Source organism: Leptodactylus fuscus, chromosome 1 (assembly GCF_031893055.1).
Source record: "Leptodactylus fuscus isolate aLepFus1 chromosome 1, aLepFus1.hap2, whole genome shotgun sequence".
NCBI lineage: Eukaryota > Metazoa > Chordata > Amphibia > Anura > Leptodactylidae > Leptodactylus > Leptodactylus fuscus.
Window position 1 is genome coordinate 126,884,364 of NC_134265.1, and position 72,089 is coordinate 126,956,452.

The window sequence follows — 72,089 nt, forward strand, 5'->3', positions numbered from 1 at the left end:
TGGGGGCCATGTGGGCTCGACCAACCACCAAGCTGAAGACGTGTGAAGTTATTTTCATTGTTAACGTCGTGTTGTTGTATACTGAAGTAATACAGTAAAGAGAATTATTAAAAACTATTTTATAACTTTGTGTATTGTGTTTATTGTGCGACAATAGCAGTGTGTGAAACTAGTGGCATTGAAAGTCCTTTTTTTGGGAGGGGCAGCAAAGAGGCTAGGTTCAGCCGGCCCTGACGACACCCCTTCACCTTACTCTATCTCAGTGTGTCCCACACTGTCTTAGAACCTCTACTCTTCTTCATCTATACCTTGATCCCAGGCCAACTTATTGAGTCCCATGGGTTTCTGTACCACTCCTACGGTATGTTAACAATACTCAGATTTACCTCTATTACCTGGACACTACCTCTCTGTTTTCCCCAGTTCCAGACTGTCAGCCATAGCCCTCTTCTTCACCTCCTGCTTTCTAAAACCCAATATGGGAAAAAAAAATAATTCATAATATTAACCCCCATCATTTGGGTTGGTATATAAAGCCTATTGATAAATGTGGGAGTTGCAGTTAAGTAAAACTGGTTGTTAGTGCATGTTTTTTGTGCATACATCTGTTTGTACACCTCCCTTGACACCATTTCAGTATTCTTTTCATTGACAAAAAAAAACATGAATTTTTTCTGCGCTCCTGCTATATACTGTATACATATATGTAATACTACCTGTTATGTAACCAGCATAATGCTTCAGATTTCCTCTTATCTGACTCAATGATACAAATAAACTGTATGCGAATAAAATACTTATGTCATCCTCATGTGCCCTTGGCGACCTTTGTAACCCCTCCTGTGTTAATATCCGCTGTCACTATGGACCATGGACTTCCACAGAGTATGTCTGCGTGTCAGATGGGCAGAGGTTAAGTTTGTCTGCTCTTTCCACAGACATGTCGTATGGTGTGTAAATAATAACAAACCCCTCCCTTAACCAGACACGTCATGAACATGTGTAAACTTTATTTCACTACATGGTGGCTGCAGCATTTCATCTGCTGGAGAAAAAAAGGTCAGAAACATGATTTTATCCTGTTATTTTTTTTGGAAAGTTTTTTTTTGTTAAAAAAATTTTTCGATACACAAATCAGGAGTATACGTAGAGGCCCGAGCTTCATCACAGCAAGCGCTTGTATGGCAATTCCACTTTATGACCATGTTAGATGGATATTATAACGGAAATATGATTGAGGCTACAGGTTTATACTAAAGTAAAAACAGCGTTGACCTTTTTTTTTTTTTTTTAACAGGCAGGAGCAAAGGGACAGAATTAACCAGGTCATTTATAATCATAGAGTGCCACTCCACACTCCTGTACTTACCTTTCAGCTAAGGCTATGTTCACATCTGCGTTGGAGTCTCTGTCACAGTGTGCGTCCAAAATCACCGGAGACTCCCAGAGTACACTGACAAAAATATCCAGCTGACAGAGACCGATTCTGCCGTCCCCTTCAGTGTGAATTTTAGTGGAGCTGCATTTCATGCTCACTCAGAATGGAGGTGTATGGCATCAGAAGTAGAACAAAGTGCTAATAAAAACCGCTATCCTCTGGGACTCAGCTCTAAGCATAGTGGTTCACAGTGCCTGCCCCATGTGGAAACAATAGCCCACTTCCCTATATATCTATTTGGTTATTACAGAATGCCAATAGGTATCATAATGGAGGACTCTACACTTACAGTCTTCCTGGATTCAGCTGATACTACTGTATAACAGGACAATCATTTCTATCTTTCCCAAGACACACATAAGTGGTATCTGATGGGCCCCATTGACTATGATAGGATCTATTGGATTCTCCTCATGTTGTCTGTTATTTCACCTAAAAAAAAGTGCAAGAATTTGCGGGGGAGGCTCCAAATGGAACAGGTAAGAACTTACCTCAAAAAGAATGCGACCAGGACGCTTAAGGCTGGGTTCACACTAACACTCGATCTCTGTTTGGGGATTCCATCCCCCATTCTGCTTGAAAAATGTGGAGAAAAAAGTCCTGGAGGGTGGAAACCGGATGGACCCATAGTCAACATATGTTAGTAACACATTGAACCGGGTTTGAATTAACATAAATGCATTATGTATAATAACACATTTCTTAGATTAAATGTACAGAAATAGGACAATTTTATTCAAGTTTCATTAAACAACATCCCCATTTTGAAATATTTTCTGGTTAAATTACACCTAGCAGAATCTGGACAAATTTATTGTGACCAGCCAACTATCTAAGGGTGCGTTCACACGATGTAAAGTGGAGCGCAATCTGGCACGTATACACGTGTCAGCAGATTACGCGCTTAAATACAAAATCACGGGCGCAAAATAACGCGGCGTATACGCTCCTAACTCCCATTGAAATGAATGGGAGCATTTTGAGCGCGTAATCTGCTGACACGTGTATACGTGCCAGATTGCGCTCCACTTTACATCATGTGAATGCACCCTAAGGGTGCATTCATATAGAGGAAAATGGTGCTGAATTTGCTGTGGAATCCGCCTCAGATTCAGCGCTGTAAAAAAAAGCCTGCCATTGAAGTCAATGGGAGGCTTTTTTTCTGCGCTGAAATTCCACACCAAATTCCTCACCATTTTCCTCCATGTGAATGAACCCGGTGGTGTAACTACCGCCATAGCAGCGGAGGCAGCTGGCACAGGGCCCGGGACATTAGGGGCCCGGTGACAGCTGCTACCGCTGCTTTTTCTTTTCGGACCCCTGATGTCGATGTTCGATGTCATTGAACAAGGACAGCAGCGGAGAAGGCAGCGGAGAAGACCGCATATGAGCTAGGGGACAGGTAAATAACTGTACTTTTTTATGTTTTTATTCCCCCGGGTCTCCGATTATTATATAGTTAGTATAATAATTGTTGATGGGTGTCCACAGTGGGACATAATACTGTGTGCAGGGGCAACTATGGGGGATAATACTGTGTGCAGGGGCAACTATGGGGAAAATACTGTGTGTAGGGGCCACTATGGGGGATAATACTGTGTGCAGGGGTCACTATGGGGGATAATACTGTTTGCAGGGGCCACTATGGGGAATAATACTGTGTGCAGGGGCCACTAGGACATAATACTGTGTGCAGGGTCCACTAGGACATAATACTGTATGCAGGGGCCACTATGGGGGATAATAGAACGCGCAGAAATGCGTAGGAGGGGGTCGGTCGAGGTCTTCGGCGTCGGTTGGGGGGGCCCCATGTAAAAAGTTTGCCACGGGGCCCCGCCATTCCTAGTTACGCCACTGAATGGACCCTTATATGTGTAGGGGTGCCCTGATTCTGCATTGATAATAGAAGTTGAGGAAATAAAAGGTCAGGCTTACTGAATTTCTGTTGTATATAAGAGCATGCAAACATGGTGAACAGATATCAGATGGGCCAAACAGACCACTAGTAGAGAGGATTGTTTCCTTGTCCACCATTCAGACACAGGTGTCATCTTCATGACATGCCATTTCCAGGCCCCTAGCAGAAGAAAATTTGGTGTCATAGCCCCCACTATCTCTTGCCATGGACAGTCAGTCACTGTGAAAGAGAAACCTGGACTTCTACAGACAAGAACCATATAGTCTTTAGTGACAAATCCAGTTTCTGTTTGGGATCCGACAATGGTCAAATTCAAGTATGGAGGTCTTGTGGTGAATGTTTCAATGTCAGATAAGGTGCTGGATTGTTATTTTTCTGCAGAACAGAAATACATTGGTATGTTTCTTTAAAAGCATAAGAGATTAATAACGCTTGATAATAGCCGCTGGATGCTGAGGCGATTTGGTAGGTGTGACTCTTTGATCAGCAGAGAAGGATCAGACATCACCTCATATGCTAAACCTACTATAAAAGTGCCACCTAGAACCTTGGTCTCTGATTCACCTGCAGTCAGCTACATTTAGATTTATACTATACTGATCTACAGCTAAGAACTTTGCATAGTGGTTGTCAGAACAGAACATTAGTGTTTCTATTAGATGGGGTTTCAGTAGATTTGTACAGTTAGTTTAGTTATAACCCAATAGTTAAACTACTTCTGCATAGAACATAGGTATTTCTGACAGAAGCAATTGACATAGATACTTTTATAAGTATGTTTTGGAGGATTTTTGTAGCTGTGGCAATGCTGTATCTCATTGCTTTACATACTGTAAATGGGAAGAAGTCAAAGTCCAGGTCTAGAAGGAGCTGGATAATGCCTGGAACATTATGGTGTGGAGTTGGAAGCACAGCGGAAAACTTCACAAGCTTAGGTGAGATGATCACACCAAACATCCATCCATTACACATACACAGTAAAGCAGCATGTAGAGCCTATATAAGGTATGGCGTACAGATAACTTACGTTTTTGGCAGAAAGCAACAATTTGAAACAACAGATTTATGAAAATGTCTTTGTTGCCCATAGCTACATAGCAGTTTTCCTTTTAGACAGTTTAAAAATTTTTCGTGCTTGTACATAAACTCTAAGTATCCCCAAATTTGCTCTCATTGTCTGTTACAATGTTTTCGCACTTAGGTATATTCCCTGGAGCGGACCGATGTTGCAGGGAACATGACCATTGCTTTCCACAAATTCAAGCATTTGAATTCCAGTACGGTATTCGAAATTACAGACTGCACACTATCTCCCACTGCGACTGCGACCAGAGGTAAGAATCATCCTCAACAAATGCTTATTTTATTAGTATTATAATATAATCTGCTTTGGAGATATTTTGCAATACCTTATAGTATATTAACTAATGTATAAACCACGGATTAAATAACTTCTCAAGTAGAGTGTAAGGCTTGAGGGACAAGAATAGACGAGGACAAAAAAAAAATCTTAAAATTAAATCTGAAATGGAATATTTAACATACTTGCACAGATTTATCTGGGAATTTCATGATGTAGTGAACTTGTGTTGCAATTTAGGTTGTTGGATATTTATCAGACCTGTACAATGTAATATAACCTCTCATGTCAGCCCTCAAAGAGCCCGCATTTAGTAACTATCACATGCAAGCAGTGATGATTTACAATAAAAATTGTATTCATTATCTTACTGTAAGCACAGAATTCAGGAATGGATCAATCCTCGTGGCATAATAAAATGTGGCAGGGGACTTTTGATACCTCTCTTGGGCTTCTCCAGAGTCTTCTGCTATAACAAAACATGACTAAATGTCCATATTGTTCATTTTCCGAGCGTAACCTTCAGGTCTTCATTCCTTCTTTAGGTTTCGACAGTGTCTTCACGCTCTCAATGACACAATTTCCACACTTGTTGGCATCATGTTTTTCAATATCTTAGAAATGCCCTGCTTCAGCTTGAGAGAGGAGGAACAGTGTGTGGACTGGTACTGGTGGGGAGGGTAAGTGTATTTCCTCATTTCTGGCGGATACTTACCCAATTTGCTGCTACTAGTATAGGCTTAGATCTATCAGTCACATAACATTGCTTGTCATGAAAAAGCCTTTAGCTGTTTTGCAATATTTTGTAGCAAGTTATAATATACATTATTGTATATATTTGTTTATCAGTTGTAAAAACAATGGCACTGTACCAAAAGCAGATCTTCACAAACCAGAGATCTTCAACTACAGCATTCCAGAAGACAGTCAGTCATCTCATCCTATACTTCAGAAAGACAAACACAAACTGGACTCCAGCTCACAGACACACAATCTTACATCACTGGCCAACAATGCCAAGTCAAGGAGAAGAAGGCTCAAGAAACTCGCCAGAGCACAGACTAAACAAGACCGTCAAGGATTCTTAAAAGAAAGTCATAGAGAAAAAAATCCAAACAATATTTAACACACGGACAAAAGCTACATGGACTGTATGAGGACAAGAGTTCAGATAAATAACCATTTATTAAAAGAAAAACAAAGTACTTGACAGAAGGAACAGTCATGGAATTGGAGCAAAAAAACATACTGCAAAAATTCGGATTGCAAAGAAAAGACTTTGTGGAGATTTGCAGAAATTCTAGAACGGGGCTAGCCCCCTCACGGCACATACTGTATGAAAGCCTTCTACTACGGGTTATGGCATCTCATGCTGTACTTGGACAACTATGATTTAGAATGTAGATAAGAGAACTATGATGGGAATTCCTGTCACTACCACATAATGACATTAAGTTGTTCTTTACACTCACCATATAGTATTTTATTATACTAGCTATACAAGAATACCACAATTACGTTCTCTCTGACTAATGCGCCATATATATTTTTGGTAATAAAGTTTTTCATGATATAATCTTTTCTATGATTAATTAATTGTAAGTATTTTCTTCTACTTCTCAGCTCATCTAATAATTCATTTATCCTATTTACTGATTTTATGTTTTGTATACAGTACATCTTATTCATGGCATGGTTTAAATGACTATTGCACTTATAGGGACACTCTGGTGATTTTTTATTTTTTTTTTGACTTACTAAATTGTCTGAAACACCATTCCCTCAATAGTAAAAGTTGTCTTCACATACTGTCTTTCCTTGTCCTGCTTTCACCTTCTTCACGTGTGACATCATTTGTTTAAGTATGAGCTGCAAACAAGATTTTTGTCATTGCTGCCTGTAGATTCTTTTGAGTTAACAAGTGACCTCAGATTCATCAAAGTCCCACCCTCCTTTTCTTCTACCCTACCTCTTCGGATAGGCAACTAATAGGATTGATATTTACATATGTAAAACGTCCTTCTTCCTATTAGGCATGTAATATATAAGTTTAATGTGTAGCTATCATGTGAATTGTGTTCCCTGTCTTGAAAGCTCAATATGATAGAGGGACAGAAGCTGAGCTGTGTAATATATAGGTTTATATGATAAAGGGGTAGATGCTGAGCTGTGTGATATATAGGGTTATATGATAAAGGGGTAGAAGCTGATATGTGTGATATATAGGGTTATATGATAGAGGGATAGAAGCTGAGCTGTGTGATATATAGGGTTATATGATAGAGGGATAGAAGCTGAGCTGTGTGATATATAGGGTTATATGATAGAGGGACAGAAGCTGAGCTGTGTAATATATAAGTTTATATGATAAAGGGGTAGATGCTGAGCTGTGTGATATATAGGGTTATATGATAGAGGGATAGAAGCTGAGCTGTGTGATATATAGGGTTATATGATAGAGGGGTAGAAGCTGAGCTCTGTGATATATAGGGTTATATGATAGAGGGATAGAAGCTGAGCTGGGTGATATATAGGGTTATATGGTAGAGGGATAGAAGCTGAAATGTGTTATATATAGGTTTATATGATAGAGGCTGAGCTGTGTGATATATATGATAAAGAGGTAGAAGCTGAGCTGTGTGATATATAGGGTTATATGATAGAGGGATAGAAACTGAGATGTGTGATATATAGGGTTATATGGTAGAGGGATAGAAGCTGAACTGTGTGATATATAGGGTTATATGATAGAGGCTGAGCTGTGTGATATATATGATAAATAGGTAGAAGCTGAGCTGTGTGATATATAGGTTTATATGGTAAAGGGATAGAAGCTGAGCTCTGTGATGTATAGTTTTATATGGTAGAGGCTGAGCTGTGTGATATATAGGATTATATGGTAGAGGGATAGAAGCTGAGCTCTGTGATGTATAGGTTTATATGGTAGAGGTTGAGCTGTGTGATATATAGGATTATATGGTAGAGGGATAGAAGCTGAAATGTGTTATATATAGGTTTCTATGATAAAGGGGTAGAAGCTGAGCTGTGTAATATATAGGTTTATATGATAGAGGAATAGAAGCTGAGATCTGTGATATATAGAATTATATGATAGAGGAATAGAACATGAGCTGTGTGATATATAGGATTACATGGTAGAATGATAGACGCTGAGCTGTGTGATATATAGGTTTATACAGTAGAGGGATAGAAGCTGAGCTGTGATACATATAGGTTTATATGATAGAGGGATAGAAGCTGAAATGTGTTATATATAGGTTTCTATGATAAAGGGGTAGAAGCAGAGCTGTGAGACATACAGGTTTATATGATAGAGGGATGAGGGATGTTATATATAGGTCTCTATGATTTGAAGCAGATTTTCTGAGTAAAAAGGACAGGGGAGTCCTGAGTATGCCAATAGTAAAAACACTGCACACATCCCACACATACACTGCAGTGGGTTTATAGATCCATTATTTCTCTCTCTTCCCATTACACGTTTGTGTGTATGTATAATAAGTGTCTATGAATTATCGATCAGTCCTGATGACCCCAAAAACACAGTGAGTGAGAACCTTATGTGTACATACACTGATATAGAGAAAGCTGTCAATCATTGTGTGTTGGTGTGGTAGGCAGGACACTCATCGTCTCTCCTAGCAGACTTGTTAGGATATTCTTTGCTTTTTTTTTCTCAGAAATTCTGTTCCAAAATGCAGAAACCTATTTGTTGCAGAGTAAATCACCAGAATCACAGTAAGCTGTCCCGATGAGGAACCTTTTACCTATTACACAGAACACTTCCTATGTCGGTCCAGTAGCCCTATGAACACTCAGCACTAGCCTATCTTTAGCTATGTATTACTACTCCAGTTTGTAAAATGAAGCAGTTTTATTGAAGCCAAGCCATAATGTGTGTACCTGAAGTGAGGACTGGGTGATCACCATGCACCTTAGGGCAATATATAAGGGGTCTTTAAAATGGCAGATCCTTGGCTGCAAAATGACAGTGAAAAATGGATGTTTTTCTTAGCTGTTAACACTCTTGGTCGCCTGAATGTAGGCTTAATAGTTTATATTTGTTAATTTGCACAAGTGAATGAACAAAAGATAAATCAAAAATGAAGAAATCTTTGATGTGACCACCCTTAGGCTAAGGGAAATCACTGTGGGAAAAAATGCAGAGGCAACAGTTTTTCCCACAGCACTTTTCACAGAAAGGGTCCATTCACACGGAGTAACGCGAGGCGTTTTTTGTGCTTATTTTGTGCTTATTTTTACGTTTTACGGACGTAAAATTACGGACGTAAAAATACCGACGTATTTTACTATAGAACTCAAAGGAAACGTTTTTTTACGGCCATAAAAATAAGCACAAAATAAGCACAAAAAACGCCTCGCGTTACTCCGTGTGAATGGACCCAAGTCTGCAAATTCCATTAAACCTATAGGGAGACCACCAACACTTCCAAAGGTATAATTGGCATAATGCGATTTCCAAAAGCAAGATGGTTTTGAGAATTGCAGCGTACCAGCTTTGTATATTTTTCCGCAAGGTGTGGATGGAATTCTCTAGAATCCAATCCACCTTACAGTGACTGTAATATGCAGCGTTCTTTCCCTGGAGCCCAACCATGGAGTTTGTGCCACGTGGGGCCACGGCCTTAAAGGGGTTTTCTGGACAAAAGAAAATCTTTCTTTTTTTTTTTAAATTAAAGGTCTGTTAGTTCTATTAATGGGTTTAAAGTGCACCCATATACTTTTAGCAGTGTTAGCAGTGATTTCTAGGTGTCTGTGGTATCTTCTGCATTTGTTTACAGGTGTAGCTTCCTACTATGTAACTTCCTGTGTACCTTCCATGCTGCCTCCTTGTCACTGCTTCCCCCTCACTGTGTTACACCCCCTCCCTGTTTCCCTAGCTAAACTACACTAAGCTATCCCACTCACTACTAGGCCATCCCCTCCCTAACTAAACTACACTAAACTATCCTGCCCACTGATAGCCCTTCTCATGTAACTAAGCCCACCGCTTGTCCCATAGCATCATAATTACCTAGTCTCCAATGTGGGAGACGGCTCCTATGCATAGCGTGGAGATGCAGTGCACAGACCAGAAATAACTGTGAGGCCTACACAGTAGAGTTGGATTGCCATCTCTGCTGCGCATGTCTTCCAATAACCTCCAGACTGCGCAGGCGCTGAAAGAGAGGAGGCGAGGAGGAGGCATCCCAGACACAGCAAGACATGTAAGTATTGATGGGGATGGGAAGGAGAGTACTGGTCATGATCTGTTTTGGAAGCAGTCAAACTGAACGTCTCCAGATTATCAGAAAGTGTCCTTGGGGTGGTCACATAACAGCCCCAGGGATATAGGTAATTATACTTTTTTTTAAAAAATACAAGTAAATTAGAGGTTAGGCAGGCGGAGGGGGTTTAGTATAGGGGAAGAATTAGAATATATCCCGGACAATCCCTTTAATCATTTTATTTTGAAGCCAGATTCGGTAACTGTTTTTTTATCAACTTCACCCAAAATTGGTCCTGATTCTGACTCTGACTCCATAGCCCTGTTTGGTTTAGAATACTTAATGATATTTTAGAGGCAGAGGGTCACAACAAATATGGATTAGATATAGATTTCTGTGTTATTCCTTCACTTTGCATTTTATTAATCGGTACAAATAATCTACTAACACTTCTTTTTTTTTTAAATCATTCTTAATTTGCAGCATTTTTTCATACTTGCCAAAAATATTTGCACAGTATTGTATATGTACAAACTGTATATGCATAAGTTTAGTAATCTTTTAAAGCAGTAATATAAATACAGTGCTCTTACAAAGAGTATCTGAACTTCTGTACCTACCCTACAAACACTGATGTACATCTACATGACTGCAACTATGACTGTATTGTCTGAATACATTAATGGATTTAATCACCTTTAACACATAAAAGTCTGTGGTACTCATTGTATGATATCATTGGTAGGACTGGTGCAGACAAGAGATAAGAGTGATGAGAATTATGTAACTATCCAGTCTACTGGAAGCCAATTGTAGCATCCACGCAATCCTTCATAGCCAATGGGCATCTCGCTTTAGGCTGCTTTCACACGAAGTTAACACTCCGCTCATTCTGACACATAAACACGTTCAGAGTGAGCAGAGTAAAACAGAATCCCATTGAGTTCTATGGGTTCGGTCTTACGCGTGCTACCCATTGAACTGAAGGGGAGGCTTTTTTACCTATTGCTTTCAATGTGATACGCGCATATCACATTGATAGCAAAAGGTAAAAAAGCAAGCTTCCCATTGAGTTCAATGGGTAGTGCGCGTAAGACCGAACCCATAGAACTGAATGGGATTCTATTTTACTCCGCTCACTCTGAACGTGTTTATATGTCAGAATGAGCGGAACGTTAACTCCGTGTGAAAGCACCCTACATGAGACCGCTTTAAACAAAGAAAGTAGGGCAGATGAGTAATATGTCTTAATGTCAACGTGACGTAATGAAGATTCACCTTTTGTATTCCTTTATAGAGTTTTCCACTGCCAAATTTAGGGATTTGGGATTGATACACTTGTTTGGTACACTCTACATCTACTGTAAATAAATACTTGAGCATTCTTGTCACTGTTTTAGTGATCAAGAGGTTTGCAGGAGGCACTATGGAGGAACTGAACAAGTATTATATAGAAAAAGAAAATCGGTAAGTATATCATGCCCATAACCAGTAAATCTCAGTGCATATGGAGTATATACTAACTACAATGTAAATGTTCAGTTATTCATCCTGCTAAAATTCCAACAAAGACATTTTTTCTAATTTTACCATATTGTGTAAAAATGCAAATTCCCTAGAGGCAAACCTGTGCAACTGATATAAACACTCAAAAAAGTTTCTTAAGAATTTGTGAACATCAAGAATGTGACCACATGATGTGCAGACCTTACTATGTGGATGCATTGCACCATACAGCATAGAAGGGTACTTTATGTATTAAAACATTTAGTGCTGAAACAATACCCAACACCCCTACCCCCTAAAAAAAAAATACAAAAAAACAAACAAATCAGGTCTAATAATGCAGCTAGATACTATTTATACCCATACAGATTGCTTTCTCTTACTCACAAAATATCAGGACACATTTTAAAACAACAGTGCAACAAAAGGGCAGTTAAGTGGGTATGGCACATTTGGTCAGACTGTGAAGGGGCAGAAGGGTACAAATATTTTGGGGTCCCACTCAAACTAAGATGATAAATCTTACAATACATACTGAAACGTAATATAAAATATCCAGATACATATCAGACAATATTTTTGTGTATGCATTAAAACCTTATAGAACATATTTGAAATAAATTCATAGAATTGTGTACCCATCTATGCAGCCATTCTCTCTACAACTCCATCTGAATTCCTTATCACACAGTCACTTTTAATTGGTAAGTAAGATTTGAGAGTTTTCCTTATCCTGTAAACCTTAAGGCTGAGGCCCCACGTTGCATAAACGTAACTTTTTTTGTTGCACATTTTTTTGTTGCCGAAGCCAAGAATGGCTACAACAGGAATAGGAAATATATAGGAAGTTCTTCTACTTCTATCTTCTGCTCAATCCATTCCTGGCTTTAGCTCAAAAAAACTGCTGCAAAATCTGCATAAAAAAGTTGCGATTCCGCAATGTGGGACCTTAGCCTTAAGGAGTTTTTGGGTTAAAAATATTGATGACCTATCTTAACGATAAGTTAATAATATCAGATCTGTGATGGTTAACACTGGATCAGCTCTGCTCAGTAGCTGATACACAGAGAACGAAGCAGGCAGCAGACAGTTCTGTGAGCTGTATAGTGACCAAACCAGGTACTGCAGATCAGTTTCCCTTCATATGAATGGCAGTTAAGCTGCAGTAACTCAGTTCAGCCACTACACAGAGCTGTCAGTTTCCTGCTCCATCCTCTGTATATCAGTTAATTCATGAAGTTGTCAGGTGTCAGACTTACAGAGATCTGATGTTAGTGTCTGATCTTCAGGAAATCATCAATATTTTCAGCTTGGAAAAATCCTTTACGGTAAATCAATTTGTTAAATTTTCTATTCATATCTACATATGACTGGTTCAAGTATGTAGACAAGATTACTGTGCGTCTGTATACCTGATTTTATTGTGCCTATAAGGACACCCAGTGGTAATCTTTGAGTACTGCAATAACACTTGGCTCAAATTTCAAGATAGTAGTTGTAGTGTCATAAAATAACATCTGATTTACTATTTAATGAACCAATACATTTTCATATCAATGCAAAGGATAACATGACATCTCTACTTTGCTTTCTCTAGACTCTGAACTTGATTTTGTGAGTCTGTATTTTGTTTAGGAGCAGGAATGATCATTCTGTTGTCTCTATTAAGTGAATTAGGTGAGAGAGGGGTTGTTCCTTTAGGACTAAAGCCCTGGCCCACAGCTGCTGGCCTCACAGATGGCACAGCAATAGTTTGGGACACTTGAGAACTGTGGACTTTATTACCTTGGGGTCCACGAGATCGTGGCCTTTGGGGCCTTTCCTGTTTGGGGCTTTTGGCCCTACATGGGGATGGACTGCGACTCTTCTGTCGAGAGGAACTGGGAAGGATAAGGTCGTGTAAGCGTGAAAGTGCTGGACTTCTGCTTCTTGGGGAACGAGCATTTGCCGGACTGGGGCTGCGACTGCGGGATTTGGGCCGGAGCAGAACTTGTGTGCTGTTATCATCTTCTGAACTGGAGTCTGAGCTGTCAGAGTTTGAGCTTGGCTCGGAGCCCGGTAGAGAAATCTTGGACAAAGAGAAAAGGAAAACAGAAATACACAAAATTTATGTTTACAGTTTCTTCTATACAGTTCACAGCATATAGTAGTGTAGGAATATTAGTCCATGACTCCATAACAATAATCAGAATGAAAAAATCCATATGATGAATCAAGATGAACCAATAGCAATATTTATGACATAGGAAAGGGCACATACTCACCTGAAAGGGTTCTGTAACCCCAATTAAGGTGCTCATATTATTACTGTAGTAGCCAAGAAGATATTCACCAGTGCCTTTGGGGAGTGATTCTTCACTGAACATTACCTGGATTAAGAACAGAAATTTTGAGAAGCAAACATTGCAAATACTGTTATACATTCACACTGCTTTTTGCTGCACTACAACAGAATGTGCGAGCTATTAACCTGGTGCTGGTATCTTCCTCCCTCTGAATCATCTTCTGTTTTCACCCACACATAGGACACATAATCTTTATGATGACGAAACCCAACCTAAAAATAGGACAGGATCAGATGTAAAAACAACTGCTGGAGTTTATGAGATAAACTACAGATACTATTCTTACCTTATAAAGTCCAATCCAATCCCAAGAACTCTTCATGTAAATTGGAGACCACCGATAGGTGACACGGGCATCTGCAGGCAGTATCCACTCATCACGTACCCAAATGTGCACCAGTGGGGCAGCAAGACAGGCAGAAAACTGAGAGAATATAAACATATGTTAGGGCTATATAGCATCAGTACAATTGAGGTTGCTTTTTGCAAACCCCAGTCAATTGAATTGCATAGTGACTGAAATTTCTCAAACAAATCTGCAGCAAGTGACTATACCCTACATACAATGTCACTAATAATTTCTGGGAAAACTGGGTGATTTCCATTAAACTTGTACAACTACTACAAATGTCACCACAATTTCTGCAGCTCAGTCTAGTTAGTCAGTGAAAAAGATGCAGTGCAAATGTCACTGCATGACCGGGCAGATTTGCCAATCAGGTGTCTAGAAAAGCAGAGTTGTAACTTTAAACTTGGGTACATTAAATGCAAATTACATATTGAAGTAGACATTTATTGTTTGCTGTACAGGCTGACAGTGTTTGAAGGTGTTATTTATTATATTCTGCATTATATGCATAGTCAAATGCACCGCGTGGCCAAAAGGATGTACACATACCTTTCTAATACTTTCACATACTGTATGCCATTCTGGTGCAATACATTACATTACTTATATCGGTTAGCTAGCTTAAAGTGTGAAAGCACATGTTAGCAATAAAATGGTTCATATGGAGTAATTTTAAACATCACCAAATTTAACCCCTTCCAACTGCAGCCATTTTTTGATTTCTGCCTTTCAAACCCCATAACTTTTATTATTTTTCCGCTCACATAGCTGTATCGGGCTTCATTTTTGCGGGACAAAATGTACTTCGTAATGGTACCATTAAATATTCCATACGATGTACTGGGAAGCTGGAAATATAATTCAGAATGGGGAGAAAAACTGCATTTGTTTGACTTTCTTATGGGCTTTGTTTTTTACGCATTCATATTAAAGGCTGCCTAGATCAGCCTGTAATAGAACTTGTAAAGTAACAAGCCTTCAATAGGCACTACGCTGCTATGACAATGGATGGCCACCCCTGAGATATTTTACTGTAATCTTCTCCATGATGACTGATTCTCTCTGTTTCTCATTCACTCCTTCTCCCTCTACCCTCTCCATTGAGTTCTATGAACTGCAGCTTGTCATCAAGCTGAAGATGGATCTCTCTTAGTGATATTAACACCTAACCAGGCAAGAGAGAAGCACTTACCTCTGATAACATCTAACACAAAATTTCTTCTATTCACTTAAACTATTCATTTACAAAAAAATATTGAAATTGCAGTTACTCTTTAAATGTCATTGATAGTCATACTCCCTATAGAGAAGACAGGGGCAGTTTATTACCATCCTTGACTTCAAAATCACCATATAAACAGTGCTCAATGAGCAATGTTTATACAGTGCAGGAAGAGGCCATGATGCTTCCTGCTTCAGTTCCATATGATCATTGGTAGCTGCCAGAGATCAGCCCAGCCGTGTATGTTAGTGAAATTTATTTGCCTGTAACATATTAGTCCCAGTTACAGGAAAACTCAGCAATACAATAAAATAATAAAATGTTGAAATGCCCTCCAAAGGTCTGTTAGAGACAAAATAAAACAAAATACTGACACAGCTTTTTATGCAGCATATTTTTCTTGCAATATGTGGTGATAAGTTAAACTGTAGCAGATTAATCAGAAGTATCTAATACTGCAGTGATTTTCAACCAGTGTGCCGCGGCACACTAGTGTGCCGTGACACATGGTCGGGTGTGCCGCGGGGAAAGTTCCCCAGACGCATGCCAAGATTGGCACGGGAGACCTATTTTGCTGGCACAGCAGCCAGTCCCCGTGTAAATGTAGACGGAGCGTCCCTTCACTGCTCTGCTAGCTAGAGCTGAGGTGTAGGACACGCCCCCTTCACTCCCTGCCCACCAATCAGAGATAAGCCTCTCACTGCACAGGATAAGGGACCTGCTGCTACACGTGAGGAGGAGCTCCTGCCGTCTGCAGCCCTGAATAGGAGAGGAGGAGAGGAAGCTGAACAAAGTGAAAGTAAAAGAAAACACCAGGTTAGTAACTATTCTCATTAATGTCAGGCATTTGGGGTTATTACTTTAGTTTTAGTAACTCCATGTGCCTCACATTAATAGCAATTAACCCCATCATGTCCCTCATATTAACTCCTGTGTGGCTCACATAAGAGTTAATAACATGTGTGACATATGGGGGTACTATATAATGAAGATATTTACTTAATTATCACCTCCATATGTCTCACATATCAGTATCCCTTATGTAAAGCACACAGGGGGTTAATGTGAGGGACAGGATGGGGTTCACTGCTATTAATATGAGGCACATTGAGTTGTAACCTGTAATATACATGACCAGACTTTTTATACACAACTGTGGATAAGAGTACAGACCTATACATTTCTAAGGACCCATATATACAGCCATTCTTTTTGTGGCTGTGTATCTGGGCCAAATTGAAGAGCTGAAAATTATAGAGCAGGTCCTATATCTGTCCTATACCTACCCTATATCTGTCCTATATATACCCTATATCTGTCCTATACCTACCCTATATCTGTCCTATACATACCCTATATCTGTCTGCATTTGTGGCCCTGTCAATTAATTTTTAATGTTTATATCAGTGAAAACCACATGCGTGCCACTTGTATGCAGAAGGCGTAAGGCTGAGGCCCCACGTTGCATAAACGCAGCGTTTTTGTTGCAGATTTTGCGGCAGTTTATTTCAACCAAAGAATCAACCATTTAGAATCTATATTATTAACTATATGTATAATATGTACTGTTTTAGTGTCATTTTGTGCCATTTTGGTTGGTGGTGTGCCCCGGGATTTTTTAAGTGTAAAAAGTGTGCCGCGGCTCAAAAAAGGTTGAAAATCACTGTAATACTGAATGACAAATTCAAAACATCGTTCAACTGTCTAGTCTAGTTTAAAGAGAAACTTTTATGTCCTCTGACATTGGTAGTGTTATACTCCACAAGAAAGCTGACAGTGCACTGAATTCTGCACTGGTACTTCTATAGCCTTGTACTGTCATGAGGGACATTCCTCACAACCCAGCAATGATGCTGGGTTGTAAAGTCAGCCCCTCTGACAGTGCAGGGATATCGGTGCCAAAACGAACAGCACCAAGATCTCTGCAACTTTGACACATACCGCCAAAATTTATGCATTAGCTTTCTACTGGTATATAACACCAACAGCGTCAGAGAACACGGAAGGCCCTCTTTAACACTTGCCTTTGTTTTTGACAAAAAAAAAATTTGTTTGAATTTTGATCCCTGATATTGCATCTTAACCTCTGACACCTTTTTCAATATCGCTCTCCTTTTCAAGAATCATCCCTTGTCAGACATCTAGTATGACATTGGCTGCATTGTTTGCATGATACTCTACTTATTCATGTACATCAATTCTAATAAAGAATCTTGCAACAAATTCTGTCTGGAGTGGAATCTCTGTAATCTCACCTTTACAGAATAAATGGCAGATACAGGTTTGTGGTCACTCTCTGTGTATTGCATATGAGATCCATAGCTTAGAAGCGTCACTGACAGGCCCTCAGACATACAGCTGCTGGTGTCTGACTGGGAAATTGGATTTTTCATTTTCCAAAGAATTCTGTCAGTCCATGCAGGCTTTCTCTTCTTAGAACTGAACATCACATAAATAAATATAGAAAAAGATAAGTCGAATGTACTAGGTAACATTAGTATCATAATTTATCACCTATGCACAGGAAAACTGATACATTTCTGAATGACTAAATGTCTTAACTTCTGTGACCCCTACCAATCATAAGAATAGAGTCCATTATCTGCGGTTTCAGTGGGTACAATGGACAAGTATGTTGAACTGCTGATCCATTTAAAGTCTAGGGCAGAGGTTCCCAAACACTGGACAGTTGATCACCTGGTACTGGGCCACAGGATCCCTCAGACAATCTTCCCCTGTGCTCTGAAATGTATAATTATTTGTCCGAGCCTTGACCCCTTTATTCTATGTTTTCAGTGGGAAGAAAATAGAAGATGACCAGGCTGTGTGCAAAAGAAGGTCCCGTCCACTCCAACACTGCTCTGTACAATGTAACTATACAGAGCAACAGAATACTGAATGGTATGTAGAGGAGGGGACTATCACCTATGGGGGTGCTATTAGCTCACTATTACAGTAATAGTTCCCACCCACAGGTAACAGCATTACTTATGTGGGGGTGGGAGCTATTACCTGTGGGGGGTTGCTATTAGTGAACCATTAAAGAAATAATTCCCCCTTATAGGTAACAGCATAACTTATGTGGTGGTGCTGTTACCTGTGTGAGGAGATATTACAGCACTATTACAGAAACAGTGCTCCACGCAGTTAATAGCATTACTGTGAGGAGACTATTATACATGGAAGGGGGGCAATATTACTTGTGGGGTGGACCTGCAACCCAAATTCTGCCCCAAACCGTACCCTCAACCAGATGCACCCTCCACCACTCCCTGACCACCCCCAGAGAACAAAGCCAAAAGCAGACAGCTCTGTTCTTGGTGTAGTCGCCATGCTGAGTTACTGCTGCTTAACTCCTGCTCACTTGTATATGAACCGTACAGCAATAACTGAGCACAGCCAGTACACAGAGAAAAGAGCAGGTGAGAATAGCTGATCAATGGGGGTACTGGGTTATCAATATCATTTGCCTTGAGAAACCCTTTTAAAACATCATTCACACATTTGTAATTTCTGTCCATGTACTATTTATGGCTTGCACATCCATTTTTATCCAAACCACTATTCTACAGTAAAAAAAAGAAAAACATAGAAGCATGCAATACTTTTGTCCATTTTTTGGAAAGAATAAACTCATTCAATTCAATGGTTTTCGTAAAAAGATGCATTAGATGTGAGGTCCGGTTTTAAAGGGAGCTCATAGACGGCTCTGAAAATTGCATTTGTTCAGTGTAGTGACCTTTATCAGTAGCCTGTGCCAACAAGAAACTCCTTCTGTTTTGCAAAACGGATGGAAAATCACATGGATAGCTGATGGACAGCTCACAAATGGAAAAAATGGATTTTTGTACTTACCATAAAACCCCTTTCTTGTTGTATTCATTGGGGAACAGGGTGGGAGAACAGCACCATAGATATAAGCCTAGCCACTAGGAGGCTGATACTAGGAATATAAGAATGTGTTGGCTCCGTCCAAGTGGGATATATCCTCTCCACAGGTAGGAAATTAGTCAGTTTTGTACCAACAGAAATAGGAGAAGAAAGCACAGAGCAAGCACTAATATGTCCTGAGCCCAAGAAGAAAAATCAAGGACAACAGTCAAGAACAGAAAAAGCTGAGTATGGGATCTTTGTCCCCCAATGAATAAAACGTAAAAGATTTTACGGCAATTACAAAAATGCTATTTTCTCATTTCTATCATTGAGAAACAAAGTACAATGGGACGTCCTAAATTAGTCCCAGAGAGCAGGAAGAGAAAAAGCCTTGCAGCCGACCAACAGCACAAGAGGTAGATCAGCCATAACTTCACAGAGAGGAGGAAGCCTGTTCTGGACCGGCATGACCTGGCGAGAATATTGAAGACGACCCAGAGGATAAAAATGTTTAATAGCCACAAACGGAAATCATCATTTACGGAAGAATGGGGAACCCAGCTAGGATTCACTGAAGAAAATGGAGAACCAGCTAGAACTTGCTAATGTTCTAACACAATAAGCCAAACCCCTGCATGAACACTCAACAGAGGCATAAGAAACTGGAGCAGTGAGAAGGTTGAGATGCAACCCTGAGGAACTAAAATGTCTGCAGCAGATACTGTCCAAGAAAAAGGAAGGAAGGAAGGAAGGAAGGAAAGAGCAAGAGAATTTAAGGATACTGTGAAAAAGAAGAAGTTAAGTAGATCCCAAGAAAGAAAAGCCAAAAACAAAGGCAGACAAGATGGACCAAATGGATGTCCACTGCCATCAAGCTGTTGAGGTTTCATATTACCCCATGTTCGTAAAAGGGAGAGGGGGCTGGAGAGCCCCCTAGACCTGATAAGGGGCACACAGAGCACTATCTAATATCTAGACCACCTAGTCACCCAGTAGAGAGTGATAATTGCAGAGGGAACCCAAGGGGGTTAAGTAGTTAACAAGGGCTTACTGACTTAACCAGAATGCAAGATCCACAGACGGGAACAATAAGAGCCATTTGGTTAAGAGATCAGCTCTGAATGAGGTGGGGCAAGAGATCCGGAAGGGTGGAGAAGGCCAGGAGCAGGCCCATAAAGTAGCCAAAATAGCCTTAAATAGGGTGAAGGTAAAAGTGTTTAAAATGAGGGTCACGCTTGAAGAAGCATGCTCAGCATATACTTGGGCAGTGGGCAACCATCAACACTAACACACTGAGGCCCAGAGGCAAAAAAAAACCTTGCAGAAATAGCAAACCCATAACTCAGCTGGGAGACAGATGGGAGACAAAGGACTGAAATGTATACAGAGCCTGGGTAAGGGGACCAAGGAACAGACTCCAACCAGAAAGAAGGAGAAGGCACATGGCATAGGATCACAGGATCGGGAGAACAGTCTTGACCCAACAAGACCAGGTAGGTAGGGAAGGAGAATACTGCAAGGTGGCCATAAGGAGTGCCCACTGTGAGAGTTCAAAGAGGCGCAATCTGCAGCTCAGAGAGTTCAGAAGAACCATATAGCTTGGGTGTACACTTAGCTGAGAAAAGAGAGACTGTGGCCCAGCGGGAAAGTGGACTAGTCTGTAGGACCCACCACAGAAGTCTCCTCCATTCCTATAATATATGTGCTCAGAATTTGTCATGAGCGAGAAAGGAGGAAACCTTCCATCAGGTGAAAAAACCTGAACTGCAGGGAAGAAGCGGCACTAAATGTGGCTTACGCTCAGCAGAAGCCAGGGACTAAATTAGATCAGTCATGCTGAAGTAGGGAGAACCCCAGTGCAGAGGGTACCTGAAAAAGAGGAAATGGTAGGAAAGGCCTGAGAGTTTCACCTGCAGAGGATAGAAGCCCAGTGACTCCCCAGAAGTGGCACAATAAGGGCACCTATCAGGGAAGCATGGCTGGCACTAACATAAATGGATGCTGTAATGTAGCATATGGGGCTTGAAGGGGCACAGTACTACAGAAGGCTGTGTATCTAGAGGGACATTAGGTGATAAGCAGCGGGAAGATGGGGCCACTGGAAATAGAGTCTAGCAAGGAGGGGATCCAGGGAGTGAAGTCAATGTTATCGGATGCTCGGAGGGTCACAATTTTGGTAAACTCATACTAAAAGTAAGATTACTGGCACTCCAGCTAAGACTGCAGACAGGTAGGGACACTTGGTGACCAGAGCTGAGGAAACACAGGCTTGGTTACCAACAGAGGGGTACAACTAATATGGAGCACACTAAAGGCCCCCCTGTAACCTGAAAAAGAAAATAAAGAAAACTAAAATAATAAAAGCAGACCAAAATAAGACTTGCAAACAGGACATGTCTGCCTCCTATGGACAGTAGGCTAGAACTGAATCACTTCCTGCCTGTGGATAGGGTTTAGCCCACTTTGGTGGAGCCAACACTTTCTTCTATTCCTAGGGCCTGTGCCTGTGGTACCACGTCCTCCAATTATAGAAACAAGAAACAGACCAGGTTTTCACAAATGGGACTCTGACAAGGGTACAGATTTGGGCCAAGTTAGATTGATGTATTTGGCTCAGCCCAAATAAACCTGCCTGAACGAGTCCTAAAACATTTTGCACACAATTTGTAAAATATATTTTAAAATGCTAGTGCTGATGACATGTACAAGTCTGTCAATGAATCCTGTTCTTGTACACACATGCTTACCTTGTGTCATAGGTGTTGGTTCCAACATCATACTTGTACGTGGGAGGGAAGGTCAGGGGCCCTTCCATAAAGCCAGACAACACAGGTTCACATGATTTTGCCATGTTTAACTGTAAGGAAGAATTAATAAATTTAGGCAGTTTTACATGTTTTCTTATTTGATAAGTTGAAAGGTCTCACTTTTTTTTTTTTTTTTTTTTTTACAAAGGATACAGTCAGACATAGAACACTAAGGGTGCATTCACACTACGTAAACGGCAGCTTATTCTGAACGTAAAACACGTTCAGAATCAGCAGCGTATAAAGCAGTTCCCATCCATTTCTATGGGAGCCGGCTTACGAGTGCTCCCCATAGAAATGAATGGCCTGCTTTTTTCAATACGAGCACTCCCATTGAAGTGAATGGAAAGTGCCCGCGTGTACGGCTAGCTCTGCTCATGCCGAGCCGTACACGCGGGCACATTCCATTCACTTCAATGGGACTGCTCGTAGTGAAAAAAGCAGCCCATTCATTTCTATGGGGAGCGCTCGTATGCCGGCTCCCATAGAAATGAATGGAACTGCTTTATACGCCGCTTATTCTGAACGTGTTTTACGTTCAGAATAAGCTGCCTTTTACGTAGTGTGAATGAGCCCTAAGGGTATGTTCACACTGAGTTTTTTGCCAGGGAATTTTGACATGGTATCCGCCTCAAAATTCACCAGCAAAAATGGCTCCCATTGACTTCAATGGAAGCTGCTCACTTTTTTTTTCTGCTAGCAAGTAGTGGAAAAAAGAAGCGATATGTCCTATCTTGCTGCGGTTTGAGACACGCTCCTGTTTAGGCCCATTCATTCGAGCCTAATCAGGTGCAAGATGTCGCGACGGAATGCCGGCATCCCATCACGGCTAGCCGCGCAGCAGAAACCATTTCCCGCCGTGTGAAGATACTCTATAGGTATGTTCACATGGAGTATTTTGCAGGTGGATTTTGAGGCAGAAGTGATACATTATTGAGCATATGAGAATTTTGTACACCATTGTTTTTGTGTAAATCCATTTATACATTTCCACCACTTGTTTTTTCATCTAACTGGATGAAAAATATTTTCTTCAGTTTAATGTTATAATATACTGTTGCTCCAATCCCCTGCATAGAGTCTAGAATCCCCTGTTTAAAGATCTAGCTTTACACTATACAATTCTGACTACCTGCAATCTGCTTCTAGCCTGAGCTTACCGCATACTGTTTATATCTTGAGCTCAACTATAAAATAATATGTTTTAAATTCCGTACATGTATAGGATATATTGTTTATACTTGCACCTATCTCTAGAATGTGCAAGATTTTTTTGTTCGGATGAGGTGGTCATTGGATCAAAACCATTTAAGCTGAAATCCTAAAAGATTGATAAAATTTCAGTTCATGTATGTTTATAAGCAGGCAGGAGAACACAGATAAGATACACATAATGAGCCTTCTTAGAGCAGTTTTTCATTACATGGCTGTAAGGCTAGTTGCATATAACTGTCATCTGTGTGGCACCTGTACTTCCATGGCCCCATTCATTCAATGAATAGGAGCCGTGAAGGCATGGCCGCAAACTGGACAGGACTGTCAGCCTGCACACTGATCCGTGTAATAGGTTATGTGTGGAGGCCGAAAGAAATTAATGGGTCAGTGTGCTATCCTAGAAAAACCCGGCTAGCACACTATCCTAACCACAGTCGTCTGGGTAGGTTAGTGTGCTATCCGGGTTTTATATACACAGTAAAAATATTCAATGTGATTTTCATTGGTGACATGGCAGACTCCTAGGTGGTAGTCCAGATCTGTCTGAATGCATCTCAGCATATTCTTGGATGGACTGATAGAGTGATTTCAGTGATGCATTATCTCAGATCCTGTGCTTGTGGGGCAGATACACCGATTCCTTGATGTATCCCCCAGAGAGAGAAGTTGCAGGTTGTTAGTCTGGTCTGGTTATGGTGGAGTCCAGTGCACCATTGGTAAAGGGTTGGTTCCAATGCAGCCAATTCAGTGTTCTGGTAGACTTTCATTCAGGTGTTGCCAAAAATCAAAATGGAAATGTAAGTGGAGACTACATTTGCCAGATCTGTGGCATACGCCTTCCTTTTAAAGTGCCCTGTGACAATATCCTCAAAGACACATAGTTTTTCTGAGCCCCAAATTCTAATGTTGTTTGACCTTCCTACTGAGGTGAAAGGTAGCGTCACTGCTGTAAACCTTTTCTTCCAATTGGTCCAACATGTTAATGAATAATCACAGCATTTTGGTTTGCTGCCTTACTTCAGCTCTGATGTAATCTGCGTGGCCTACAATGTAGACATTTTGATAAGAAACATAAGGTGTTTTGTCATCCCTTTAGTTCCATACTAGTCAGATTGGCTGCTATTTTATGACTACGCTCATACAATGCCCAAATCCCATTCACACTCTCTTCTGAAATCTTTGGGTAGCTCAAACTTCTCCCATGACAAACACTTTTACTGACACAACCGACCATGTTCTTGCAAATCCTAATACATCAAAAAATCTTTTTCTTGCTTCGATGTCATCATCTTATGTGACACTACATAAGCACATTGGGCTCTTTCACATCACTGATATTACTTTAACTACGGGCTACTCCTTTCTGGATCACCTTGTATTGTACAGTAATGTCGCATTAATGCGGAAGCTCACTGCATATCACAAATCACTATAATGCTGAGAGTCCATTCTGGGAAATGAGTCTGACACACGCATCATATTTCTTACCCACATTCACGTGAAAGGACCCTTAGTGTGACATTCATCCGATTAATAGGTACTGGTTGGTGTCCAAAATGCTACGTAAGTACCTTCTGGCAAAGAAAGAACATGCGCAACCTCAAAGGAGACACAGAATGCAGTGGAATTTGCCAATATCAAGGTAAGCATTACTCCCAAGCACTGCTTCTGTTTAGGCAATTTATGAGGTACAAAAGGTGCAGACTTACGTCTTCTCACTAGAACAGTTATGTGCGACAACTAAGGGTACATTCACACTGAGTAAACGCTAGCTTATTCTGAACGTAAAACACGTTCAGAATAAGCGGCGTCTAAAGCAGCTCCATTCATTTCTATGGGAGCGGGGATACGAGCGCTCCGTGCAGTCCCATTGAAGTGAATGGGGAGTGCCGGCGTATACGGCAAGCTCTGCTCATGCCGGAGCGTACACGCCGGCACTCCCCATTCACTTCAATGGGACTGCACGGAGTGAAAGAAGCAGCCCATTCATTTCTATGGGGAGCGCTTGTATGCCGGCTCCCATAGAGATGAATGGAGCTGCTTTAGACGCCGCTTATTCTGAACGTGTTTTACGTTCAGAATAAGCTAGCGTTTACTCAGTGTGAATGCACCCTAATTCTGTCCTGACAACCCTCCTCATTTTCTCTTCACCTTTGATCCATTTGTGGCTTGTAGTACGGTTGGATTTTCACAGTACTTTTCTGTTGCTTTTGTTGATTGAAATCGGTAGCACATTTTTACTATGCATCTCAGTTGTAAGCCAATGGCTATTAACCCCTTCTCACATCACATGATTCAATAGTGCATTATGGAGCACAGTAACTTGCTCAGTGGTTTCCATCAAGAGTGGGTGTCAGTTGTAATACACCTGTCTGTAACACATGCAGGATTAGAGCTTTGATTGCGGTTATGACCACCGAATCAAAAGAGTTTCCTGAAGTGTTGCCCCCATGATCAGCTCTTTCGCAGTGTGTTCATGGGGTGCTGATCTGTTGTCATCGCAGCCCTGGGCCAAGAGTGATGACATGGGCGCTGAGCTTATTTGTCTTCATAGGCTGACAACCTGTATACACTGCAATACATCGCAGTGGTATTGCAGTGTATATTACTGGACCAGACTGCTGGTTTAAGTCACCTATAGTAGAATAAATACACGTGGACAAAATTGTTGTTACCCCTCATTTAATGAAACAAAAACCCACACTGGTCACAGAAATAACTTGAATCTAACAAAAGTAATAATAAATAAAAATTCTATGAAAATGAACAAATGAAAGTCAGACATTGCTTTTCGCTTAAACAGAATTAAAAAATAAATAAATAAAACTCCTGAAACAGGCCTGGACAGAAATGATAGTTCCCGTAACTTAATATTTTGTTGCACAACATTTTGAGGTAATCGCTGCAATCAAACGATTCCTGTAACTGTCAGTAAGACTTCTGCTCCTCTCAACAGGTATATTGGCCCACTCCTCATGAGCAGACTGCTCTAGTTGTCTCGGGTTTGAAGGCTGCCTTTTCCATATGGCATGTTTCATCTCCTTCCAAAGATGCTCAGTAGGATTTAGGTCAGGGCTCATATAAGGCCATGTCACAATAGTCCAATGTTTTCCTCTTAGCCATTCTTGGGTGTTTTTCGCTGTATGTTTTGGGTCATTATCCTGTTGTAATACTCATGACCTGTCACTGAGACCAAACGTTCTCACACTGTGCAGAACATTTCACTCTAGAATCCCTTGATAGTCTAGAGATTTCATTGTGCCCTGCACAGAAGCAAGATACCCTGTGCCAGATGCAGCAAAGCAGCCCCAGAACATAACAGAGCCTCCTCCATGTTTCACAGTAGGGACAGTGTTCTTTTTAAGATATGCTTAATTTTTCCATCTGAAAACATAGAGCTGATGTGCCTTGCCAAAAAGTTTAGATTTTTGTCTCATCTCTCCATAGGACATTCTCACAGAAGCTTTGTGGCTTGTCAACAATTTTTATTTATTATTACTTTTGTTAGATTCAAGTTATTTCTGTGACCATTGTGGGTTTTTCTTTCATTAACCCTTTCACTGCCAAGGGTCTCTAGAAATTTTGCACCTCCAGTAGCCAGAGCAATTTTCACAGTTTTGAGATGGACAAATCAAACCTAAATTTCAACATTAAAAAAGCATCCACCCCCCCATACCTATATATTTTCTTAAAGTAGACACCTGCAGCATTGTCAGATTACCACTTGGTACCGTATACAAACAGGCACCTTCATGCAATTTTGATTTAAAGTGAATGTTTTATGAAAAAATGTATATTAGTTGCTAAAAGCAGAAACCAAATAAAAAATTATATGCACCAAACCTCCTAAAAATAAGAGTTCAACATGTGCAGAGTTCATTCATATCACTATGGCCTACACCCGCATGCACATGTCTTCAGAAAATCACCAAAACTGGAAGGAACAAAAATCTGCTTTGAAGCTGGAAATGTTAAAAAAAGTATCATCCTATAAAATGTAAGGATTACACACCATGAAAAGTGAACCCCTAAACCCCATATATTTTTCTAAAGTAGACAACTTGAAGATTACAAATGTCTTAATGGGTCATCGATAGCCACATCCACCTTCATGCAACTTTGTGACAAACACAAATAATTTTTTGAAAAAATGTGCTGAAACACATATTTGCACCTAAAACTCATGTTCAATCTCAGATTCATATACAAAATACATTTAAAATATGTGGTGGGGGGGGGGGGGGCACACACTTTAAAACCCTATATCTTTGGACTGCATCAATATATCTTGATGCTTTAAAATGCACTTTAAAGATGTATCATAACTTGATGATACAACTTATAGTTTTGGAGCAATTCACTGTTGAAATGCTGTTGGGAATTGAGATCTGCAGTTGGATCTCAATGCCAAATAGCATTTTCAACAGTGAATCACTCCAAAACTCTAAGTTGTATCATCAAGTTATTGGAATCATTTTAAAGATGAGAGTCTCCTCTTTAAAATGCATTTTAAAGCATCAAGATATGTTGATGCAGTCCAGAGATATCGGCATTAGAAGGGAGGACGTAGTAGCTACATCCTCGGCTACTGATGTGCCACCTTGGGAGGACATAGAGCTACGTGCTTGGCAGTGAAAGGGTTAAACGAGGGGTACCAACAATTTTGTCCATGTGTGTAGCATCTCCCAAAATGCTCCTTTCCCACTTAAAATGATTTAAAACATTTAAAAAAAAGAAAATATCTACATATTTGATATTGCCACATCCATAACAACCCTTACAATAAAACTAAATCATTATTTAACCCACGTAGTAAATGGAAAAAAAACAAACTCTGGCCTCACAAATAATAGAATAAGAAGTGATTAAAAAGTCATATGTACCCCAAAACAGTACCATTGAAGGTGACATCACATGGCTTGTTGTAGCAACGCTCAAGGAGTGCCGCTGCTGCTTCAAACAACTGATCCACACAAGTCCTGAGTAACAGACCTCCACAGATCCTAAAGATCTGAAGGTCATCAATTTTAAAATCCCGGAAGACCCCTTTAAAAAAGCAGATCTAACGGAGTAAATACGTCAGAAAACCTTAGATCACCTAATCTTCACATGAGCAACCTTTTGGCTAAATGTCACTGTTGCTGATATTAACCTCTTTTTGTTGCAGCCACTTTTCTTTTTTGAATTCTTGTCTGTCTGTTATTTCCCAACTTCCAAAGCCATGACTTTTTCAATTTTCCATTCACAGAGGTATATGAGACCTTATATTTTGCATGACAAATTGTATTTCATCATGGTACCATTTCTTATTCTATATGATGTAGCAGAAAGCTAGAAAAAATTTTAGAATGGAGTACAATCATAAAAAATTCAATTTGTGCCATTGTCATATGGGTTCTGTGCAGTCAAATAAAAATTTGATCAAATAATCAAATTTATATAAGTTTTCTTATATTTTAACACCTGTACAAAAATCAAAAACTTTTTTATGGTTTTATGTATAGAGCCCTGTAAGCCATTCTTTTCTTTGTGGGGCAAGTTCTAGTTTTTATTGATACCATTTTGGGGCTTGTCTGACATATTGATGCCTTTTTATTCAATTACTTTGGGGGGGAGGCAAAATGGAATAAATGGCCGGATGGGCCATTTTGGTTTTTTTAAGCTACAACATTCACTTTATAGAATTAATATTGTAAAAGTTTATAGTTTAAGTATTTTTGGACGAGGGGATGCCTATTGTGTTTATGTTTTATTTATTTATTTTAATTTGTGATCTAGGGAAAGGGAGTGATTCTTTCAGTTTGTATTATATATATATTTTTTTAACTTTTAATTTTTAAAACTTTGATTTTTACACCCCTAGGGGACTTGAGCAAGACTAGAACTGCTTTGATCACCAGTACTGAAAAATCCATTCACTTCACTAATGCAATGACCTGACTGCTATGGTACCCACTCAGTTCCTGAGGAGGCGTCATGTTTAACGTACTGACATCTGCCATACTATTATAAAGAATGTTAGGAAGAGGTTAAGAAATGTTTATTTTTCTTATATACCTCTATCATCCCCCATTCTACTAATTTTGTACCTGATAACTCACCTGATCTTTCTCCCAAAGTAGAGACAGCTTGTTGCCTTGGATAGCAGACTTCACAAAATACAGGTCTAGATCATCTATTCGGAAGTTTAAGTCTCCAAACCAAAACACCAGACTGAAATGATATGCGAAAAAAATAATAAATAATTTTATCTAATCCAAATACACTTTAGTTTCAAAAGTATTTATTAAAATTGAGCATGATACAGATATATCTAAGCTGTTACACAAGGTACAGGAAACACAACATCTTAGGGGCTGTTCACATTTGCGCTCGGCGTCCAGTTTGTGCATTCCGTCGGGTTTCCGTCTCCAGCCCTGGCAAAACTGGACAGGGGGCCTAAATGGGTTTGTAAAGGTGACTGCCGTGTCCACCTGTCCGCGGGAAAAACATTTTTTTTTCGCTGGACACAAAGTCCTGCACGTCCGATTTTGTGTTCAGCTAAAAAAAATGGTTTCCCAGCGGACAGGCAGCAGGCGGACACAGGCGGTCACCTTTGCAAACACATTCAAGTGAATGGGTTTTAAAGCTGACCGCCGGGTTTAGGCCCCCTGTCCAGTTTCGCCAGTGCTGGAGACGGAAACCCGACAAAATGCACAAACTGGACACCGGGCCCAAGTGTGAACAGCCCCTTAATTGTTACGAAAGTTAAACAGAGGTAAACTTAACCACAATAGGAAGCTTTGAGGCAAAGTAGACCTACTTTTAGGGATGAGGAGTATCTGTAGGGACCCGGGGGGACATCATATTGAGATATACCTGGATATTGCAGTCATAGACAGTAGAACAGGCCTGGGGCGTAGAAACTATTAACCCATGGAAACCTCTAAATGAAACTGGTTGCTTGTATTGGACAGACTGGCAATGGTCTTTTCATACAGCATGTGTATTTGTGATAACATAAGAATAATTTGTAGTAATTTGTATACCACATGGCCCAACCTGATGGTTTGTAACCAAGAAGGAAGACAGGTGCTGTAGATGGAACAGAAATGTCAAGAATATGTTGCAACAGTTGGTGGAGGGCCAATCCATTTGCATGTGCGGACAAGTCCATCATGCATGAAGGAATATGCAAAGTAGATTAGCCAAAAACACATATGCTCCATGTCTGCCCTCATAAAATCTCTGTAGTAGTTTAAGGGACACAGAAGTAACCTCAGTGGTAAGGCTCAAAAATCATGTAGGATCCTAAGGGGACATTATCATTCAAAGGTGCCTTCACACGGCGTAGCGCACCGCTCCTTTAGACACGTATACACGTGTCCAAGCGCGGCGCTTCAAAACATAGCCCATTGATTTCAATGGGTGCCAATATACGTGCCACCCATTGAAATCAATAAAAAATAAAAGCCTCCGATTGATTTCAATGCGTAGCACACGTATATCGGCACCCATTGAAATCAATGGGCTCTGTTTTGAAGCGCCGCGCTCGGACACGTATATAAAGGAGCGGCACGCTACGCCGTGTGAAGGCACCCTAACTGTATGGATCCAGCCGAGCCACAACGAGTGATTTCATGTTCTTAAATTTTATCTTAACAGGATAAAATTTAGCAGGTGCCACTCCTTCCACACATAACTACATCAACTTGATATATCAATTTAACTGAATCACTGACGCTGGATTCACACCTGCGTCTGGGGTCTCCGTTCTATGGTTTCCGTCTTCTGCATGCCAGAAGACGGAAACCATAGACCGGGTCCGGCCGTGCGCGGCGGTGAGCGTTTTGCGCTCTCCGCCGCGAAGCTGGATTTTTTTTATCCGGACACAGAGTACTGCATGTCCGACTCTGTGTCCGGATTATAAAACCCGGTTTCGCGGCGGAGAGCGCAAAACGCTCACCGCCGCGCACGGCCGGACAGCTTTCTCACCCATTCAAATGAATGGGTGAGAAAGTCTCCTGCAGGTTTCCGTATCCTGCCTGTGTTTTAGGCAGGAAACGGAAACCTAAGTACGGAGACCGGGCCGCAGATGTGAACGAGCCCTGAGGTTGTATTTGTCCTGAAGTGAATCTTACAAAATCTAAAACAATTAGGTTCTGTTCTATGTCACAGCTACTGCAATGTGTTATATACACACCATGTGGTGGGGTTTTGTATGTATGCGGCAGTCAAGATAAGGATTACAAACTGATTGTTCATTGATAATGAATGTATAGCTTTGCATGTTACTGGCAAAACTCGGTTATTATTAAAGGGGTTTTTCCCTCTCAGTTTTAGCAACAGTCTGCCTGCAGTGTCTGCTTCTCACTTCCTATATTTCTCTCCCCCTTATTCCTTTGGGACACAGAACACTTATGCAGATCAGATAATATGCAGATTCTTGTACAGAACAGGCTCAGTGTTATCTATGTGTTTGCATAGACAGATAACTGACTGGACTTCATCGACAAACAGCAATTAGCTGAATGATTGTTCTGCCAGCAAGAGCAGTGAGTGAGTGATGTCACTTGTCCTATAGGTCCATGGTTACAGAAACACAGTGTAAACAATGGGAGGAATAAATTCACATACCAGGCAAAAAAGCAGAATTTCTAAAGCAATATATTTAGGAAGAGGCTTCAATTTACATAAGCTACCAGTATAGATAGGATCCTTGAGATAGGACAACCACTGTAACAATGAGCAATCAATTGATAACACATCAGAAAACTTATGGCTTGCATGGCTGATGCAGGTTTTGGCTGTATTCAGCCCATATCTTGGTTTGCATTCACAACATGCAACAATAGGGGACACATTTTTCACTGCAAATACTTCTAGATAACTGGATCACTCTGAATTTGACTATTTATTGTTTTAATTTGTTTGAAAGTGTAAGATCCCACTCTTTGGCCACAATATGATTAGCTCATAAAAAACACATTTGTTTCTTTTTCACTTTCAAGCACAATACAATTTAAATCACACAAAAAAAGGAACAACATTTACTATAGTGTGAAAAAAAAAGAAAAGTGGAAAACTAAGGGGGCGTTCACACTACCGTCAGTGTCCGACAGGTAGTGTCCGCTGCTAATGTCCGTTCAAAATCTTGCACGGACATTAGCAGCGGACACTAGCTGTGTCCATGACATTTTTCATTCATTTAAATGGCGATCGGGCGCGTTCTTTTGCACTCCGTGCCTGTCCTTCACTGTCCGCTTGTAAAGATGTCCGACTTTTCAAGCGGACAGAGAAAACCTACATGTCGGGTTTTGCTGTCCGCTTAAAAAAATCTGACATCTATAGGAACGGACAGTGAAGGACAGGCACGGAGTGCAAAAGAACGCGCCCGATCGCCATTTAAATGAATGAAAAATGTCACGGACACAGCTAGTGTCCGCTGCTAATGTCCGTGCAAGATTTTGAACGGACATTAGCAGCGGACACTATCTGTCGTACAATGACGGTAGTGTGAATGCTCCCTAAGAAATTGGGTAAACTTTTGATTCCTCACATACTTAAAAAGGGTTTTCTGGGCAAAAAAAATTATCATTTTTCAAAAAAAAGGTCTGTTACTGCTATTAATTGGTTAATAAATGCCACCAAATACCTTTAACAGTGTTTTGAGTGATTTCTGGGGTTACCAGTGAGCACATAGCATCTTCTGCATTTGTTTACATCCCTAACTTCCTCTTCTGTGTTTCCTACAAGTTCAATGTTACCCCACTTCTCCTCCCTCACTGACTGACCTCCACCCTTTCTTACACACTCCCGCCTCCCTGTTTCCTTAGCTAGCCCGCTCACTATACCCTCAGCAGCCATCATTACAATACTACATATCCATCACCACACCTCCCTCTCACACTCACTGTCCCTCTCCCTTTCAAAATACTCCCCCTCCCTTTTTCCCCTAGCTAGTCCACCCACTTCATCGCCAGCAGCCATCTTTGTGATGTTGCTGGGCGGCTCACGCATGTGCAATAGCCCACAATAGCCCGAGTTGAAGAACTACTGTGCATGTTGCTGATGTTGCAACCCCACAGGAGGCGGCAAGAAGAAAGGTAAGTATTACGATGAGGGGTGTAGTGAGGGGCGGGAAGTTAGGGGACAAGAGGGGAGGGCTGGGGAAGGGAGGAGAGAGAGGGGGGAGATAGCACGTGACCCCCGTCTCCAGAAGTGAGATGGTGAGTCACAGGATACTATGAAGATGTGACGGGGCAGTCACGTGACTGCCCCAACGATAATGGTAAATACCGAATTTTGTTAATAACAGTCATTTATAAAGTAGATGCGGGGGGGGGGGGGTTAGTTTAATGTTAAAATTTCTTTTTATGCTGGACAACCCCTTTAATACAATAATAGTCACTCAGCAGTTTCTTAAAACTTGTCCTAATAGTGAAAGCCCATCAATGTCATACACCTACGAAGACACTGTGATGGTCCCTTTCAGAAATAACTTTTAACATGTAACTCCCAAATTTTTTCTGTATTGTGTTGAATGGTGTTTAGTGACCATTTGTGTAATATACATGATTAAGTTTTGTAACTTCCTTCTTCTTTTTTTTTTTTTTAAACAGGCTGTAACATTCTCCTTAGCTATTACTAAGGAAAGTCCATATGCAGTTAGATTGTGAATATGCAGAGCTGAAGCATTTACCAAAGATGGGGATAGTCATTTGAAATGGCTATATCTTTGGTCTCATACCACCTAGAAAAATGGTTGTGGTATAATGAGAAAGATGAGAATTTGAACTTAATATACTAGTGATATCTGCTACAGCTAAATCTTTCTGGTTCATCACACTCCACCGACACAATAGCAAAAAAACCCAAAACATAACAGCAAAAAAATGGGAGTTATAGTTACAGTTGGGTTACAGAGAAGGTTATGAAGCAGATTCTCCTCCACTTATTGTGTTTAGTGAATGGCTGCTATTCTTCAGCAAACAGCCTAGGGAGAAATGCAAACTACAAATATAATCTGCAGAGAGGTAAGAGCTACAAAACTACAGAATGTAGCTCAAATAATGGTCAACAATACAATTTTTGCTATTTTTTTATTTACTAATATACTTATATATGTTTACATGCTTGTATATGCTTATATGTTGTTTTAGATTTCCAAAATATTATAAATAATTGAAACAAATACTCCCATGTAAGTACCGTATGAACATGGTTTTGCATACATTTGTATACCCTACAAACCTGTTCTGTGAGCTCTTATTGTGCACACATCAACTAATTTTCATATGCTTTACATCAGGCTGAACCTTTTCTAACAAGACAGAAAAGTTATGCTTAATTCTTTAGTCTTATAGGGAGTCTGGTGGCACAAAATTGAGATACAAATTAAATCACAGTACCTTGTAGGGACCAGCACAGTTTACAATTATGTATGTCTTATTCAGGACCCCTGCTCCATTCTTACAAGAATATAATAGCAGTCCTGTCTAAGAAATACATCTTTGTAAGCTGTGCTGATCCCTACATGGTACTGTGATTAGTTTATATCTAAATTTTGTGCTGAAATGGAGGCCCTGGTGGCGGAAGATTTCCCTGATCCTTGCAAATTTGACATTCTCTGGCAGCCTTGGGTGGTGTTCCAGGAATCAACAGAGTTCTACTCTCTCTTTTCCTGATTCAGAATTACCTTGCTATTCTTTTCCCTTCTTCCTCTAAGGAGGTTACTGGTTGTCCTGAGTCCCCCTCCCTCCTTCCCTTCCTCCATTATGTGTCCTCCTGATTGCTGTTTTAATTGTGTGTTCCTTTTGTCTGTTTGTTTGTCCCTACTTATTTTAAAACGTTGTTTTTATGGTCCCATGCACCTGGGTCTACCGTCCCTTTTGTTGCAAGCCGGCTGGGTGTATAAGCCAGCAGGATATTGAGCGGCCGTGTGACCTATGCCCTTCCCCTCAAGGGGGGATTCCCATTCATTGGTGGCCCGGGGAGGGGGGCGGGGTCACCCACAGGATTATCCAGGGCAGCGCTGGGCAGGGAAATTCCTTTGAATCCCTGCCAGCGCTGACAAAGCAACTCTCCCTGCTGACCCCTTTTTGTCTGCCTTCCAACCACATGCTATGCTATGGAGCCTGCACAGGACTATCAACGGCTGTTAGATCAGCTGCTACTTAAAATAAGTCAGAAAGGAACAGCATGGCTTGAGTCCCTGCTCCAGGAGAGCGGGGGATTCAGCCCAGACCCCCTCCCTCCCTCAGCAGACAGTGGAGCACATGGCCCGTCCAGCAAGGACAGCCAGGTCACCAGCTCGTCTATCCCCAAGCCCTCCAGCTAAAGCCCCCAAAAATAGAGCAACCCGGGCCCGTAAAGGGAGGGTGGTTAGACGGAAACAATGCCAGCCATCTGACCCTGCCTCAATAAGGGCACAGGCCAGAAAGGCCAGGCGGACCAAGGGCCTGGTAGGCCCTGGGGTCAGCACATGGCAGCCAGCAGGAAGCCAGATGCAAATAGCTTTACCCCCTCCTAGCCAGCCCCAATGTAGTCCACCCTCCACACAGTTATATTTACCCCCACACCCCCAGGTCCAGTATGATAGGAACCCAAGGGAGGCGACTATTTTGGGGTTCAATAGCCAACGGCCCCCTGGAAAACTCAGTGCTGATTGGCACAGGCCACGGTGGTGGGGAGTTATTGTTGGGCAATAATGCCCCAATAATTCCCCATGCACCTAGACGATCCAGAAGGACCACTAGGTCCTGCAACTCCCAGCGCCAGGCTGAAACAGCTATTAGGTCCAGCACCCCAACACATAACAGTAGGAGCCCCCACCGCAGTCGGCATAGATCCTTCAGAGGATCATCTGCTGGGAGTCCCTTAAGTCAGCTTAGCATGAGGTCCCAAATGCAAGGCGGCAGGCGTCATCATGGTTATAGCAGGGAGAGGTCAGCATCACACTCCTCTGGCACATCTTCAAGGGATTCAGACGTGGAAGGAAGGCCACATGGCCAGGTGGAATCCAAAAATCGGAGTATGGAGCCCACAGCCACCCAGGAACCGTTGGCAAATGGATCAATGCTTGGTGGGATCCAAAAATCGGAGTATGGAGCCCGCAGCCACTCAGGAACCGTTGGCAACAGGATCAATGCTGCTGCAGCCACCCGCAGACAATGCACATCCGACCATCATTCCGACCGGTGAGTTGGCTTGTTCACAAGCATGGTCTGCACAGACCTCAACTGGCGGGGATGTCTGGATATGCTTAAGGCTATACTAGCTAAGCTGGAGGGGGGGCACCGCTTACAACTAGTGAGGCTACACAGCACCAGAATAATGTCTTTGTGATACAGATGGTGAAGGCAATCCTAGATAAGCTGGAAAACTGCATCCCCCCCTCCTAAGTCTGCAACGGGTGTGGCTGCGCAGCTGCCAGAAAGTTGGTTATGGAATAATACATTTTTCTGTGGAGTGGCACCACCGGGCACGCACAGGCCAGAGGATGTGCGGGGAAAAATTATAAAAGAGGAATTCTTGGACATATGGTCGCTGATATCTCAGGACCAACCTTACAGTGGATAAAGAGCGGGCATACAGGAGAGGAGAGGGCAAAAAACCCAGGGTGGCAAAGACTTTTAACAATTGGATCCAGGCCTTTAGCACAATGTCATGTATACTTGGCCAGGCTAAGCCGGAGAAGCCACCTGGGCTGTTTGTGTATCAGAATATCATTCTCTCAGCATATAATGTGTATGGTGGTTCAACATGGTGGAGGAGGACGAGGAATTCCGGCGGCGCTTAGCTCTGCGCCTAGAGGTAGGATGGGCCTCTAAAGCTACTGATGTATGGCTTCAAATAATGATGAACCCCAAGCTGGCAAGGATAATGTTTTTTGCCTCTAAATGGCAAAAAAAAAACAAAACACATAGATGATAGTTTATGTTGTTCAGAGGCCCTTGTAATATACTTTGTAATTGGCATGGCAGAATTTGCTAAGTCACCGATAGTAGCAAGTTTACAAAGTTGTAATACAGTTTGCTAGTTCCCTGCGGTGCCACATGTTTCTGCTATTGTGTAGCTCTCCCCCCCCCCAGTTAACATCTGTGTTCAGATTGAGTTAATGTTTATTTGTGGATTATAAAGCCTTAAACAACAGAGCCTACATGATAGCATTACAAGATTGTACCAAGCAGGCGGTGGGAGCATTAATAAATAAAATATAGCATGGCAGTGTAAGGCTGCGTGTGTCAGACATTATGGCTGTGCAGAGAATAAGACATTATGGCTGTGCAGAGAATAAGTTGTTAGCCCTAGAATAGTCCCCCTTACGAGGGCCCGCTCTACTGAAAATATACTGTATACAGTATATAAAGATAACATAGGGCCCGAGGTTGGGTCCAGCCATACACAGGCTGGTGGATTAACATCATTTCTCTAAGTTATGCCTTTTTGCTGCGGGCGAAGAGGCAAGATGACGCCATTTGCTACAGGAGATGAGGCGTGACATCATGCCTTTTCGCTCAGGACAATGGTAAAGCGGTGAAGGGGGCGCCCTCAGGAAGCACCAGGCGAGGCTTAACCACACGCTGGGGATGGAGGACAATTGGTAAGAGAGGGCGTCTCCCGGTGATCGGTGGAGTCAAAGATTGCTCCCCTGCAGTGGGTGACATTGGTGTGTTCCTGCCATAGCCGGATGGATGGCTGCAAAGGAAACCAGAGATGGTGCAAAAATTCAGAGACAATGTGAAAAATGTAATGCCCAGATGACGATGGAAGAGGTTCAGTGGCAATGTATGTGGGGAAGGAAAGCTCCCCGTCAATGGTGATACCGGGTGTTCCTGCCAGTGGTGGCAATGTGTTCCTCCCCGGTCTCAGAGCACAGCGCTATTGGCACTGCTTGTACAGAAGGACGGTCCTGACAGACTGTCAGAAACGCCCTTCTGACTGTAAAGCGCTACGGTACTGGGACCGATATCGCTTTACCCAGGGCACAGATCGGGAAAGCCGATAGTGCGCTGAATTCAGCACACTGTCAGCTTTCCAGCAGTATATAGAACTGCCTGTGCCCAATCTGATGAAAGGTCCTCTTTAAAAAGTAATCAGTTATGTACAAGACTCAAATGGCTAATAATTAACTTCAGTCCTCAACATTATGGCTTTGCGGATTTTCCAGTTAAACTTGTTCATATTGCACCTTGGGCCACTGCTTTACATCACTAACCAATGTAGTGGCTTAAATTAGATTTAAGTGTGAAAACACATTACATATCATCAACCGAAGTTCAGACCAATAGCTTACTCGTGGTCTAGGACGCCATTTGCTAGTGGACCCTGGAATTGCTGAAGATGCAGGATACTCTCAAAATTGTCCACACGCTGGTCAGAATTTTCCATGTGAGCTGGCAAGTGACAGTTCAGGAAACACACCATATGTCCAAACAGGGATAACCGAATGCTGACACCCCCTTTGTTACCCTAAAAATGAAAAGAAAATGAGGCAGCAAAAATTAGGTGAACAGCCAGATACGCTAAACAAGCATAGAAAAGCATAAGAGTAAGGTGGCATGTACAACACCATATTTGGGATCTGTGTAATTCACATCCACAAGAGAGTGGTAATGCTCCTGTGAGAAGTTATGTAAATTTTTGTTTTTTAATACGATGGTGAAAAAAAAATCACAACATGCTAAATAAAGTGTTAGATTATATCCTACTGCTCCATTCTAGAGGGGAATACAATAAAGTACACAATACAAAGTTCTCAATACAGCTCTATATTGAATTCTATAATGTACATCTGTCTGTCTAACTGCTTACAGTAGTATACTAACCCAGTAACCCCCTAAGCCAGTCCTTGTGCAGTCAGTCTGTACATCGCGAAGATAGGGGAGGTGGAAATACTTTGCAAACACCAATAAAAGACAACCCTGCATCCGTACAGAGCTGACCTATAACAAAAAAAAAGCCAATGAGAGCCTTCCAAACATGTTTGAAAAAGAAAGCAAAGCATATTGTTAAATATAAGGGGTAAGCCTTGAGAAAAAGACAAAGGGCCAGATTTGTTACTGCGGTTACAACTAGACTAGAATAAACCAACATGCTACGCGTTTTGTAAGATGTTAGAGCATATTGGTGCACCTCCTCGAAGATAAAGTTTTCTAAACAAGTGGGTGTGGCTCAAATGAAAAGGGGCATCGTTTTGCATAAGACAAAATGTAGCAAAATTTGGTGTAAAGTTATGGCTAAAAGTAAGAGAGGGAATAAGCTTAGACCAGACAGTCTAATATTGCACCAAGTTTATCATTCATTTTCAGCCACTGTGATAAAGCTGGGGCACTTTTTTTCAATTCAAAAGTTTTTATTGTTTTTCAAAAGTATAAAGAGGAAGAACATGCATGTAACAAATGTAATTAATACAAACAATGCGATTCGGAAGTTGCCAATGGAATAAAAAAAAAGAATGGGATCGAAGGTCATTACGGAAAAAGTAGACAACATCTCGAACAGAATAAAGAAGGAGAAGAGGGAGAAGAGGAGGGAAGAACAGAAAAGAACAGAAGGAGCGAGGAGAAGAAGGAAGAGAAAAAAAGGGGCGTGAGAATGGATGGAAAAATGAAGGTAACAATCCCATCAGGAAACTCTGGGTATAGACCCAGAGGGCCTTATGAGCCTGACCCCCACCAATAGGGACGGTACATCATCAGGTGATGCCAGGCAGACATTTACTAGGAAAATCTGGGCCACTTTTAAAATGCCTGCCCAAAGGTACCTTCATTCTACCGTTATCTCAACCCATTACTGTCAACCGTTGTAGCAATAGCAACTGGTATCAACAGTAGTAGAGTAATGGACACTTGATAGAGCCCACTACATCTGCATCTGTTCCCACTGACTATAGTGTGAACCTACTGTCTTACTATAGGAAAATGTGGGCACAGACTTGCTATATATACTGCTCTGCTACAATCTGACACCTTCTCTACTTTGTGAACACATCTTCTACAATCAGGCACGTTAAAAAATCTATAGAAATCCAGTTAAAGCAGGAAGTTCGTACATTCTGCCAATGCCTATAACAGCTAAATGCCAATGAGTATTATCAGTCATTAAGCGGTTACTCAGGAACTGTGACAAACTAGAGAAGTTCATGCTTTCCAAGAAATTCTGATCATGATGCACTCCACTGAATCTAATATAGTCATCGTGAATATAGACATAGACACCATCTCTCCGTGTTGGGGACAGACTGAAGCATATTCATTAAACTAAATCTGCAAAGGAAACAGCTCACATTTAGGAGCATGGGAGATTTGTGCTAAAAGTTGCAGGATTTTCCAACGCTTTCTAAACTTGTGGGTGTGGAAAGGACAAATCCTTGGTGACTCAATACATTAAAGATTACTTACGATACTTTTCTGGTATAACTATTGACTACTCTAGCTGCTTGCTGGTTTGGGTTCTAGTTTCTGGCGCACATTCTGAGATGTGCAAGAAATATTAAAGGAATTGTCTAAGACAATATCCTATCCTATCCTACTAATCCTATCCTATCCTATCCTATCCTATCCTACTCCTACTAATATTATAAATGTGAAAGCGTGTATGTTTGTTCATCAATCACACAAAAACGGCTGAACAGATTTGAATGAAATTCGGCACACAGATAGATTGTAACCTTGATTAACACATAGGCTACTTTTTATCCCAGTAAATGACATGGCTTCTTGACTGTTATGAATTTTTGTTCACATACTATATTACACTGCTCTTATCTCACCTTCTGAGAAAGCCAGGGCTGTTAAGTGTGTATATACATTTGCATATTATCTGATCTGCTCCAGTGCAGACAATGTGACATGGGCAAACACCTTTATTCCAAATTGGCAGTTTGCCAATTTTCAACATGCCTGGAAAAAGAGAATCTAATTTGTCGCAAACAACGACAACTATAAAAGGAAGCCAGAAGTCAACAGAGTTCTCCTCAAGCACAGCTGAGGAGGATCATCGACGCCAACAACACACTCATTATATGGCATCCCAGCGAGCTGCTGAGATTCCAGAACAATCACGGGAACAGCGCGAGGAACGAGTTCAACAGCAGACCATCTTGATAGCTGCAGAAATGCTGGAGCAGGCGGATCATCAACACCAACAACATGCTCATTATATGACCTTCCAGCGAGGTGCTGAGATGCCCGAACAATCACGGGCACAGCGCGAGGAACGAGTTCAACAGCAGACCAGCTTGACAGCTGTAGAAACGCTGGAGCATGTGGATCATCAACGCCAACAACACGCTCATTATATGGTGTTCCAGCGAGTTGCTGAGATGCCGGAACAATCACAAGCACGGTGTGAGGAACAAGGTCAGCAGCAGGACAGCTTGCAAGCTGACAAAAATGCTGGAGCAGGCAAACCATCGACGGCAGCAATTTAATAAAAGTCAACAGAGTTCTCCTCAAGCACAGCTGAGGAGGATCACCAAAGTCAACAACATGCAGACGAAGTCGCAGGCAGAAGCTAGTTATATATATATGCAAGTGTTCATTTTCCACCATATATTGTATGCACTAGCCTTCTTCTTTGAGAAGACCACTCCTTTTCCTAGAAGATCATTTTTTAATCCAAGTTTTGGAGGGTTGTCTCAAAAAGATTTCACTGTACATGAAAATACAGACAGTGAATTACATGCATTCCTTCTCCAGATCTTACCAGCACATAGCTAAAGGGGCTCAAGACATCCATGAACACTTCACTCCACTGATCTGAAAACAGAGCATCCTTTAGACGTTTATTGATCATGGAATTGACCTCCTGTAACCTGTAGACATATAGTATAAGCAAGCTGATAATTGAAAATAATAAAAGGTGTCCACAGATATTACATTTCAACATTATAACATTAAAAGGTTATGTGAAAATTATATTTTCTTACCCAATAACAAACATATCAGTCTTGCCATCGCCAGCATTAAGGCAAAGAAGACCAGTAAGGTCTGAAGGTGGCACAGAACAGCCAACATTCCATGTTATGATATATACCCTGCACATGGATAAAAAAAAATACGAAGATGTAATGTAAAATATATATATTTTTAAAATGATATAATTCTCATGTTTTATTATATGTCTTTTACATGTAATAATGCGTTTAATATGATTCCAAACTAAAAGTTGCATTTCAGATCACAAACCTATGCACAGAATTAAGAAAGAGTATATTCTTTATAGTAGTTATCAATGCAGTGTGAACAAATGAGTACATTTTATTGCCATCTACTTTGGTATCCTGAGGTATTCTGCTTTGTTTTTCAGAAATTACCTAAAATCCTCTCCGGCTTTGTTTTGCTCGGCACCAGTGAAAGATGATTTGTCTACTTCAACTTCAGATGGCTGATTAGAATCAGATTTTACAGAAGGTTCCTGAGATCTAATGGGACGTGGAGAAGCCTGGGATCTGCTAGGTTGTGGTGATCCTCTTGGGCTGGGAATTGGAGATCGATGAGGTGAGGATGGAGCAGGAGGGAGTGGCCTATATTGCTGAGTTGGAGACAAAAGGCCTGGACAAGATCCCTCAGGTTGTGATCTGCAAGACTCATCTTTAGGACTGAACTGAGAACCCACAGGATGAAGTCTCAAGGATCCTTCTGGTTGAGAACGATCAGGAGCAGAAGATCCCACTGGTGCTAATGGACGAATAGATAGTTGTCCCACAGGAAGTGGAGTTTGGGAACTACTGGAACCTTCAGGCTGAGACCTACCAGATCCCGCTGGGCTAAGTCGAGGGGAGGTCAAAGAAACAGGCCTTGGGGACATCTCTGGAGATGGTGGAGCAACAAACACGCGTTGAGTATCCATCTTTGAGGTGCAAGCATAAAACATACAATAAATCATAAATGTTAAATAACTGCAAAAAGAACAAGACAGATGAATAAGCAAGAAGCACATCTGGCAAATGCAATTTTTTTGTTCACATCTTGCTTGAGGGAAACCTGTCACGTTGAAGTACAGTGCAATCTGCAAGCCACATATTATAGAGAAGAAGGAACTAAGCAGATTGATTCCCGTGTAACATCCTACTCAGTGCTTGACAGCTTTCAAGCTTTTTTTGTTAATATTTGCAAAGTAGCTCTAAACATGCAGAAATCATCTGAAACGTAGATACACGTAGATACAAATTATGTAGTAAATGAATGCAAACAAATATCTTTATCAGAAACTGTCCTTGCAGTATATCACAGGGTAGGGAGAGAGGATCTTCTCCGAAATATATGGGGTGGGTATCTTTCACATTCTAAAACCATTTCAGCATGCTTCTCCTTACCTAATATTATTACATTAGCAAAAACTGCCCGTAGCAACCTGAAATAACCCAGGGTCTGTAGAAAGACTTGCCTGTGCAGACTCACACTGACTGCACATATATAATTCATGAATAAGCAATGGAAGGAGCTTGTGACTTGGAAGTTTAGTATAAGTGTTGTACTACTGTTCTATTATTTTAGAGCATGGGGTAGGAAACTTTTTTGTACGTGTGCTGATTTAAATAAAAAAAAAAATGAAATAAAGGAAACAATTGGATTCATTACAGGACAGACAAGAATGGAACCCATTGACTATAATGGGGTCTGTCAGGTGTTCTTTGTTTGCTTTTTAACTAAAACTATGCTACGGCAAAGCGGATAAAACAAAACTTTTACTAAATATAATAATAAAAGATACCAATATAAACCACATAAAATTCTATCCAAAAGTCACCAGAAACCCAAGTGCCGTAATGCACATAAAGGTCCAGCACATACAGTAGGCACTTTTGGTAGTCAGATACAACATACAGTAAGTAATATAGAAAGCAAATACCTTCATATATCATCTATATTCAAATTAATGCTTGTTCGCATATGGATCATACTGTGAATAGTAATAATTGGTTTGATCTCACCATCACAAGATAAACAGGGTCATCTTCATGGTATACAGCAGCAGGACCACTAGTCATCCATCACATTATAGGGAACATTGGCCATATACTAGCCCTCACATCCAATACTGACACGTCCCTGTGTCCCACAAAGCTCCTGCCCTTACAAGGGCAGTCCACGGCTGACCCCTATAGACAACTACTATTTGACCTTACCCTATGCGTTTCATCACCGATATGCAGTAATTCATCAGGGGATTTGGCAAAAGAGAAAGCCTATACTATCCTATATAAGTTATATTCAAAGGATCTACATGAGACTACTCAAAACAGCAGTCCAAAATGATGACTGTGGCCCAATATGACATGGTCCTCCCCCCCATCAAATTATGGATGGGATTAGTGTCTGTTGGAACTGGAGTCTGACAGGAGGATAGCTGATCAGCAGTTATTATGCACAGAGTTTCAAGGAGCTCTGACACGCGTGCAAAAGTGGATGTTGATGACCCCTGGTTTAGAGAGTCAGCTTTGTTTTTCAGTACAACTCCTATGATAGTCCACCTTAGGTTGTAGTGTTAGCTGTAGCAGATTTGCGTGCAATCTACAGTGAAATTTGTTGTAAGTAGGTATGAGATGTCAAGACCAGACCTGACAATGAAGACTCAGCACTAGTAAAAATAATGTTTTTGTCATATTTATTTATTTATGGTATTAGCCATAGGATGTTCCCTAAATGCCTATTAGTTTCAGGTCCCACCAATGAAACCTATACCTAGCTTTAGATCTGCAGATCCCACCCCCTGACTTGTGTCACAGCCACAGTGAAGGGAAAGATTGTCACTCTCCTTTCACTTCTATGTGATTTTGGAGAACAACAGACAGCACACACCACTTCTCCATACACTGCAGTAGCTGCACCACTTTAAATGGGGAAGGGGAGAGAGGGGGTCTGAGAGATCCCAATTCTGCAGATAAGTAGGCGTGACTCACATTTGTCATATATTTATGGAATATCCTGTCGATATGCCAAAGATGTTCATGCTGAGAATGCCTATTTAAGCACTATGGGTTCCTTTGCAGTTTTCCCTGCATAGCAGCACTCCCTTTCCACCTGCTGCGCAGGGAACCACAACACAGCCAATTCACTTGGCAGAAGATTTGGTACAGTTCCCTGCACAATGAGTAGTCAGAATGTAAAATACAAAAGGGATGTCAGTTCTTCATTCTTTATATCCGAATTTTACAAGCTATAATACTACGCTATGTCCAAGTGAACATAGTAATACCCCTTTAAAGTTTACTGATATAAACCAGAAAACAATTACAAGGGCAACAGCAATATGTTACTGTAAATATAGTTATAGTGAGGATATGTACCTCAGCAATACCCGTGGGACAAATATTTTGGATACACTATTCAGTATATTTTCCTGTACTTTAACACGGCTCAGTAAGGGGGCGTTCACACTACCTACATGTCGGGTTTTGCTGTCCGCTTGAAAAATCGGACATCTTTGTGAACGGACACTTAAGGACAGACATGGACAATAAAAGAATGCATCCGATGTGCCATTAAGTCAATGCAAAATGTAACGGACACAGCTAATGTCCGATGCTAATGTCCTGGGTTAGGGCGGGTTCACACCAGCACCCGATCTCCACTTTGTGGGTTTCCGTCTTCTGCCGACAGGAGACGGATACCCATCATTCCGTGAGCGCGTGTGAGCGTCTTCTGGTCTCCGCGGCAAAACAGTTTTTTTTAACTGGACACAAAGTCCTGCATGGTTTGGTATAAATCCCAGTTTTAATCGGTATGCAAATGAGTTCTCTGGCAGCACTGGGGCAGGCCCCAGTGCTCAAACAGAGAACTCTCCAGCGCCGCCTCCAACTTCTTCAGGAACGGCCTCTTCACGCGTCTTCTTCTGGCACGGGCGGTCAAACTTCTAGTCTTCGGGCCTAAGGCAGAGCCAACTGCGCATGCCCACAGGCCACAAGAAAATGCTCGCTTACTTACTGTGTAAGTGGCCATTTTTCTTGTGGCCGCGGGCATGCGCTGTCGACTTTGCCCGAGGCCTAGAAGTTTGACCACTCGCACCCGAAGAAGACGCGTTAAGAGGCCATTCATGAAGAAGATGGAGGTGGCACTGGAGAATCCCTTTAATCCTGTAGACAGCCTCATGTCTATGTCTCTTCTTCTTTCCTTCTGCCCATTTTAAATTGAGACTGCTTCAGTGTGGACAGAATGAAGAAATAAATACAGGAGAAATACTTAAAGACACAGGCACTTTTCTTTAGTGAAATCTATAGTAAGTTTGTTCCATGAACTATTGATTCATGAAAAATAAAAAGTTTACTTCCGCTTTAAGCTAAGTATTCGTCATACATTTGGGAGCTCCTACTCTTCCGAAGTCTATGTTCCTAGGTGGCTTTAGCATATGCTTCTATGTTCTAGGTAGACAATTAAAATTCTGAACAGAGAATTCAAGATTATAAAATGGAGGCTGGCAGTCTATCTAAATTTCCCCATGGTGGGACTATTAAAGGATTATCTTATCTTATCTCAAAGAAATGGCTCATTCAGAGAAATACACTGCAGCTATCATGAATTTGGAGAAATGAATGCTGGCTACCTATACATCCTACTACAGTGATGGCGAACCTTTTTGAGACCGAGTGCCTAAACTGCAACCCAAAACCAAATAAATTATCACGGAGTGCCAACACGACAATTTAACCTTAAAACTCTGTGGGTCCACAATTGCGGACCCACAAATTACAGTCATGTGACTGGGGCTTTACAGATCTTGTACTGAAAGGTAAAGGTCTCTGCATTCTGTACTTTTAAACAATTAATTTTCACTATTTACATCGCACAGGATCTGTTTTATAGTTTACCGTGCAATGTTATTACATCCTGTACTAATTTCACGTCTGCTATAAAACAAATACTGTGTGATATACATAGTGAGGGGACCCCACACAGTACAATCTGCCCCTCAGTGGCCCCCCACACAGTACAATCTGCCCCTCAGTGGCCCCCCACACAGTACAATCTGGCCCACAGTGGCCCCCACACAGGATTATACCTGTATACTCCACAGTAGCCCCCTCCCACACAGCATGAACTGGTCCACAGTAGCCCCCTCCCACACAGCATGAACTGGTCCACAGTAGCCCCCTCCCACACAACATGAACTGGTCCACAGTAGCCCCCTCCCACACAACATGAACTGGTCCACAGTAGCCCCCTCCCACACAACATGAACTGGTCCACAGTAGCCCCCTCCCACACAACATGAACTGGTCCACAGTAGCCCCCTCCCACACAGCATGAACTGGTCCACAGTAGCCCCCTCCCACACAACATGAACTGGTCCACAGTAGCCCCCTCCCACACAACATGAACTGGTCCACAGTAGCCCCCTCCCACACAACATGAAATGGTCCACAATAGCCCCTTCCCACACAACATGAAATGGTCCACAGTAGCCCCCTCCCACAGAGCATGAAAGATCCACAGTAGCCCCCTCCTACACAACATGAAATGTTCCACAGTAGCCCCCTCCCACACAACATGAAATGGTCCACAGTAGCCCCCTCCCACACAACATGAAATGGTCCACAGTAGCCCCCTCCCACACAGCATGAAATGGTCCAGAGTAGCCCCCTCCCACACAACATGAACTGGTCCACAGTAGCCCCCTCCCACACAACATGAAATGGTCCACAATAGCCCCCTCCCACACAACATGAACTGGTCCACAGTAGCCCCCTCCCACAGAGCATGAAAGATCCACAGTAGCAGCATAAAATGGTCCACAGTAGCCCCCTACCCGCACAGCATGAAAGTCTACAGTAGCCCCCTCCCACACAACATGAAAGGTCCACAGTAGCCCCCTCCCATACAGCATAAAATGGTCCACAGTAGCCCCCTACCCACACAGCATGAAAGTCTACAGTAGCCCCCTCCCACACAACATGAAAGGTCCACAGTAGCCCCCTCCCATACAGCATAAAATGGTCCACAGTAGCCCCCTACCCACACAGCATGAAAGTCTACAGTAGCCCCCTCCTACACAACATGAAATGTCTACCGTTGCCCCCCTCCCCTGACAGTGCAAACAAACACAATATAGTTACCTGAAGAGCTGCCGGGTGTTCTCTCTTCTGTTCACTGCGCGCGCTGATGACTTACGTCATCACGCCCGCGCTTGTTCAGAGGTCACACTCTGTAGTCAGTGTAGGCCGCGTAGTACGCGTGGCCTACACTGAGCTACACTGACAGCTTTCAGCTGGATGCGCATTTGCACAACCAGCTGAAGGCAGCGATCGCTCACTAACGGGGAATCCTGCATTGGATTCGCCGTTAGTGAGCGATCAGGGCGACAGCACGCGTGCCAGCAGAGGGGGCTCTGCGTGCCCTCTCTGGCACGCGTGCCATAGGTTCGCCATCACTGTCCTACTAATATTATAAATGTGAAAGTTTGTGTGTTTGGATGTTTGTGAGTTTGGATGTTTGTTCCTCAATCACGCTAAAACGCCTGGACGGATTTGCATGCAATTTTCCACAAACATAGTTTTCCCTTAGGATTGAGTCACGGGCTACTTTTGGTGCCCCTAAACAACATGGCTTCCTAGCAGGAGACTCACAAAAGCAGGACTCCTAGCCCCAGCTATAGACTCACACACACTGCCTGGCATTTCCTGCCTCAACCTGCCTGCACACTCCTTACTGTCACCTCAGGAGTCGCCCTCACGCTACTCACTCACATTTACATATAGCTTTCCACTATATAACAGATCACATTCTCTGTATCACTACATACACAATACAACACATCACATTGTCTGTATCACGACATACACAATACAACACATCACATTGTCTGTATCACGACATACACAATACAACACATCACATTGTCTGTATCACGACATACACAATACAACACATCACATTGTAATTACATGTATCTCCTATCACTGCTATATACAGTACCTGATACATATATACTCCTGTACACAGGCTGTATATACTATATAATTACATGTATCTCCTATCACTGCTATATACAGAGCCTGATACATATATACTCCTGTACACAGGCTGCATATACTATATAATTACATGTATTACCTATCACTGCTATATACAGTACCTGATACATATATACTCCTGTACACAGGCTGTATATACTATATAATTACATGTATCTCCTATCACTGCTATATACAGTGCCTGATACATATATACCCCTGTACACAGGCTGCATATACTATATAATTACATGTATCTCCTATCACTGCTATATACAGAGCCTGATACATATATACCCCTGTACACAGGCTGTATATACTATATAATTACATGTATCTCCTATCACTGCTATATACAGTGCCTGATACATATATACCCCTGTACACAGGCTGTATATACTATATAATTACCGTACATGTATCTCCTATCACTGCTATATACAGTGCCTGATACATATATACTCCTGTACACAGGCTGTATATACTATATAATTACATCTATCTCCTATTACTGCTATATACAGTGCCTGATACATATATACTCCTGTACACAGGCTGTATATACTATATAATTACATGTATCTCCTATCACTGCTATATACAGTGCTGATACATATACAGTCCTATGAAAAAGTTTGAGCACCCCTATTAATCTTAATCATTTTTAGTTCTAAATATTTTGGTATTTGCAACAGCCATTTCAGTTTGATATATCTAATAACTGATGGACACAGTAATATTTCAGGATTGAAATGAGGTTTATTGTACTAACAGAAAATGCGCAATATGCATTAAACCAAAATTTGACCGGTGCAAAAGTATGGGCACCTCAACAGAAAAGTGACATTAATATTTAGTACATCCTCCTTTTGCAAAGATAACAGCCTCTAGTCGCTTCCTGTAGCTTTTAATCAGTTCCTGGATCCTGGATAAAGGTATTTTGGACAAACAATTCAAGTTCAGTTAAGTTAGATGGTCGCCGAGCATGGACAGCCCGCTTCAAATCATCCCACAGATGTTCAATGATATTCAGGTCTGGGGACTGGGATGGCCATTCCAGAACATTGTAATTGTTCCTCTGCATGAATGCCTGAGGATTTGGAGCGGTGTTTTGGATCATTGTCTTGCTGAAATATCCATCCCCGGCGTAACTTCAACTTCGTCACTGATTCTTGAACATTATTCTCAAGAATCTGCTGATACTGAGTGGAATCCATGCGACCCTCAACTTTAACAAGATTCCCGATGCCGGCATTGGCCACACAGCCCCAAAGCATGATGGAACCTCCACCAAATTTTACAGTGGGTAGCATGTGTTTTTCTTGGAATGCTGTTTCTTTTTGGACGCCATGCATAACGCCTTTTTTTATAACCAAACAACTCAATTTTTGTTTCCAAAATGAAGCTGCCTTGTCCAAATGTGCTTTTTCATACCTCAGGCAACTCTATTTGTGGCGTACGTGCAGAAACGGCTTCTTTCTCATCACTCTCCCATACAGCTTCTATTTGTGCAAAGTGCGCTGTATAGTTGACCGATGCACAGTGATACCATCTGCAGCAAGATGATGCTGCAGCTCTTTGGAGGTGGTCTGTGGATTGTCCTTGACTGTTCTCACCATTCTTCTTCTCTGCCTTTCTGATATTTTTCTTGGCCTGCCACTTCTGGGCTTAACAAGAACTGTCCCTGTGGTCTTCCATTTCCTTACTATGTTCCTCACAGTGGAAACTGACAGGTTAAATCTCTGAGACAACGTTTTGTATCCTTCACCTGAACAATAATGTTGAACAATCTTTGTTTTCAGATCATTTGAGAGCAGGCTGTCCATGTTCGGCGACCATCAAACTTAACTGAACTTGAATTGTTTTGTAGAAAGAAATGGTCCAAAATACCTTCATCCAGGATCCAGGAACTGATTAAAAGCTACAGGAAGCGACTAGAGGCTGTTATCTTTGTAAAAGGAGGATGTACTAAATATTAATGTCACTTTTCTGTTGAGGTGCCCATATTTTTGCACCGGTCAAATTTTGGTTTAATGCATATTGCGCATTTTCTGTTAGTACAATAAACCTCATTTCAATCCTGAAATATTACTGTGTCCATCAGTTATTAGATATATCAAACTGAAATGGCTGTTGCAAACACCAAAATATTTAGAACTAAAAATGATTAAGATTAATAGGGGTGCCCAAACTTTTTCATAGGACTGTATACTCCTGTACACAGGCTGTATATACTATATAATTACATGTATTACCTATCACTGCTATATACAGTACCTGATACATATATACTCCTGTACACAGGCTGTATAACACATCACATTGTCTGTATCACAACATACACAATATAACACATCAAATCACATTTGCTAGCCCACCAAACTTTTTAAAGCACTTTTACAGTTTCACACGTCTGTGTCCGCCCAATACTCAAATCACCGCAGACGAAGTCGCGGGTAAAAGCTAGTATGTATATAAACATTGACATGAACCTGCAGACCAGCTGAATGTACATATAAATCCCAAGGAAAAGCAAGAATTGACTACTTGCCAACACTGCATATCTCAAGGGAAAACAAGGAGTCAGCAAGTAATATCAATCAGCTTTCTCCAGAGAGATGATGCCCAGCTCTACACATAAAGCACATTGAATCATTGATGCCGAAAACAGCAGATTAATGTATATGGACAACTAGCTTTTGACTTCTTCAATAACATTATTTATTACTATTATTACTAATCAATAAAATATTATAAGGTGGTCATCAGAAATGCTATTAGTTACATATCTACAGGTCCAAGTTATCACCCAGCTTTCCCTAGATTCCTGAATGAGAGAAGGTGACAAGTCCTGTGAAAACTGCAGGAACAGCTGTATTACCCAGCTTTCCAAGAAACAGATAGGGAAAATAGATGGACTTACATTTACTAAGGATTTTAGGTTTTGTTCAGCACTTTCATTTTTCTCATTCTGCTCCTTTACAAAAGCAGAACAATGAAAATGTGCGTATATGTGTCATATGATGGCCACCAACAGTGCTACGTGGACCCTACTTGACTATAATGCAATCTCTTGCGTTTCCGTCACAATGTGTGTCATTTACAAAGTAAAATCTAGCATGTGGGCCTATTAACCAGCATTTTTTAATGGAATATGATGCAGCTTCCACAGCAATGTGAACACAGCCTTATGGCCAGCAAGACATAGTAAAACTATATTATCTGTGGCTCCCATGTCCCCTGACACCACAGGGTGCATATATGTAACAGCTGTGTATTACGACTCCCCTTATCTGAGTCACATTCACCCTCTACAAATAGTATTGTATCTAAAAATAAACTTTCAGCTTTCTGGGTATTCCGCTGACTGGTATGAGCCTGTTATACCAAACCAGGGAGAGGACAAGGTGAAAGGGAAGTGCAATAGCAGAGGATTATAGAGCACAGCAGCAGCAGAGGGGTCACATAGAAGCCAGAGAGGACACCACTAGGACTAAATAGTAGGACTCATGTACAGAAGGGATCATTCAGTCAGTGAGGACACCACTAGGACTAAATAGTAGGACTCATGTACAGAAGGGATCATTCAGTCAGTGAGGACACCACTAGGACTAAATAGTAGGACTCAGGTACAGAAGGGGTCATTCTCTAGGGTCACATAGAAGCCAGAGAGGACACCACTAGGACTAAATAGTAGGACTCATGTACAGAAGGGATCATTCAGTCAGTGAGGACACCACTAGGACTAAATAGTAGGACTCATGTACAGAAGGGATCATTCAGTCAGAGAGGACACCACTAGGACTAAATAGTAGGACTTATGTACAGAAGGGATCATTCAGTCAGAGAGGACACCACTAGGACTAAATAGTAGGACTCATGTACAGAAGGGATCATTCAGTCAGAGAGGACACCACTAGGACTAAATAGTAGGACTCATGTACAGAAGGGATCATTCAGTCAGTGAGGACACCACTAGGACTAAATAGTAGGACTCATGTACAGAAGGGATCATTCAGTCAGAGAGGACACCACTAGGACTAAATAGTAGGACTCATGTACAGAAGGGATCATTCAGTCAGAGAGGACACCACTAGGACTAAATAGTAGGAATCATGTACAGAAGGGATCATTCAGTCAGAGAGGACACCACTAGGACTAAATAGTAGGACTCATGTACAGAAGGGATCATTCAGTCAGAGAGGACACCACTAGGACTAAATAGTAGGACTCATGTACAGAAGGGATCATTCAGTCAGAGAGGACACCACTAGGACTAAATAGTAGGACTCATGTACAGAAGGGATCATTCAGTCAGTGAGGACACCACTAGGACTAAATAGTAGGACTCATGTACAGAAGGGATCATTCAGTCAGAGAGGACACCACTAGGACTAAATAGTAGGACTCATGTACAGAAGGGATCATTCAGTCAGAGAGGACACCACTAGGACTAAATAGTAGGACTCATGTACAGAAGGGATCATTCAGTCAGTGAGGACACCACTAGGACTAAATAGTAGGACTCAGGTACAGAAGGGGTCATTCTCTAGGGTCACACAGAAGCCAGAGAGGAAACCACTAGGACTAAATAGTAGGACTCATGTACAGAAGGGATCATTCAGTCAGAGAGGACACCACTAGGACTAAATAGTAGGACTCATGTACAGAAGGGATCATTCAGTCAGTGAGGACACCACTAGGACTAAATAGTAGGACTCAGGTACAGAAGGGGTCATTCTCTAGGGTCACACAGAAGCCAGAGAGGAAACCACTAGGACTAAATAGTAGGACTCATGTACAGAAGGGATCATTCAGTCAGAGAGGACACCACTAGGACTAAATAGTAGGACTCATGTACAGAAGGGATCATTCAGTCAGTGAGGACACCACTAGGACTAAATAGTAGGACTCAGGTACAGAAGGGGTCATTCTCTAGGGTCACACAGAAGCCAGAGAGGAAACCACTAGGACTAAATAGTAGGACTCATGTACAGAAGGGATCATTCAGTCAGAGAGGACACCACTAGGACTAAATAGTAGGACTCATGTACAGAAGGGATCATTCAGTCAGTGAGGACACCACTAGGACTAAATAGTAGGACTCAGGTACAGAAGGGGTCATTCTCTAGGGTCACACAGAAGCCAGAGAGGAAACCACTAGGACTAAATAGTAGGACTCATGTACAGAAGGGATCATTCAGTCAGAGAGGACACCACTAGGACTAAATAGTAGGACTCATGTACAGAAGGGATCATTCAGTCAGTGAGGACACCACTAGGACTAAATAGTAGGACTCAGGTACAGAAGGGGTCATTCTCTAGGGTCACACAGAAGCCAGAGAGGAAACCACTAGGACTAAATAGTAGGACTCATGTACAGAAGGGATCATTCAGTCAGAGAGGACACCACTAGGACTAAATAGTAGGACTCATGTACAGAAGGGATCATTCAGTCAGTGAGGACACCACTAGGACTAAATAGTAGGACTCATGTACAGAAGGGATCATTCAGTCAGAGAGGACACCACTAGGACTAAATAGTAGGACTCATGTACAGAAGGGATCATTCAGTCAGAGAGGACACCACTAGGACTAAATAGTAGGAATCATGTACAGAAGGGATCATTCAGTCAGAGAGGACACCACTAGGACTAAATAGTAGGACTCATGTACAGAAGGGATCATTCAGTCAGTGAGGACACCACTAGGACTAAATAGTAGGACTCAGGTACAGAAGGGGTCATTCTCTAGGGTCACACAGAAGCCAGAGAGGAAACCACTAGGACTAAATAGTAGGACTCATGTACAGAAGGGATCATTCAGTCAGAGAGGACACCACTAGGACTAAATAGTAGGACTCATGTACAGAAGGGATCATTCAGTCAGTGAGGACACCACTAGGACTAAATAGTAGGACTCAGGTACAGAAGGGGTCATTCTCTAGGGTCACACAGAAGCCAGAGAGGAAACCACTAGGACTAAATAGTAGGACTCATGTACAGAAGGGATCATTCAGTCAGAGAGGACACCACTAGGACTAAATAGTAGGACTCATGTACAGAAGGGATCATTCAGTCAGTGAGGACACCACTAGGACTAAATAGTAGGACTCAGGTACAGAAGGGGTCATTCTCTAGGGTCACACAGAAGCCAGAGAGGAAACCACTAGGACTAAATAGTAGGACTCATGTACAGAAGGGATCATTCAGTCAGAGAGGACACCACTAGGACTAAATAGTAGGACTCATGTACAGAAGGGATCATTCAGTCAGTGAGGACACCACTAGGACTAAATAGTAGGACTCAGGTACAGAAGGGGTCATTCTCTAGGGTCACACAGAAGCCAGAGAGGAAACCACTAGGACTAAATAGTAGGACTCATGTACAGAAGGGATCATTCAGTCAGAGAGGACACCACTAGGACTAAATAGTAGGACTCATGTACAGAAGGGATCATTCAGTCAGTGAGGACACCACTAGGACTAAATAGTAGGACTCAGGTACAGAAGGGGTCATTCTCTAGGGTCACACAGAAGCCAGAGAGGAAACCACTAGGACTAAATAGTAGGACTCATGTACAGAAGGGATCATTCAGTCAGAGAGGACACCACTAGGACTAAATAGTAGGACTCATGTACAGAAGGGATCATTCAGTCAGTGAGGACACCACTAGGACTAAATAGTAGGACTCATGTACAGAAGGGATGATTGTGTAGGGTCACAGAGGGGCTGTCAGCACAAGGTCAGTGTATGCAGCAGACCTGGAGATATATATGGGCTGAATAGCATGGTACCCGCCACCCCGCCTGTCCATTCCATGGTGACTTTTAATGGCTTCACATCTGGCTGGACATGAGCAGGGGACTGAACCGCGTCCATGGATGTGCAGCAGTTACATTGCGGCCATGCCCCCCCCTCTCCTCCCTAATTCCCTGCACGGTATTGGCATGTTACCTGCGAGCCTGCATCCTGTGCCCTGTGTGTCCTCCTGCGGTCCCTATGCTCTGCCATAGCTGCTCAGCAGATGCTCTCCTCCTCCTCCTCCTCCTCCTCTGCTGGCAGCCCCTCACTAGCAGGTGACGTCAGAGTATCAACCTGCAAGAGCACTTTAAAGGGACAGGCGGATGGTTGTCATGGCAGAAAGCGCCACCCGACCTCTCAATGTGAACAGACCAGGACCATGTTCTTCCTAGTCAGACTTCTGAATTATTAGCAGGAGCCGCCCGGCTATACAGATATAATCCCCCTCAGGGATGTAAGGGGTTAAGCAGGAGCGGCTGCCTGGAGTAGTTACCTAGCCGGTAGGTGCCCGTCATGCAGCACAGGAGCCGGGGTGGAGACTGGCAGTAATACAGGAACAGGAACATGGCATATGCACGGCTTCTACATGAACTTTCACCTCATGTACACACTGGAAAGACGAATGCCCGACATGCACAATTTATTCCCCCACTTGCTAGTGGCCATTGTGGACGGCTCTATAGCCACTGCGAGCTGTCCATGGGCAGAGGCTTGTAATACAGGTGCCATACCTGCCCACGTCTTGTATGGGCACCTGAGAGGTTGTGCTAAGCTGCAGAGTAAGTGCCCTGTGGAGGGTAAGCACAAGAATGGGCGCCCCGTGCCCCTCCTTCCATAGCTATGAAGCAGTCAGGTGCTGCCACCGCATTCATCTCTATCGGACTGCTGAGGGTAGACAAGTATAATACCCGGCTTCTCTTTATAGATAAATGGCGCAGCACTGCGCCTGCCAGGGGCAAACCGTCTGTATCACCAGACCAGGGGGGCTAGGGGGCAACATGAAAGAGTTCTCTAGTAGCCGCCACTAGGGGGAGCTCTCTGCATAGAAGTGTTTGCAACACCTGTAAACTTCTATAGCAGCTGTATAAACTCCTATGTAGTGGCTCCCCCTAGTGGTGGCTCCAAGCTGCCAAAGCTTATTCAGTGAATTACTTAGGGGATATTTATCAGTGCATTTAGACTAGTTTTTTGGCTTAAATATATATATATAAAAAATTATGTTATTTAGTTGAGGTTCTTTATGAATTTGGTATGAGGCCAAATAAATTATGTATGAATACTGTTGCCTACTTTACAGCTCCCACAGATCAGTAACCTAACCTGATGCTTGGCACAAACATGTCTTAGGCCCCATTCACACAGGGAGCGGAAGGGTGGATTTTGGCACAGAAAGTGACACAGGGATCCGCGTCGCTCTTGGGCCAAAATCCACCTGCCACGACTGTCGCGGCTTCCAACAGTCACAACTTTTCCCTCCGGAGTCGGCTCAAATGAATGGGCCGACTCCAGAGATTGCTGCTGCGAAGCGGACGCCACAGCTCAACGAGACGCGCAATCCGCCTGAAAAAAGGGCAGCTCGCTTCTTTTTTCCGCTAGCAGCAACATGCCACTAGCGGAAAAAAGATTGCGAGCGATCTCCATAGACCACCATTGTGAGGGTGCGGATTATGACGTGGATTCTGCGCCATAATCTGCCCCCTCTGTGCCCATGTGAACAGGCCCTTAGGCTCCAAAGGCACAAATGGATGGCTCTCTGTTTACATAGATATGATATTTAATAAAAAGTTATATATATATATATATATATATATTTGTTTCTGTCCAGTTTTTTAAAGGACAAAAAAAGTGGTATACCATACACAGAAATGGATCCATTTATTAAGCTACAGTGTTTATGTAAATGGATGGCCAACCGTTTGCATCAAAACAGATGTGCAAAAATTATGATCTGAATAGCGCCGTAGACAGCTGTTGGTAAGATGTGGACAATCTATAGCAGCCATGCTAAGGCAATGTACAAAAAAAAAAAAAAAAAACTAACGAGATTTTTTGGATTCCTCTTAGACTACATTCACACACAGCAGTTTATGGTAACTTATTTCTCATGATGTTTTTTATTGCCGTCATAGCATTTTTTAATTGTTCAAAATCACTGTTAGATGTACTGTGTTTTCTTTACAACATGCAGCATGTTCTGCTACAGCTCTTGTATGATAATTTTCCTGAGAAATGACCAAAATGTTACAATAAAAAAAACTTGTTAAAAAAAACAACTAAGGTAAACACTTAAATGAACAACTCACAACAGATCCCACCGTTTCATTATTTATTCAACAAAATGGAGAAGCCATGTGTGAATAACCCATGAATCAATAGATGTAGATTCGCCATTAGCAGCAATAACTTGAGGTAATGGTTTTCTCCATGACCATCAGTCCCTCACATCGGTCAGGAGGAATTCTTTACAATGTTGCTTTACTTCACTGAGGCTTGTGGGTATTTGTTTATGCACAGCTCTCTTAAGACTGTGGATTGGATGCCTAAGCCTAAGGGAACATTCACACAATGTTACGCTCCACTCATTCTGAACGTAAAATTTGTTCAGAATGAGCGCGTAACAAGCAGCTCCCATTGATTTGAATGGGTGCCAGCATACGCGCGCTACCCATTGAAATCAATGGGAGGCTTTTTTTTCCCTATTGCTTTCAATGTGATATGCGTGTATCACGTTGAAAGCAATAGGGGGGAAAAAGCCTCCCATTGATTTCAATGGGTAGCGCGCGTACGCTGGCACCCATTCAAATCAATGGGAGCTGCTTGTTACGCGCTCATTCTGAACAAATTTTACGTTCAGAATGAGTGGAGCATAACATCGTGTGAATGCTCCCTAATACTTATACCTTCTGTGTAATCCACTCCTGGCTTTGCATAAAATTAAAAAAAACAACAGGAAAATCTGCAAGTTGGGGACATAGCCTAAGGCTGGGTCCCTACATGGCGTAAATTGCGTGCGTGGTTCACTCACGGTGGACATGATGTTTCATTTCTAGTGAATCCCATCCCCACTTTGCGGGAAGATACATGGTAAGAACATGCAGCAATTTTCAAAACCGTCGCAATTTTGGAAATTGCAGCATGTCAATTATATTTACAGAAACGCCAGCAGTTTCCCTATAGATATTATTGAAGCAGAAAGTCCACAGAAGAAACTGCAAACTTTCTATGCAATGTGCTGCCACCGCGGCTTTTCCCACTGCACTTTTTTGCTGCAAGACACCACGTGGGGCTTTAGCCTAAGGGCGCCTTCACACGATGTAATGCTTCGCTCATTTTGTCCATTTTACACGTGTAAAAATACACGTGTAAAATGTAGTAAGCCATTGAATTCAATGGCTTATGCGCGTATTTTTGCGCACATATTTTTGCGAGCGCAGAAGCACACGTGCAAAAACACACGCGTAAGCCATTGAACTTAATAGCTTACTACATTTTACATGTGTATTTTTACACGTGTAAAATATACAAAGTGAGCGGAGAGTGAGCTGCGTGTTACATCGTGTGAAGGCACCATAAAAGGGGTTTCAATTTTTTCTCTTTTTTTTTTTAATGGCCTGTGCTCAGGATAGATTTCAGTATCTGAACAATGCAGGGTCAAACTCCAGCTTCAAACCAATCAGCTTTTCAGGAATGCTGATGGGCTTGGTACTATATAGTGCCATACATTGTGTAGTGGCCTGAAGCAGTGGGCTCCATAAATTATATAGTGGCCTGAAGAAGTGGGCTCCATACATTGTATAGTGGCCTAAAGCAGTGGACTCCATACATTGTATAGTGGCCTAAAGCAGAGGGCTCCATACATTGTATAGTATGTATATAGTGGCCTGTTGACTCCGCCCACTCATTCATTTTTCATGTGCTCCCACACAGTATAATCCTCCTACAGTCACCCGTACATTATTATTGTTTATTTATATAGCACCATTAATTCCATGGTGCTTTACATTTGGGGGTTTACATACAATACACAAAATATACAGGTACATATCATACTAACAGTGATCGGCTGGCACAGTGGGGTAGAGGGCCCTGCCCGCGAGGGCTTACAGTCTATGAGGGGAGGGGGGTAGAGACAGAAGGAGAGGGGGGAGGCTGTGCGGTGATAGTGTTATTGGAGGTTGTAGGCCTTCCTGAATAGGTGAGTCTTAAGGGCCTTTTTGAAGCCTGTGATTGTGGGGGTCAGTCTTATGTGTCGTGGTAAGGAGTTCCAGAGTATGGGGGATGCATGGGAGAAGTCATGGAGACAGTTGTGTGAGGAGCGGATGAGGGCAGAGCGGAGCAGGAGGTCATTGGAGGATCTGAGGTTACATGTGGGCAGGTAGCGGGAGATGAGGTCAGAGATATATGGAGGGGACAGGTTATGGATGGCTTTGTATGTTAGTGTTAGTAGCTTGAACTCAATTCGCTGGGCTATGGGTAACCAGTGGAGGGACTGGCAGAGGGGAGCAGCCGATGAGGATCGGGGGGTGAGGTGGATTAAGCGAGCAGCGCAGTTTAGGGTGGACTGGAGGGGGGCGAGGGTGTTAGCTGGGAGTCCATGCAGAAGGGTGTTGCAGTAGTCTAAGCGGGAGATTACGAGGGCCTGTACGAGCATCTTCGTAGTTTCTGGGGTGAGGAAGGAGCGGATTCGGTGGATGTTCTTGAGCTGGAGGCGACAAGAGGTGTTGAGGGTTTGAATATGTGGTTTGAAGGATAAGTCGGAGTCCAGGGTTACCCCAAGGCATGGGGCCTGTGGGACAGGGGTAAGTGGGGTTCCATTAACTTTGATAGATGGGTCGGGTGGAGGGGCCATGGAGGATGGGCGGAAGATGATAAACTCTGTTTTATCCATGTTGAGTTTGAGAAAGCGGGAGGAGAGGAAGGAGGCTACGGCCGCTAGACAATCTGGAACTCTGGCCAGCAGGGAGGTAATGTCAGGTCCAGAGATGTATATTTGGGTGTCGTCGGCATAGCAATGGTACTGGAAACCATGAGATTCTATGAGTTGGCCCAGGCCAAGGGTGTAGATGGAGAACAGGAGGGGTCCTAGGACGGAGCCTTGGGGGACACCTACAGAGAGAGGGCGTGGTGAGGAGGTGGTGTGCGAGTGGGAGACGCTGAATGTGCGATCGGTGAGGTATGAGGAGATCCAAGAAAGGGCCAGGTCTGAGATACCAAGGGATGAGAGAATTTCTAACAGGAGGGAGTGGTCAACTGTGTCAAAGGCAGAGGAGAGGTCAAGGAAGAGGAGGACAGAGTAATGGCGCTTGGCTTTGGCGGTTAGCAGGTCATTGGTGACTTTTGTTAGGGCAGTTTCAGTGGAGTGCCGGGGTCTGAAGCCTGACTGTAGTCTGTCAAAGAGCAGGTTGGACGAGAGGTAGGAGGAGAGTTCTGAGTGGACGTGTTGCTCAAGAAGTTTTGAGGCGTACAGGAGCAGTGAGATGGGACAATAGTTGGCTGGAGAGGACGGGTCGAGGGATGGTTTCTTAAGTATAGGAGTGACAGAGGCGTGTTTGAAGGCAGAGGGGAAGGATCCATTGGTTAGGGATAGATTGAAGAGATGGATTAGGGCTGGAGTGATAACTTCAGTGAGCTTGGGGATGAGATGTGATTGAATTGGGTCGAGCGCGCAGGAGGTGAGGTGGGATTTGGAGATTAGGGAGGAGAGTTTTTCATCAGTGATGGAGGAGAAACAGGTCAGGGATGGGGAGCAGCGAGTAGTTGGGTGGATGGATTGTCGGGGGAGTAGGGTGAGGCTGTCTCTGATGGTGTCAATTTTAGTTTTAAAGTAAGAGGCGAAGTCGTCAGCTGAGATAAGTGATGTCGGAGGGGGGGCGGGAGGACGGAGGAGGGAGTTGAAGGTGGAGAATAGTTGTTTGGGGTTGCGAGAGAGTGCAGATATGAGTGTGGTGATGTAGACCTGCTTGGCGGCGGTGAGTGCGTTCTTAAATGTGAGAACTGCCTCTTTGTACCTGCGGAAGTCCTCCTGGGAGTGGCTTTTCTTCCAGAGGCGCTCTGCAACCCGCGAGGCACGTCTCAGTTTTTTAGTCTGGTCGGTGTGCCAGGGTTGTCTATTGGTTGGTCGGGCTCTGGAGTTTGTGTAGGAGGCCACAGAGTCCAGGGCTGAGGTAATGGTGGTATTATAGAAGGTAGCAGCGGCATCTGTGTCCTGGATTGAGGATATGTCAGCGAGTGGTAGGAGAGAGCCTGAGAGGGTGCAGGTGTCAAGGTGGTGGAGGTTCCTGCGGGGGCGTGGTGGTTTAGAGAGTGGGGGATCCGTTGGAGAAGAGAGGGCAGAGAACGTCAGCAGGTTGTGGTCAGAGAGCGTGGATGGAGAGTTAGAGAGGCTGCATATGGAGCAGAGGTGGGTGAATATGAGGTCTAGTGTGCCCCCCTTTGTGTGGGTAGCAGAAGAGGACCAGAGTGAGAGACCAAAGGAGGCGGTGAGGGATAGGAGACTGGAGGCGGAAGGGTGGTCTGTGTTAATGGGGATGTTGAAATCCCCCATGATGATGGTGGGGGTGTCTGTAGATAGGAAGTGTGTGAGCCAGGTGGTGAAGTGGTCGATGAAGGCAGCGGTAGGTCCTGGCGGTCGGTATATGACGGCCAGTCGGAGGTTGGCGGGTGAGTAGATACGAACAGGTGAGCGGACAAATTTTTTGCTTACCTACTTTTTACCCATCATTTCTACACATTGGTTGGCTCGGTGCCCCTCTCTCTCTGTATTTTGTTTTAGATACGAACAGAATGCACTTCAAAGGAGGGGGGGCTAAGGGCAGGTAGCGCTTGGATAGGGGCGAATGAGCACTTGTCTGACAGGAGGACCTCCGCCAGGTTTGTTGTTGGGGCGGGGAGTATGTGAGAATTGCAGACCTCCATAGGTGAGTGCAGCGGGGGAGGCAGTGTCTGCGGGTGTCAGCCATGTTTCAGTGAGACCAAGAAATGTAAATTCATTGAGAATGAAAAGGTCGTGGATGTAGGTAAGTTTATTACATACGGAGCGGGCATTCCATAGTGCACCGGGGAGGGCAGGGGGAGGGGTAGGAGTGAGTGAGATTGGTTTGAGATTTCGGGGGTTCCGTGCTCTAGCGCCAGTTGTGGGGAAACGGCTGACAGTGGAGATTTGCTGTGGAGGTCCAGGATTAGGAGATATGTCACCGTGAGGTAACATTATATGTCCCCTTACCATCTCTCCCCCAGTTTCATATAACCCCTTCATCTGCCCCCAGTTTCATGTCCCCCTCCATCTCTGCCCACAGTTTCATGTCCCCCCATCTCTGCCTCCAGTGTCATACCGTACCCCCCTTCATCTGCCCACAGTTTCATGTCCCCCCATCTCTTCCCCCAGTTTCATGTCCCCATCTGTTCCTCAGTTTCATGTCCCCCCATCTTTGCCTCCAGTGTCATGCCGTACCCCCCCTTCATCTGCCCACAGTTTCATGTCCCCCCATCTCTTCCCCCAGTTTCATGTTCCCCATCTCTGCCCACAGTTTCATGTCCCCCTATCTCTGCCTCCAGTGTCATGCCGTACCCCCCTTCATCTGTCCACAGTTTCATGTCCCTCCATCTCTGCCCCCAGTGTCATGCCGCCCCCCCTCCTTCATCTGCCCCCAGGTTCATGTCCCTCCATCTCTGCCCCCAGTGTCATGCCGTCCCCCCCTTCATTATGTTCCACATTAATGTTTAAAACAAACAAACAAAAAAAAACACACTCACCTTCCAACGCTCCCCCGCCGCTCTCTCCGCAGTCTCGCTCACTCATATAGTTGTAGGCGCGATGTGACGTCATCATATCGCGTCTACACATGCAGCGTAGCGTTAAAGCAGGAGCTCCCTGTGACAGCTCCTGCTTTAATCACCTGTGTGTTCAACTCATCGGCGTCCTCCGGGCGCCGATCAGTTGAAACCAGGACATACCTCCCACCAACCGGGACGATTGGGAGGTATGCTTTAGGCGACCCCTGTGTTTTGGTCGTTCGACCCCCGCCTGGGTCGCGACCCACCGGTTGAGAACCGCTGTATTAGATAATGATGGCGAATCCCTGAAATTCCTAAGGAAAAAAAGTTGAAAATAATTGTTGCAGAAATCCAAAATCCGCCATAGAAAATGCACATTGTTCTCAGTCTAATGCTTGTTTTACTTTTTATTTTATTTTATTTTCTGGAGGGGGGGGGGGGGCTTATTTTTCGCTTCCCAAAAATCACCATATTTTTGAAAGGGTTTTTTTTTTTTTTTTTTTTGCAATTTTCAAGCGTCATGGAGAAGCCTGTGGGGCAAAATGCCATTTCTAGAACACGTTACATTTGAAAGTTTGAAGGGGGGGAAAAAATAAAAAGTATGCTAAAAGCATGCACAAACGTCTGAAATACGTGCTATCCATAATGTAGCCATTAGAGATGAGCGAACAGTGTTCTATCGAACTCATGTTCGATCGGATATTAGGCTGTTCGGCATGTTCGAATCGAATCGAACACCGCGTGGTAAAGTGCGCCATTACTCGATTCCCCTCCCACCTTCCCTGGCGCCTTTTTTGCTCCAATAACAGCGCAGGGTAGGTGGGACAGGAACTACGACACCGGTGACGTTGAAAAAAGTAGGCAAAACCCATTGGCTGCCGAAAACATGTGACCTCTAATTTAAAAGAACAGCGCCGCCCAGGTTCGCGTCATTCTGAGCTTGCAATTCACCGGGGACGGAGGTTTCCGTCCAGATAGCTAGGGCTTAGATTCTGGGTAGGCAGGGACAGGCTAGGATAGGAAGGAGAAGACAACCAACAGCTCTTATAAGAGCTAAATTCCAGGGAGAAGCTTGTCAGTGTAACGTGGCACTGACAGGCTCAATCGCCGCAACCCAGCTTTCCCAGGATCCTGAATGGAATACACTGACAGTGTATTCCCGTATACCCCATATATACACCCCAAATCCCCGTTCCAACGGTGTGCCCCCCCACCTTCACCCCAGAAATACCCTGCAAGTCCCCTAGCAATAGAATTGGGGCTATATACACCCACTATTTTTGCTACTGCCATATAGTGCCATTGTCTGACTGGGAATTCAAAGAATATATTGGGGTTATAAATACCCTCATTTCTTGCTACTGGTATATAGTGCCATTGTCTGACTGGGAATTCAAAGAATATATTGGGGTTACAAATACCCTCATTTCTTGCTACTTGTATATAGTGCCAGTTTCTGACTGGTAATTCAAAGAATATATTGGGGTTACGTGCACCCACAATTTTTGCTACTGGTATATAGTGCCATTGTCTGACTGGGAATTCAAAGAATATATTGGGGTTACAAATACCCTCATTTCTTGCTACTGGTATATAGTGCCAGTTTCTGACTGGGAATTCAAAGAATATATTGGGGTTATAAATACCCTCATTTCTTGCTACTGGTATATAGTGCCATTGTCTGACTGGGAATTCAAAGAATATATTGGGGTTATAAATACCCTCATTTCTTGCTACTGGTATATAGTGCCATTGTCTGACTGGGAATTCAAAGAATATATTGGGGTTACAAATACCCTCATTTCTTGCTACTGCCATATAGTGCCAGTTTCTGACTGGTAATTAAAAGAATATATTGGGGTTACGTGCACCCACAATTTTTGCTACTGGTATATAGTGCCATTGTCTGACTGGGAATTCAAAGAATATATTGGGGTTACAAATACCCTCATTTCTTGCTACTTGTATATAGTGCCAGTTTCTGACTGGTAATTCAAAGAATATATTGGGGTTACGTGCACCCACAATTTTTGCTACTGGTATATAGTGCCATTGTCTGACTGGGAATTCAAAGAATATATTGGGGTTACAAATACCCTCATTTCTTGCTACTGCCATATAGTGCCAGTTTCTGACTGGTAATTCAAAGAATATATTGGGGTTACGTGCACCCACAATTTTTGCTACTGGTATATAGTGCCATTGTCTGACTGGGAATTCAAAGAATATATTGGGGTTACAAATACCCTCATTTCTTGCTACTGCCATATAGTGCCAGTTTCTGACTGGTAATTCAAAGAATATATTGGGGTTACAAATACCCTCATTTCTTGCTACTTGTATATAGTGCCAGTTTCTGACTGGTAATTCAAAGAATATATTGGGGTTACGTGCACCCACAATTTTTGCTACTGGTATATAGTGCCATTGTCTGACTGGGAATTCAAAGAATATATTGGGGTTACAAATACCCTCATTTCTTGCTACTGCCATATAGTGCCAGTTTCTGACTGGTAATTCAAAGAATATATTGGGGTTACGTGCACCCACAATTTTTGCTACTGGTATATAGTGCCATTGTCTGACTGGGAATTCAAAGAAATTGGGATTACAAATACCCTCATTTCTTGCTACTGCCATATAGTGCCAGTTTCTGACTGGTAATTCAAAGAATATATTGGGGTTACGTGCACCCACAATTTTTGCTACTGGTATATAGTGCCATTGTCTGACTGGGAATTCAAAGAATATATTGGGGTTACAAATACCCTCATTTCTTGCTACTGCCATATAGTGCCAGTTTCTGACTGGTAATTCAAAGAATATATTGGGGTTACGTGCACCCACAATTTTTGCTACTGGTATATAGTGCCATTGTCTGACTGGGAATTCAAAGAAATTGGGGTTACAAATACCCTCATTTCTTGCTACTGCCATATAGTGCCAGTTTCTGACTGGTAATTCAAAGAATATATTGGGGTTACGTGCACCCACAATTTTTGCTACTGGTATATAGTGCCAGTTTCTAACTGGGAATTCAAAATGCGCAAGGCTCCCGGAAAGGGACGTGGACGAGGCCGTGGGCAAGGTCGGGGGAATGGTTCTGGGGAGCAAGGTAGCAGTGAAGCCACAGGGCGTCCCGTGCCTACTCCTGTGGGACAGCAAGCATTGCGCCACTCCACAGTGCCAGGGTTTCTTGCCACATTAACTAAACTGCAGGGTACAAACCTTAGTAGGCCCGAGAACCAGGAACAGGTCTTGCAATGGCTGTCAGAGAACGCTTACAGCACATTGTCCAGCAGCCAGTCAGACTCTGCCTCCTCTCCTCCTATTACCCAACAGTCTTGTCCTCCTTCCTCCCAAAATTCCCAAGCTTCACAGAACAATAACCCCAACTGTCCCTGCTCCCCAGAGCTGTTCTCCGCTCCTTTCATTGTCCCTCAACCTGCCCCTCCACGTCACGATTCCACGAACCTAACAGAGGAGCATCTGTGTCCAGATGCTCAAACACTAGAGTCTCCTCCATCTCAGTTCGATTTGGTGGTGGATGACCAGCAACCCACCCTCATCGACGATGATGTGACGCAGTTGCCGTCAGGGCATCCAGTTGACCGGCGCATTGTGCGGGAGGAAGAGATGAGACAGGAGTTGGAAGAGGAAGTGGTGGATGATGAGGACACTGACCCGACCTGGACAGGGGGGATGTCAAGCGGGGAAAGTAGTGTGGATGTTGAGGCAGGTGCAGCACCAAAAAGGGTAGCTAGAGGCAGAGGCAGAGGTCAGCAGCTTAGGCGAAGCCAGGCCACACCCGGAATCTCCCAAGATGTTCCAGTTCGTACCCAGACCCGAAAAACTCCCACCTCGAGGGCACGTTTCTCGAAGGTGTGGAGTTTTTTCAAGGAATGCGCCGAGGACAGATATAGTGTTGTCTGCACAATTTGCCTCTCGAAATTGATTAGGGGCTCTGAGAAGAGCAACCTGTCCACCACTTCAATGCGCCGTCATTTGGAATCCAAGCACTGGAATCAGTGGCAGGCAGCAACGGCAGGACAAAGGCCGCCTGCCGTTCACGCCACTGCCACTGCTGACTGTGCTGGCGATGCACTCCAGAGGACGAGCCAGGACACCACTTCATCTGCCTCCGCCACTTTGTTGACTTCTTCCTCATCCTCCCCTGTTCCTGTCTTATCTCCTTCTCCTGCACCATCAAAGGCACCATCAGGCGCTTCTTTACAACAACCCACCATCTCTCAGACATTGGAGCGGCGGCAGAAATACACTGCTATCCACCCACACGCGCAAGCCTTGAATGCCAACATCGCTAAACTGCTGGCCCAGGAGATGTTGGCGTTCCGGCTTGTTGAAACTCCCGCCTTCCTGGACCTGATGGCAACTGCGGCACCTCGCTATGCCGTCCCTAGCCGTCACTACTTCTCCCGGTGTGCCGTCCCCGCCTTGCACCAGCACGTGTCACTCAACATCAGGCGGGCCCTTAGTTCCGCGCTTTGCACAAAGGTCCACTTGACCACCGACGCGTGGACAAGTGCATGCGGACAGGGACGCTACATTTCACTGACGGCACACTGGGTGAATATAGTTGAGGCTGGGACTGCTTCCCAAACTGGCCCGGTGTACCTCGTCTCCCCGCCTAACATTCCTGGCAGGGACACGAGAAGAACACCCCCCTCCTCCTCCTCCGCCACCGCCTCCTCCTCCGCCACCGCCTCCTCCTCCGCTGTTAGATTGACCCCAGCTACGACTTGGAAACGTTGCAGCACTGGCGTTGGTAGACGTCAGCAGGCTGTGCTGAAGCTGATCAGCTTGGGGGACAGACAGCACACTGCCTCCGAGGTGAGGGATGCCCTCCTCGATGAGACGGCAATATGGTTTGAGCCGCTACACCTGGGCCCAGGCATGGTCGTTTGTGATAACGGCCGGAACCTGGTAGCAGCTCTGGAGCTTGCCGGACTCCAACATGTTCCATGCCTGGCCCACGTCTTCAACCTAGTGGTGCAACGTTTCCTAAAGAGCTACCCCAATGTTCCAGAGCTACTGGTGAAAGTGCGGCGCATGTGCGCCCACTTTCGCAAGTCGACAGTAGCCGGTGCTAGCTTAAAATCTCTCCAGCAACGCCTGCATGTGCCACAACACCGGCTTTTGTGCGACGTCCCCACACGCTGGAACTCAACGTTTCAGATGTTGAATAGAGTGGTTGAGCAGCAGAGACCTTTGATGGAATACCAGCTACAAAACCCTAGGGTGCCACAAAGTCAGCTGCCTCAGTTTCACATCCATGAGTGGCCATGGATGAGAGACCTTTGTGACATCCTACGGGTGTTTGAGGAGTCCACAAGGAGGGTGAGCTCTGAGGATGCGATGGTGAGCCTTACAATCCCGCTCTTGTGTGTTCTGAGAGAATCCCTGATTGACATCAGGGATAACTCAGATCACACAGAGGAGTCAGGGATAGCATCCGATCCGTCACAGCTGGAGAGTAGGTTCACACATCTGTCCGCTTCATCGCGTTTAATGGAGGAGGAGGAGGAGGAGGAAGAGTTGTCCGATGATGTGATGGTGATACAGGAGGCTTCCGGGCAACTTCGAATCGTCCCATTGTTGCAGCGCGGATGGGTAGACATGGAGGATGAGGAGGAAATGGAGATTGAACTTTCCGGTGGGGCCAGAGGAGTCATGCCAACTAACACTGTGGCAGACATGGCTGAGTTCATGTTGGGGTGCTTTACAACCGACAAGCGTATTGTCAAAATCATGGAGGACAACCAGTACTGGATCTTTGCTATCCTTGACCCCCGGTATAAAAACAACATCTCGTCTTTTATTCCGGTAGAGGGGAGGGCCAATCGCATCAATGCTTGCCACAGGCAATTGGTGCAGAATATGATGGAGATGTTTCCAGCATGTGACGTTGGCGGCAGGGAGGGCAGTTCCTCCAGTAGGCGACCAAGTTCTCACCGGTCCACACAAACGAGGGGCACACTGTCTAAGGTCTGGGACACCTTGATGGCACCCCCTCGCCAAAGTGCCGCCACGGAGGGTCCTAGTGTCACCAGGCGTGAGAAGTATAGGCGCATGTTGCGGGAATACCTTTCCGACCACAGCCCTGTCCTCTCCGACCCCTCTGCGCCCTACACGTATTGGGTGTCGAAGTTGGACCTGTGGCTTGAACTTGCCCTATATGCCTTGGAGGTGCTGTCCTGTCCTGCCGCCAGCGTCCTATCTGAGAGGGTGTTCAGTGCAGCCGGTGGCATCATCACTGACAAGCGCACCCGTCTGTCAGCTGAGAGTGCCGACCGGCTCACTTTGATAAAAATGAACCACCACTGGATAGAGCCTTCATTTTTGTGCCCACCTGTGTAAAGCACCCCAACATGAAACTCCATGTCTGTACTCAACCTCTCCAATTCCTCCGCATCCTCATACTCATCCACCATAAGCGTTGCACAATTCTGCTAATACTAGGCTCCCTCCACCCTGATTTCCCCCAACTCTGCTGGTTAGAGGCTCCCTCCACCCTGCTTTCCCACAACTCTGCTGGTTAGAGGCTCCCTCCACCCTGATTTCCACCAACTCTGCTGGTTAGAGGCTCCCTCCACCCTGATTTCCCCCAACTCTGCTGGTTAGAGGCTCCCTCCACCCTGATTTCCCCCAACTCTGCTGGTTAGAGGCTCCCTCCACCCTGATTTCCCCCAACTCTGCTGGTTAGAGGCTCCCTCCACCCTGCTTTCCCCCAACTCTGCTGGTTAGAGGCTCCCTCCACCCTGATTTCCACCAACTCTGCTGGTTAGAGGCTCCCTCCACCCTGCTTTCCCACAACTCTGCTGGTTAGAGGCTCCCTCCACCCTGATTTCCACCAACTCTGCTGGTTAGAGGCTCCCTCCACCCTGCTTTCCCCCAACTCTGCTGGTTAGAGGCTCCCTCCACCCTGCTTTCCCACAACTCTGCTGGTTAGAGGCTCCCTCCACCCTGCTTTCCCACAACTCTGCTGGTTAGAGGCTCCCTCCACCCTGCTTTCCCACAATTCTGCTGGTTAGAGGCTCCCTCCACCCTGCTTTCCCACAACTCTGCTGGTTAGAGGCTCCCTCCACCCTGCTTTCCCACAACTCTGCTGGTTAGAGGCTCCCTCCACCCTGCTTTCCCACAACTCTGCTGGTTAGAGGCTCCCTCCACCCTGATTTCCACCAACTCTGCTGGTTAGAGGCTCCCTCCACCATGAATTTGCCCAAACTGGGCTGGTTAGAGGCTCCCTCCACCATGAATTGGTCCAAACTGGGCTGGTTAGAGGCTCCCTCCACCATGAATTGGTCCAAACTGGGTTTTTTAGAGGCTCCCTTCACCATGAATTTGCCCAAACTGGGCTGGTTAGAGGCTCCCTCCACCATGAATTGGTCCAAACTGGGTTTTTTAGAGACTCCCTCCGCCATGAATTGGTCCAAACTGGGCTGGTTAGAGGCTCCCTCCACCATGAATTGGTCCAAACTGGGTTTTTTAGAGGCTCCCTCCACCATGAATTTGCCCAAACTGGGCTGTTTAGAGGCTCCCTCCACCATGAATTGGTCCAAATTGGGGGTTTTAGAGGCTCCCTCCACCATGAATTTGCCCAAACTGGGCTGTTTAGAGGCTCCCTCCACCATGAATTGGTCCAAACTAGGTTTTTTAGAGGCTCCCTCCACCATGAATTGGTCCAAACTGGGGTTTTTAGAGGCTCCCTCCACCATGAATTTGCCCAAACTGGGCTGTTTAGAGGCTCCCTCCACCATGAATTGGTCCAAACTGGGTTTTTTAGAGGCTCCCTCCACCATGAATTGGTCCAAACTGGGCTGGTTAGAGGCTCCCTCCACCATGAATTGGTCCAAATTGGGCTGGTTAGAGGCTCCCTCCACCATGAATTGGTCCAAACTGGGTTTTTTAGAGGCTCCCTCCACCATGAATTTGCCCAAACTGGGCTGGTTAGAGGCTCCCTCCACCATGAATTGGTCCAAACTGGGTTTTTTAGAGGCTCCCTCCACCATGAATTGGTCCAAACTGGTCTGGTTAGAGGCTCCCTCCACCATGAATTGGTCCAAACTGGGGTTTTTAGAGGCTCCCTCCACCATGAATTGGTCCAAACTGGGTTTTTTAGAGGCTCCCTCCACCATGAATTGGTCCAAACTGGGCTGTTTAGAGGCTCCCTCCACCATGAATTTGCCCAAACTGGGCTGTTTAGAGGCTCCCTCCATCATGAATTGGTCCAAACTGGGTTTTTTTAGAGGCTCCCTCCACCATGAATTGGTCCA

At 43.4% G+C, this 72,089-nt stretch overlaps 1 protein-coding gene across 2 annotated transcripts; it reads right to left on the bottom strand.

Annotated features, from left to right (window-relative positions):
• Positions 1-12,346: 12,346 nt before the first annotated feature.
• INPP5J (inositol polyphosphate-5-phosphatase J) lies at positions 12,347-56,385 on the bottom strand. Of its 2 annotated transcripts, XM_075276628.1 has the most exons (13): positions 56,176-56,385; positions 42,583-43,118; positions 42,196-42,303; positions 41,973-42,081; positions 39,092-39,208; positions 38,560-38,735; positions 29,384-29,495; positions 22,008-22,117; positions 17,643-17,826; positions 14,103-14,240; positions 13,942-14,028; positions 13,736-13,840; positions 12,347-13,539 (listed from the first exon to the last, which is right to left on the bottom strand). In XM_075276628.1, exons 1-13 carry the CDS (start codon positions 56,230-56,232, stop codon positions 13,051-13,053), a joined length of 2,328 nt encoding a protein of 775 aa, XP_075132729.1. In that variant the 5' UTR covers positions 56,233-56,385; the 3' UTR covers positions 12,347-13,050. The 2 variants fall into 2 exon arrangements, with proteins under 2 accessions (XP_075132729.1, XP_075132730.1); XM_075276629.1 differs by lacking the exon at positions 42,583-43,118.
• Positions 56,386-72,089: the final 15,704 nt, after the last annotated feature.

Excerpts from the sequence above, each read along its gene's own strand:
- INPP5J (XM_075276628.1), bottom strand. The coding sequence starts at position 56,232 with ATGGCAGAGCATAGGGACCGCAGGAGGACACACAGGGCACAGGATGCA. Across the intron at positions 43,119-56,175 it reads CACAGGATGCAGGCTCGCAG|ATGGATACTCAACGCGTGTT; the intron begins GTAACATGCCAA and ends TGCACCTCAAAG. Across the intron at positions 42,082-42,195 it reads ACTGATATGTTTGTTATTGG|GTTACAGGAGGTCAATTCCA; the intron begins GTAAGAAAATAT and ends ATATGTCTACAG.